Source organism: Zingiber officinale, chromosome 11B, assembly GCF_018446385.1.
Source record: "Zingiber officinale cultivar Zhangliang chromosome 11B, Zo_v1.1, whole genome shotgun sequence".
Lineage (NCBI taxonomy): Eukaryota > Viridiplantae > Streptophyta > Magnoliopsida > Zingiberales > Zingiberaceae > Zingiber > Zingiber officinale.
In genome coordinates, this window is record NC_056007.1 from 71,234,576 (window position 1) to 71,306,664 (window position 72,089).

At 39.2% G+C, this 72,089-nt stretch overlaps 1 protein-coding gene across 1 annotated transcript; it reads left to right on the forward strand.

Annotated features, from left to right (window-relative positions):
* The first annotated feature begins 52,084 nt into the window (after positions 1-52,084).
* On the forward strand, positions 52,085-57,767 carry LOC122034313 (protein transport protein Sec61 subunit alpha-like). The gene is made up of 7 exons (XM_042593510.1): positions 52,085-52,237; positions 53,265-53,639; positions 55,953-56,180; positions 56,253-56,607; positions 56,699-56,823; positions 56,903-57,038; positions 57,239-57,767. Exons 2-7 carry the CDS (start codon positions 53,296-53,298, stop codon positions 57,476-57,478), a joined length of 1,428 nt encoding a protein of 475 aa, XP_042449444.1. The 5' UTR covers positions 52,085-52,237; positions 53,265-53,295; the 3' UTR covers positions 57,479-57,767.
* Positions 57,768-72,089: the final 14,322 nt, after the last annotated feature.

Below are 72,089 nucleotides of genomic sequence, written 5' to 3' on the forward strand. Positions count from 1 at the left end.
GATCCAACATATAATATCATGATCATAATGTCTTAGTAAATGAACCTACCCAATCTGGAACTAACATATAATGTCAAGATCGTAAATGACATAATAAATGCACATACTAAATCTGGAATCGACACATTATATAATGATCAGTAAACTCACCAGGGATCAGCAACAGATCTGCTCGTAACACTTGAGCAATATAACCGATAGCATATACATGTATAATAATGACATGTATGAAGCATGACAACCATATGCAACAATCATAGCTCAAACAAGTGCAACATATCATAATCACATGTAGCTAGTATCTACTAGACATGTATGCAAATATATCCCCACAGATGCATCGCGCATCATATGTAAATGTGCATGCATGCTCCATGGTCACCCCACCACCTCTCCAGACACCACGACCCCTATATGGCCGAGAGGCTTGGGTCCGTGACAACTATACTACCCTCCAGTCACTATATAGCGGCCGAGGCGGACAGTTCATAAAGTAGTTATTTAACTACATAGCATCAGGGTCCCTGACTACTCATAACACCGGATATCACTCCAACCGCTGAGTGGCCGGGCAGCACGACTGGACTAGCTCCACTCCTAGCTACCACTCTCCTATAATGGCTGAATGGGCAGTTATAAATGACTGACAACCCGCTCAACCACAAGGGAGACATTTGATTGTCAGCATGCAGTGCAAATGATGGGCATCATGTAATAATTATGATACAGATACAGTCATCATCAATGCAACACCTCAATCCATCATAAATATCTCTAGTACATGATCCATCAAACACCTATATCTATAGGTAAGGGTATATCGAACAAGTGTCTACTAAATATCAAATATTGTAAGTAGCATCATCAGACATGTACACACCATACACGTACGCAACCTACAATGTAGGTATAATCAACATAATACCTCTAATATCACACCAGACACATAAGATCATCAGCATAGGCATTATCGACATGATTCTTCCAATAGTACATGATCCAGCGGTAAGAACAGGGGACCCCCCGTTCTGGGGAGTCAACGTCACGTGGAAGTCAAAAGGCCAGGTGGCCGACCGGACGTCCAAGAAAAGGGTGGATCGATAGGCCGACCGGAGAAGGGTGGACCGACCGTCCGGCCGATCGACCGGTGTCTGACTGATGACAAAAGGCTCCCCGGCAGGAGTCAGGGTTCTGACGCTCATTAAACAGGATCGCAGGGCCGAGCGGATGTCACGCTCGGCCAAAGACGTAAGGTAGCATACTGCTAACAGTCTCCACAGAACACGTTATCAAGAATCTCCCAAGTAGACCACTATATATGACCGGCCGGACGTAAGGCGAATGCTGGCCGGTCGGACGCCCGGCAGGGAGTAAGGAGAAAAGGACAAGGGGCATCTTCTGACATCGGGCATGCTCTATAATTCGGCCATACTCCAAATCTTACGACCAGGGGTTCCGCTGTCCCATCGAAGACGTGCTTGGACTGTAGCAGTATGGGGTCAGGTAAGCTCACTGACAGGCCTTTACTTGGGTATGGGCTAAGGACACGTGTACACCTCGGTATGTGTGAACCCGCTTCTCCACAGCCCTATATAAAGGCTCTCATCCTTTGACGGAGGTACGCATTCTATGATTCTTGGAGCCACTTTCTTGTTGAGAATCGCCTGACTTGAGCGTCGGAGGGTCGTCGCCGGGAACCCCCTCCCGGCCCGACTTCTTTGCAGGTTCACCGAAGCGCCGTCCGACCGGCCGAAGATCTACGTTAGCGACAAGGAGAGCACCACGTGCCCAGCGTCCGTTGATTCAGCGATTCGGACAGAATCAATTTGGCGCCGTCTGTGGGAACGCTCCTGCATCCGATCGGAAACAATGGACGAAGCTGGACGACCGCACTCGGTGATGCTCTCCACAGAGGAGCTCGATGCTTTGATCGAGACAAGAGCCGCCAAGCTCATGGAACAGAGACAAAAGTCACAAGTCGAGCGGGCGGAGCAGCAAGCGACATCAGCATCAGGCGGCCGAGCGGAAGCACCGCAGGCCACAGTTGCATTCCATTGGGCCCTATTCCGCACCCCTGAAGCCGCAGCAACTAATCGAGATCGGGGATCTTCTTCGGATGAAATGCCAAGACGAGACGACAAAAAAGGGAAAGCCCCCTGAACGGATGCATCGCCCGAGCAGATCAATCGCCAATTTTCAGAGGCTATTCTACGAGACCCTCTACCCAAGCACTATGTGCCTCCGACGATCGGCGAATACAATGGAACCACCGATCCGGATGATCATTTGGGAAAGTTTGATAACACGGCAACCCTGCATCAATACACAGATGGGGTGAAGTGTCGGGTTTTCCTCACCACCCTCTCTGGATTGGCTCAACGGTGGTTTCGGAGACTGCCGGACGGATCTATCTCAAGTTTCAAAGACTTCCGAACGGCTTTCCTCCACCACTTCGCAAGCAGTCGGCGCTATCAAAAAACCAGTGTTAATCTATTTGCCATCAAACAGGAAGCCCGCGAATCGCTCCGAGCCTACATCCAGCGGTTCAACAAAGTGGCCATGGATATTCCAATGGCCACCTCGGAGACCATGATGAATGCCTTCACACAAGGCCTCGTGGATGGGGATTTCTTCCAATCACTCATTCGGAAGCCGCCCCGAGACTACGACCACATGCTACACCGGGCCAACGAATACATCAACGTGGAAGAAGCCCAAGCGGCCCGGAAAAAAGAAACTCCGACCGAGTGGGCTCCCCCTGCTGAGCGAAAGCAGCACGCCGCTCATCAGCCACCCAGAGGACCGAGGACCGAAGCAATCCGTTCCCCCCATGCTAGGTCCCACGTGCAAGAGGTAGCTGCCGCTCGGCTTAAGCCAAAGAAGAAATAGACCCCAATGTTCTGCTCCTTCCACCGGGCGAATACGCACAACACAAGAGATTGTCGAAGTCTTCCCTTGATCGCTCATCCCATTCCTCGGAGTGGCGGTCGTCGATCGCCATCAGCCGACAGGCGACAGAGGCCTCGTGAAGCCGATTGGACGCAAGTTGACAGGCGACAACAACAGACTCCCGAGCGACATCGCTCTCTGAGGCGGGAGAATCTCAGGATGTCTAGAGAACGGCCCTGACCGTCCGCTCGGGAAGAAGAAAATAGAAGTAATACTTCCCGAGGCGAGATCAACATTATTGCTGGCGGGCCGACCGGAGGCGACTCTAACCGAGCAAGGAAGGCGAGCGTCTGGCAACTCCAGATCCATGCGGTCGGCTGTAGCCCGGAACGGGCAAGTGGACCAAATCGGTTTCGAGCCGGGGACTTGGAAGGTTGAAGTCCCCACGCGCGCTCTTCTCATCAAAGCGGTAATAGCCAATTATACTATTCATCACGTTTTTATTGACAGGAAGCTCGGTCAATATCATATTCAAAAGGCATTCGATCAACTGCAAATTGATAGCCGAGCTGCTGCCCATGACAACCCCCTTTACGGGTTTACAGGCAATGAAGTTCACCGGTCGGACGGATCCGGTGGCCATATCGGCGGGAGAGGAGCCGCTCGAAGGACGCGTCTTGCAAACTTCGTCGTGGTGGATTCTCGTCGACATACAACGTCATATTGGGCGGCCGGCTCGGTGAATTCGGCGGTCGCTTCCACCTTCCACGAAGATCAAGTTCCCGTTGAGGACAAAGTGGGAGAAGTGGGAGGATCAGCTGGCGGCTCGGCGATGTTACGTCGAGATGGTCCGAGCGAAGCCAATGCCGCTCGGAAGACGGCCCGGATCGAGGTGAACGCTATCACCGAAAAGCCACCCTCTTTGATTTATGAAGAAAAGTGGAAGTGCAAATTCACCCGACCCGATCGGAGGCCACGACATTCATCGCATCTGAAGGCGAACCAGAAGGAGGAAGTGATCCAATGCCTCCAGAGAAACCATGATGTCTTCGTCTGGGCGACGCATGAGCTGCCCGGAATTTCACCAAGTATAGCGCAGCATGAGCTCCATGTCCGACCGGATGCTCGGCCGGTGAAGCAGAGAAAGAGGGATTTGTTGCGAGCGAATGCCATCATCCGGCGGAAGACCGTCGATCTCGACATTAAATATCGAGGCAGCGGCGTCTATAAATCATCCGGCGGAAGACCGTCGAGCTCCGGCGTTAAATATTGAGAGACGAGCCGGCGTCTATAAATCATCCGGCGGAAGATGCCCATAAATAGAGAGGCAGTGCGCCTATAAATCATCCGAGCGGAAGGCCGTCGAGCTCCGACGTTAAATATCGAGAGACGAGCCGGCGTCTATAAATCATCCGAGCGGAAGACCATCGAGCTTCGACGTTAAATATCGAGAGACGAGCCGTAAATCATCCGAGCGGAAGGCCGTCGAGCTCCGACGTTAAATATCGAGAGACGAGCCGGCGTCTATAAATCATCCGAGCGGATGAGGGCAATAAAAAGGACGCGAGTGTCCAAGGAACTCGCCATCAGTATTGTTCGACCATCTCTGCGTTCCACTCGGCTCAGTACCCAAAGGTACTTCATCAGCATCTAGCGAATGATCTCTGCTATCAAAGCGGAATGTTACGTATCCGGAGTATTACATATTTAGCCGAGTGGAAGGGTCACGCCAATTACTTCGTAAAAATCCCTTTCGGATACTAGAGGTGTGATAATAGACGAGCGGACAACACACATTGACTAGCAAAAGGACAAAGTATGCGAAAGGAAAGCATTGCATTAAAAATAAAACTTTAGGCCGAGCAGCCTAAGTACAAAAAAGGATCATTTTTGGCCGAGCGGTCGAGTTGCATACAAAAATATCTACTCTATATAATCGTAAAGATCCTTGGGAATGTTGTTCAGGAGCACCACTTGATCGCCGGCCGGAATAGTAGTGGACTCCGAAAGAAGACCCTTAGACTTCAGATACGTAGTGGTGGCGGTCATAGCCAAGTCGAAGGCTGTGTACATCCGCTCACAGATTTTCTCCGAGAATTCAGGTGACTGGATGTAGCTCTGTCTTAAGGCAGCGACCCGACTCGGCTCGGCCTCTTGATATTCTTTGAGGGCCGCCTGGGACGCAGTAAGGGAATCCTTCAGATTTTGAAGCTTGTCCGCGTCGGCCGAACGACCCGCCCTCTCTCTATCAAGCTGCTCCGTCAGCTCCTTTACCTTCAGCTCCAGGCCCCGAGCCTCCACGTTCTTCTTCTCCAAGTCGAAAATGGCCGTGTTTTTTCGAGTGGTGGCCAAGGTTATTTTTGTGTCGAGCGAATTGACTTGTTGCTCGGACTCGGCCAAGGCATGGGCCTGATCGGCCGTCTTTTTCTGCTCGGCCGCCAACAAATTTTGAGCTTTCTTCAGCTCCTTTTGCAGCTCAGAATAGGAGGGGCCTTTAGAGTCGGACGGACCGACGGCCGCCTTCAGTTGCCTTAGTTCTTCATCTACCAAGGCCAGGCGGTTGGAGATAGCAATCTCCTCCACCCATCTCTGACAAAAGAAATAAGAAGTTGTTATTAGCCGATCGGAAGGAATGCACACAAAACTCGGAGAGAAAATAAACTTACCCTCGTGGCCTGCTGCATATGGCTATTGGCCAAATTTTGGAGGGGGATGAGCGCGACGCGTACCCGAGAGTCGGCCCACATCTCAGCTAGTGGGCCCTTCAAAGTGATGGTATGCTCGGGCGTTGTTGGTTGGTCGGCCTCTGGCAGCAGTTCTTCAGTTGGAAGATGAAGAGTGACTCGTATGGTGCGGCCATGACCTGGGGTTGTCCGACCGGCATCCGGAAGAGGATCAGAGGCCGGCGCCGAAAACTGAGAGTGGATGGTTGAACGCCTGACTGGTTGAGGGGGTGGAAAGGTGCTGACCGGAATAGCCTCAATAGGGGCCTCTGGCTCGTCCCATTCCGAAGGAGTCCGATCGGACGAAATGACTTCGATCTCCGGAGCCTTTCCGCGAGCACTTGCAGTGGCTCGGGCGAAGGGTTGAACAGCAGATGTGGCTGAGCGGACGGGAGTCTCCACTCGGCGCCTTTCTTGGCTGAGGGTTTCCCCAGCCGCTGGCTCTGGGAGAGAAGCCCGAGCGGCTGACTCCCCAGCATGTGTCCCGCTCTCTTCTTCGTGCGAGCCGACCGGCTGGATGTCGAGCGTCTCCATTTCCTTGGCTGCCGCGGCTTCGAGCGCCGCCGCTTTTCTCTTCAAAATGCCGGCCATTACCGACTCCATGACGATGTCCGCTGCATAGGAAAGAAGAGAAATCAGTTAGCAATCAAAGTATATGCCCAAGTTAAATTCTTACCGAAGCTGCTCGGAAGGGGAGTCCGCATGGGACTCAGACCGAAGATGTACATCACTCCTTCGTGAAGAAGCTTATTGATGTCGAGCCGTAGACCGGGTAGCATATTTGCAGCATGGAGGTAGTCCGGTCGGGTCTTGAATTTCTTCAGCTCAGGAGTGGGGGGTAGGTCGACCTGCCACTTGGTCCGGAAATTGGCCTGCTTGGGCATACAGATATAGAAAAAATACTCCTTCCAATGTTTATTGGAAGAAGGCAGTTTGTTAAAGAAGACTAGGCCGGGCCGAGCTTGGAACATGAAGGTGCCCGGCTCGGACTGCTTGGGGTAATAGAAATAAAAAAAGACGTCCGGTCGGAGGGGGATGTTGTGGATTTTGAACAAAACAATAACACCACAGAGAAGGCGAAAGGTGTTGGGTACTAGACTGCCGAGCGGAACACAAAAAAAGTTGCAAACATCTATGATGAAGGGATGTACAGGGAAACGCAGACCGGCGGTAAACTGATCGCAGAAGACACAGAAAGCTCGCGCGGTGGCCTGTGTGGCCGAGCGGAGGGACCGACTAAAAGAAGTTCAAAATCACCAGGGATGTCAAAATTGTCTGTCAGAACATCAAAATCACGTTGGTCGAATCGGGACTGCATAGTGGTGTACCATGGGCCGAGGGACTGGTCGTCAGGATGAGAAGAACTAGCCATGATCCGAGCGGGAGAAATCAAAAAGGCAGAAAGGTAGAAGAAAGACGGCAGCAAGCGAAAAGAGGCCCCAAGGATTGAAACTGGGGAAAGAAATGCGGAGCAAACACCGGAAACAAGGAAGAAAAGATATAGAACCTTACTACGAGTAAAAGGATCAAGGAAGAGGCGCCGTAGAGCGTCGGAGAGCAGGAATGGAATCGCCGGAGCACCGAAACACCGGGGACGAAGGTAGAAGTCGCGAAAGCAAATGAGGGGAATAGGGAAGAACGAAGATTTTATATGGCGGAGGCCGAGCGGCCTCCACCGTTGGATCCAGGTCACAGGAATCAAAGCGCACCGCCGTACGATGACGACAGTACGCCACGTGGCATTCAGCCATTCGAGGCATTTAATGAGCGCATGCTCAGCCTTAATGTCGAAGATTGGCGCAGATTACGAGGAGATTCGAGGAAGGTTGTTGTTGACTAACCTTACGACCATCCCTGCGGAAAGCCGAGCGGAGGAGGAGTGCCTGAAGGCAGTCGTTCTAATCGCCTCCTTCGACTAGACTTGAAGGGGAGGCAAGTGATCCGGCGGTAAGAACAGGGGACCCCCGTTCTGGGGAGTCAACGCCACGTGGAAGTCAAAGGGCCAGGTGGTCGATAAGAGAAGGATGGACCGACCGGACGCTCGAGAAAAGGTTGGATCGATAGGCCGATGATAAAAGGCGCCCCGGCAGGAGTCAGGGTTCCGACGCTCATTGAACAGGATCGCAGGGCCGAGCGGATGTCACGCTCGGCCAAAGACGTAAGGTAGCATACTGCTAACAGTCTCCACAGAACACGTTATCAAGAATCTCCCAAGTAGACCACTATATATGACCGGTCGGACGTAAGGCGAATGTTGGCCGGTCGGACGCCCGGCAGGGAGTAAGGAGAAAAGGACAAGGGACATCTTCTGACATCGGGCATGCTCTATAATTCGGCCATACTCCAAATCTTACGACCAGGGGTTCCGCTGTCCCATCGAAGACGTGCTTGGACTGTAGCAGTATGGGGTCAGGTAAGCTCACTGACAGGCCTTTACTTGGGTATGGGCTAAGGACACGTGTACACCTCGGTATGTGTGCACCCGCTTCTCCACAGCCCTATATAAAGGCTCTCATCCTTCAACGGAGGTACGCATTCTACGATTCTTGGAGCCACTTTCTTGTTGAGAATCGCCTGACTTGAGCGTCGGAGGGTCGTCGCCCGGAACCCCCTCCCGGCCCGACTTCTTTGCAGGTTCACCGGTGCGCCGTCCGACTGGCCGAAGATCTACGTCAGCGACAAGGAGAGCACCACGTGCCCAGCGTCCGTTGATTCAGCGATTCGGACAGGATCAGTACATATCAGACACATGCACACACAACATAGATACAATCAAAAAGGTTACCCTAATAGTAAACACCGAACATGTGTACACACATAATATGCAGATGGACAATCAACTAGGTGACTCCTACAATATATACCAATCACGTGTACACTCAACGTCCAATGCATAATCAGCATGTTAACTAAGTCAACAAGATATCCCCTACAATACACACTCTACATGTGTACACACAATAGAATCTAGATATCAAAAAGTCAAGACTGTATGTGATATAAATAGATCATCTCAAAGGTCAAGTATAAATATCAAGTAGGATAGCAGCAAACGTACAGATTTAAGGTAAAGAGACCTAATCCATCAATTAAAATAACTATGCACTAAGTTCAAAGAACTAAATAGAGGTTAAGGAAGAAATACCCGTCTATAACTATCGATCTTGCTAAACAATCCCACGTCGAGATTCTTGTCCTCAATAAAAGTCCTGCGATCACATAATGTATTTAACTAATTACATATGTATCAATTAGCTAAATAAAATCTCCAATCTAATTAGGGTAACTCTAATCGAATATGATCTTTAAGTAATCTTCTAATTAACCTTAATTATACTACAACCTAATTAGATTAGGTTTATACATGAATCATCGCTTAACCCCTAATATATTTTTAGGTCTCGGTTAAAAGAATTCACCACCTAAACTCGAATTAATCCAGCTTTAACCCTAATCAATTCACAATCCAAATATACAACTCAATCGATGTCTATAATCAACTACCCATTATATCATTTACTAGACATCATGATCATTTGCAATCCAACCAAATTAAAACTCTGGTATTAAGTTTCCTACTTCATCAAACAACAATTCTGTTTAACCGAAAATATACCTAAATTTCTAGCTTCTTCTCTAGTAACAACTCCCCTGCTATTTCACAGCCGAACAGTTGATGCCAAGAATGATGGTCAGCTACAATAACCAGCCAAACATCAAATTTCAACATTTCAATATAGAGGAAGGAAATTATGTCTTCTCTATTCGAATACGTAGCATGCCTTACCTCAATCCAGTGCCGACAGATTCCTCTCCATGACCAGATCTTCCGACCGCCTAGTGATTGGCTGATGATAGAGAGGAAGAGGTCAAGGCTAGTGGATCTGCTGGCACAACACCATCAGAGACGACATTGATGCCCAAGGGAACAGATCAGTTGCAAAACAGGGAGAAGGGTTGGTGGCGACTGATCGGGATCACAACATGAAGAGAGCGATGGGGAAACCGGCAGCTCCGTCTCCCCAACGTCGATGGCGTCGGAGTGGTGGAAGAGGGCAGCTGTACCGGCACTCGGGGTGGCACAATGAGATCGTGAAAGATTGATGGCGAATCCAGATCATGAGGAGGGAAGAGGGGAAATTAGCGGTGATGAATCGGATCGGGAGAAGAGGCAGTGTGCAGTGGTCGGCATCCGGCGTCAGGCCATGGTGGTCGGCAATGATGCGAGGAGGATGATCGGGAGAGGGCGACGGTGGTTCAGCGTCATTGGGTGGCGATGAGAAGAAGAGGAGATGGGGTGGAGATCGGGAGTGGAAAAAGGAAGCTCGACGTCGAAGGAAGGCTAGGGCACGAATATTGAAGTTATAAACTTTAGTCTTTTCAATTAAAGCCTAGGTTATTTCCTCAATCAACTCCCACCTAATTAGGATATCTAAACAAGCTTTCTTTTACCCCAATAGATCCATCCCCTTAAAACGTGTCATACGGACTCTGTTTAAATCTCAAAAAATTCCTAAAATTTTTTGAAAAATCTAATAAGATTATTACTCCAATAATACTTATTATTTAATTCGCCATATCTTACATTCTCCTTCACTAATAAAAATTTGGTCACCAAATTTACTGCTCAACTTAGAGATCCTCATCCAAGGGTAACAACCAAGCAACATACTCATATACCACTTAATCCAAGTATCATGATCAAATCTCCAACTGTAAGGGATGACTTTGTGGGTTATGAGTCTACCCTGCTTTCGCTACTCCCATACTACTAATCACCCAACCGTGGGTAAATATCTGCTAGTCATAAATGGTCCTCACAACTACCTCCGAAAATCATAACGTACACTATCAGTAGATCCTCCAATATCTGTATAGTGTGCTCAAACCGTCCATCTGTCTGAGGGTAGAAAGCATCTTCCCTTACTACATTACCTTTCATCGTATGGGGTGCCTGGGTAGCCAAAGAAAGGAGACCAATCATTTGAATTCTGCTGCCAGGCGCATTCCCTGAATCTCTTTAGCGTCTTTCCCTCCTTTCTCTTTGATCATTTGGTTATAATGGAGATGTTGTTGAATAGGTGGGTGGTGGTTCTTGCCACTACTGTGTGAGCTCTTGAGTTCGATATTCCCTCTTTTCCCGTCCGCTCCCCTCTTTCCATGACATATAATCTCCCTTCTTCATTGATCTAGGGGAAAGGGAACCGTCTACCAGTTGGGAAGTTAGACATCAAGGTTGTGGCTTGATGAGGATAACTAAGCTGACAAGCTAGAGTTGGCTGCTGGCATGCCAGAGTTGGCTGCTGGCATGCCAGAGTTGGCTGCTGGCACAACTGGGTGGTGCCAGTACTAAAATAGAGCTCTACACTCGTGGTCTGCTGTAAAATCTACCAAAACCATAATGTGAATCATAGATCTCCATCCGATATAATACTTAGAGATATACCACTAAGTCTGGTAATCTCACTATAGTATAACCTTACTAATTGATCTAAAGAATCTATCCTACGGATTGCTAGAATGGAAACAAATTAGTCAACAAATAATGACTATCCACATCGCATCATATCCTCTCTGTGTCTTGGGTAATCCCACAATAAATTTCATCGTAACATGCTTCCATTGTCCATTCCAGTATACGTATGTACTGAAACAATCCTACTAGTGTCTAATATTCAGCCTCTGCTTACTGACATACTAGACATCGAGCTACAAAATCCATGATGTCTTCTTCTTGTTGTTCCACCAATAGGAACACTCCAAATCTCCATACGTCGGGTACCACTCGGATGTATCTTAAATCCCAAACGATGTGCTTTCTGTAGTAACTCCTCTCGGGCAAGAAGTGACTCAAAAATACACATCTCCCATGGAAATGAAGATTCTCGCACGGGAATTCTGTCTACTAGCATGAGATTGCTCCGCTCATGCTACATCAGAATTGCACCTAACCCATGGTACAATACCTCCATGTAGAGTACAAATTCGTCTACACTAGAGGATAAAATTAAAACGGGTATAATTATCATCTTTTCATTTCAGCTTCTAAAACTGGTCTCACAAGTCTCTGTCCAGGAAAATTCCACACCCTTCCTAGACAGTCCAGTCAATGGTATAACAATGCTGGAAAAACCCTCAACCAATCTTCGGTAATATCCAGCTAGACCAAGGAAGCTGCGAGTCTCCTATACAGACTTCAACTACTCTTAACTGGTAACAGTCTCTATCTTCTATGGATCCATTGACAAGCACCTACTAGAGATAATGTATCCTCAGAAATCCCACAGAAGATAACCTAACATGCGCATTCACTAAACTTCGCATAGTGATGTTCTCGTCGAAACATTTCCAGAACCATGCGATGATATTGCTTGTGATCCACATCAGATCGGAAATATATCACAATATCATCACGCAGTCAATGATAATTACCACCAATCCAAATTCCCTAGGAATACTAGATTCACCGAGTCCATGAAAACATCTAAGGCACTGGTAAGTCTAAATGGCAAGGACTCATAGATCACCGACAAATCTATAATATGATCACCAACTAGAAATCACCAAATCCATAAATATCACAGACATGCTACTCCTCATGTCACTATCATTAATAACAAATACCAAATAATAAACTATCAAGTCAAATATCCGCTAATAGATCATCATAAAACAACATGTCACCACATCTGATCTCACAATATCCATCAATCTCTAATTCTCCACAACACCCATCAAACCTGATAACTCCCAAGTGACCAATTTTCATCATAGTGAACTATCAAGATATAAAAATATATCACTATCCTACCAAAGGTGTATGACTACTGAAGTCCAAGGGATATCCCTTGACTTCCTGATCGATAATCAACAACTCTCCAAATGGTAGAGATACATTCAATCCATGAGATACGAGTATAAAATCTCTACTAATCTTATCCAAAAATATCCAAAGAATATGTCAAATCTCATCCTTCTAAATACTCCTATATCCATAGTAAAGGAATGATAATTCAATGTCCAAAGGGACACTCAATCTCCTGATTGAGAGTCTATCCATCAAGAGGATATCTCCACAACTCTCATAGTTGTGCCCGTAAATATCCCCCAACAACTATCGACAAAAGGTCAAACACTCTGATCAGAAATATATAATTCAAGACCTTGGGTAAAAGATCATGCAGTCAAGGTCTTAAGCTACATATGGAGACAATGCTAGTTAAGTCATCTAACCACTGTCTTATAACCCATCATACTATGATGACTCCACCTGAGGTTCAGTAACCTCTAGTAACGATCAATGCACATAAGGATAGAGGAGCACTATCACTAAAAAGCTGGTCAAAATAACTATCAATTGATGCTTTGCTTCTCATATATGATATTTCCACTCAGTGACGGTGGAACTTCCTAGGTGTTAATCAACTAACACCACCTTCTTCGCATCACTATGAGTCATAAATCCCTAGGTACCATCAATCCACGATCGGCCCATGAGTTAGGATCCCCCATGGAACAACATCAGGCGAATCGACTGGTCATCGCCTTATAAACCATTATACTACCAAAGGAGGTAGAGAATTACTCTCTCAAAACACCTCAAGATAATCACCAAGAGATATTTTGTTCCCAAAATTCATCTTCTACATCTTCCTTCACATGGCGCTTGGTCACGTAAAGGATACGTAGCTAACATCATCCTTTCCGCACCAATCCAAGTCATATATCTGAATGTACTCACTAAGTTATACAACCAAGTAATGGTTGTATCACGTAAGTGTTAAGCAGCTAGCTCTACACTTTTCCACATCAGTGGGGGTCATCTATCTCAATGTACCTTCAAAGCTATCCAACCAGGTACTGACAGTAAATAGTTAAAGTCCCCATGTAATAGGATACATAGATCTTCTATAAACTGATCGAGTCAACAAAAGTATACATCCAATTCAGTTCTTTCTATATTTGAACAAGTCATATACCCAAACGTACCTTCCAGGTTATCTAACTAAGTAGAAGTAACACAAAAGTCAGAATCTCTATGAAATAGAGTAAGTTGGTCTCTTACTGATCGAACCATCAAAAATAATTCAGTCCTCTACTAACTGAACCAACAAGAGTAAATCAGAACTCTACTGACTGAGTCAACATGAGTATGCAGATACTATCCACTACCAGCTAATAATAATAGAGATTGATATGTGACTCTAACTCTTAGCCAACTACTAGTAACAAAAACTAGTAATACCGATGGTATGGTACAAGGAATCCCCTGAGACTGTACTCCCTGATCTTCAACAAGGTTAGGTAAACCTGAACAATAGCTAACCCACACATGTAATACATGATACAACTAACTAGACAAGTACTAACAGAAGAATACCAACACATGTCATAACTATCATAGACAACTATACATGTACCAACAGAAGTGTATGATAACAATATACAAACATACCTTTTATAGCTTGGAGATGTCTTGTCGTTGTCTAGTCCCAAAACTTGAAAAGTCACATCAAGAAAATAAAACACGAACTCCAAAACACAAGAAATAAGCCTCATAAACATGTGGCTCTGATACCAATAAATTGTCATGCCCCAGAGGAATCCCTACTCGATAAACGGGCAGCATCTCCCTTGTAACTGTGACAATATGAAACATGTATACATTGCTCCAATGCTACTCACAAGCTATAATCAACAACCCACACGGCTGGAACATACACAACCATACAATTATATACACAACCCACTCAGCTGGAACAAAATGATCACAACCACGCAGTTGTATAATAAACAGCCCACACGACTATACTAAAAACACAACAGAAAATAAAAGGAAAGCCCATAATCCAAAAAGATACAATGCGTGTTGGCATGGCTTAAACATAACAAAATACCAAAACGATAAAATAGCCACATGGCTAAACACTAATACAATGGCAATACTATAAGGAAAATGATTAAGAAAACAAGAGCGAAGTAAAGACCATCTTCTGATGTGACGTAGGACCAACAGACAGGGTACTTTAAGCGACTCCATAATCACTACCTGCTACTTGAGGAAAAAGACAACATAGAAATGCGGGGGTGAGTGTGGGACACTCAGCGGGTAATATATAAGATAGTACATGGTCTATATAAAAAAATATGGAGATCAAAGTATACAGTCTCATAAGGGAAATAAGAACATGATCACAAAGTGGCATGATGAATGTACATACCTAATCTAGATACAACACATAATATCATGATCATAATGTCATAGTAAATGAACCTACCCAATCTAAAACTAACATATAATGTCAAGATTATAAATGACATAATAAATGCACATACTAAATCTGGAATCGACACTCTATATAATGATCAGTAAACTCACTGGGGTTCAGTAGCAGATCTGCTTGTAACACCTGAGCAATATAACCGACAACATATACATGTATAATAAATGACATGTATGAAGCATGACAATCATATACAATAATCATAGCTTAAACAAGTGCAACATATCATAATTACATGGAGCTAGTATCACCTAGACATGTATGCAAATATATCTCCACAAATGCATCGCACATCATATGCAAATACGCATGCATGTTCCATGGTCACCCCGCCACCTCTCCAGATACCACAGCCCCTGTATGGCCGAGAGGCTTGGGTCCGTGACAACTATATTACCCTTCAGTCACTATATAATGGTCGAGGTGGACAGTTCGCTAAGTAGTTATTTAACTACATAGCATCAGGGTCCCTGACTGCTCACAATGTTAGATATCACTCCAACCGCTGAGTGGTCGGGTGGCACGACAGAACTAGCTCTACTCCTAGCTATCACTCTCCCACAGTGGTTGAATGGACAACTATAAATGACTGACAACCCGCTCAACTACAAGGGAGACATTTGATTGTCAGCATGCGGTGCAAATGATGGGCATGATGTAATAATTATGATATAGACATAGTCATCATCAATGCAACACCTCAATCCATCATAAATATCTCCAGTACATGATCCATCAAACACCTATATCTATAGGTAAGGGTATAGCCAACAAGTGTCAACTAAATATCAAATACTGTAAGTAGCATCATCAGACATGTACACACCATACACGTACGCAACCTACAATGTAGGTATAATCAACATAATACCTCTAATATCACACCAGACACATAAGATCATCAACATAGGTATTATTGACATGATTCTTCCAAGAGTACATATCAGACACATGTACACACAATATGGATACAATCAACATGTTTCCCCTAATAGTAAACACCGGACATATGTACACACACAATATGCAAATGGGCAATCAACAAGGTGACTCCTACAATACATACTAATCATGTGTAGACTCAACGTCAAATGCTTAATCAGCATGTTAACTCGGTCAACAAGATATCCCCTACAATACACACTCTACATGTGTACACAATAGAGTCTAGATATCCAAAAGTCTAGATTGTATGCGATATAAATAGATCATCTCAAACTTCAAGCATAAGTATCAAGTAGGATAACAACAAATGTACAGATATAAGGTAAAGAGACCTAATCCATCAATTAAAATAACCATACACTAAGTTCAAAGAACTAAATAGAGGCCAAGGAAGAAATACTCACCTTTAACTATCGATCATGCTAAATAATCCCACGTCAAGATTCTCATCCCGAATAAAAATCCTCTGATCACATAATGTATTTAGCTAATTACATATGTATCAAATAGCTAAATAAAATCTCTAATCTAATTGGGTAACTCTAATCGAATATGATCTTTGAGTAATCTTCCAATTAACCTTAATCATACTACAACCTAATTAGATTAGGTTTATACATGAATCATCGCTTAACCCCTAATATATGTTTAGGTCTCGGTTAAAATAATTCACCACCTAAACTCGAATTAATCCATCTTCAACCCTAATCAATTCACAATCCAAATATACAACTCAATCGATGTCTATAATCAACTACCCATTATATCATCTACTAGACAACATGATCATTTGCAATCCAACCAAATCAAAACTCTGATATTAAGTTTCCTACTTCATTAAACAATAATTTTGTTTAATCGAAAATATATCTAAATTTCTAGCTTCTTCTCTGGTAATAGCTCCCCTACTATTTCACAGTCGAATAGTTGATGCCGAGAATGATGGTCGACTACAATAACCAGCCAAACATCAAATTTCAACATTTCAATATAGAGGATGGAAATTAGGTCTTCTCTATTCAAATATGTAGCATGCCTTACCTTAATCCAGTGCTGACAGATTCCTCTCCATGACCAGATCTTCTGACTGCCTAGTGATTGACTAATGATAGAGAGGAAGAGGTCAAGGCTAGTGGATCTACTGGCACGACACCATCAGAGATGACATTGATGCCCAAGGGAACAGATCAGTTGCAAAACAGGGAGAAGGGTTGGTGGCGACTGACCGGGATCACAACATGGAGAGAGCGACGGGGAAACCAACAGGTCCATCTCCCCAACGTCGATGGCGTCAGAGTGATGGAAGAGGGCAGCTGTACCGACGATTGGGGTGGCACAGTGAGATCGCGAAAGATCGACGGCGAATCCAGATCGTGAGAAGGGAAGAAGGGAAATCAACGGTGATGAATCAGATTGGGAGAAGAGGTAGTGTGCAGTGATCGGCGTCCGGCATCCGACGTCAGGTCATGGTGGTTGGTGACGATGTGAGGAGGATGATCGGGAGAGGGTGGTGATGGTTCGACGTCATTGGGTGATGATGAGAAGAGGAGGAGATGGGGTGGAGATCGAGAGTGGAAAAGGGAAGCTCAGTGTCTAAGGAAGGCTAGGGCACAGATATTGAAGTTATGAACTTAGGTCTTTCCAATTAAATCCTAGGTTATTTTCTCAATCAACTCCCACCTAATTGGGATATCTAAACAGACTTTCTTTTACCCCAATAGATCCACCCCCTTAAAACGTGTCATATAGACTCTGTTTAAATTCCAAAAAATTTCTAAAATTTTTTGAAAAATTCAATAAGGTTATTTCTCTAATAACACTTATTATTTAATTTACCGTATCTTACATAACTTTAGTTACTTTCACTTATTTAAGTAGACCAAGTAGGTTATACTTTACCCTACTTGACTCCCTAGACTAAGTTTCCCCAACATATTATCATCTCGCCCCACACTGGTACTAGGTTGGATAAAAGTCAAGTTATCTTTTTAATATAGTCCTAATTACCTGGATGGGTAGACTTTATATTCTTGAGGTGCCAATTAATTTGGAGTCTCCCCTTGAATTATAGTATTTTGAGTTGGGTTTGTGTCAATTTGTTTTATGGTAGAAATATATTTGGGTGCAATTTTGTTTGTAAGTTTTAAATTTTTTATTGGATTTGTAATCATAGTCTGGTTTTATAAGTTTCTTTGGTTTATTGAAATTATTTAGGGATTTATTTGTTTTATATAATGGATTTTATTTTTGGGTACATAAAATTGTTGTTGTCCATTTTGTCTTAATAAGTAAGATTTGGGTACCCAAGCTTTGACTTGGTTTTTAGTTTTGCAGAAGAATGCGGTAAATATTTTATTCGAGTCGTTTTTATATCCGAGTCCAGATTTGTTATAAATTGCCCTTTGTGATCCAAGAATAAAGTCAAGATTTTTGGATCTTATTGTAAACTTTTCTAGTAAACTTTTAAGGTTTACAATTTCATATTTCAGTGTTGAATTTTCTTCTTCAAGTTTAATACTTTGAGTTGAAGTTTCAAGCTAACTTGGTTCAGGGTTAGATTTAAGTTGTTCTTAGTTCCTCATTTTCTTTATTAAGTATGTTTATTTGATTTTCAACAGCAGTTAATTTTCTATCTAAACATGCAATAATTTTTAAAAAAGTTAGAACTGAGTAGTGTTTACCTCAGTGGAACCTTTGGAAATGAGTGCAAACTTGTGGCTTGACTCATATTCTTACTCTTCATCTTGTTCGGATTCACTTTCTAATTCTAGTCTGGTTGCCATCAGTGCCAAATAGTTGTGTTGCTTCGATTCGTCGTTGTCCAATTCTTCCGAAGACAACTCGTCCCAAGTCGCTTTGAGTGCCTTCTTTTTCTTGAAGTTCTTGGGTTTATCTTCCTTGATGTTCAGACACTCATGCTTGTAGTGATCCTTTTGTTGCATCCAAAGCAGGTGATGCTTGACTTACTGATGTTGGGCTTGATCATCTTTTGAAGGTCCTTTGTACTGAAGTCCTTATTCTTCTTGGTGAACATTCTTTATACCATATTCACCAGTTGCTCTTCTACATTTGAGTCTGAGTCAGATTCAAATTCTACCTTTTGCTTGGTCTTGTTCTTTGCTTGCTTTATAGAACCTATAAGGAAAGCTACACCTTTCTCGGTCCTTTGGATGTTAATTTGTTCATACAACTCTAGTTCACAAAATAATTTATCTAATTTAACTTTATTAAAATTCCTTAAAACTTTATAGGCATCTATTATAGATGCCCACGGTGCATTTTCGGGAATCGAATTTAGAGCATACCTTATAATGTCTCGATTTTAAAGTTTGTGGCTGATAAGGTGTAGACCATTGAGGATGTCTTTCATCCTGGCATGGAGTTGCATCGTCATTTCTCCATTCTACATTTTAATATTGAAAAGGGAATTTAAGAGAAGATCTCTTTTCGTTACCTTGCATTGTTGGTGCCCTCATGTAGTTTGATTAGCTTGTCCTAGAGCTCCTTTGCATTTTCAAATGGGTCCACCCAGTGGAGTTCCTCCTTGGTCAGTCTGCACTAGAGGGTGTTTAGTGCTTTGGAGTTGTTCTGGGATTTCTTCTTTCATGTCCAAGTTCCAATTCTCTGGATCAATAGGTATTTTGGTTGCTTCGTCAACCGATGCCTGGTACTCGCATCAGATCGAGAATCACTGGTCGATGTTCGTCTTGAGGTACATTTTCATTCTCCTTTTCCAATATGGGAAGTCATCCTCGATGAAGAGTAGAGGGCGAGCGGTGCTGAAGCCTTCGCTTTGGACCATTTGATTTAGAAACTGGAAAGAAAAATTAAAAAGATTTCAAGACTTTGTCTTGAGGTAAGTAGTGTGGTAAAAAGAAACAAATGAGATGAAAACTCAAGTGGTGTTACACCAACTTGAGTAAAATCAAAATGAAAAAGGCTTATTCAAAGAGGTAATTATACCAATTCAAATAGCTTCAAAAAAACTAAAATCTAAAGAAAAAAATAAAATTCTCTTTGCTTGATTGACGATTGCACCAATTCAGAGTAAATCTAGCTCTGATACCACTTGTAGGATTGTAAAGACGTTAGAGGGGGAGTGAATAGCATTCTTCACTTTTTTAAAAATTGAGAATATGTAGCGAAAAAGAATTGAGAAAATACAAGCGCTAACACAAGTAGTTTTACTTGGTTCAGAGTCTTCGACGACTCCTACCCTATGGCCCACACTCATTGAGTACTTTCGTTGGACAATCACTATAATCACAAATGATGAATACAAAGATTAAATATAATTGCAGGAAATAAAAGTATATGGACAATACAAAAAATGAAAGATTCGAGCGTCACTTGTTGGAGCAGCTTTTCAGCATGTCAGAGACCTTTTCAGAGCAGTGTACAAGTATGAAAGTTGTAAGAATTAGTGATCTGAAACTGTTGGTTGAAGCTGCTTATATAGGCTGTTCTGGGCTCCTGGAGCTCCTCTTCGGGCGTCTGGAGTGTGCTGACGTGGCTACACCTCATCAAAAGTTTATCCACAAACTTTATCCACCTTCCGGTGCTCAAACTGCTTACATGGGTTGGCCAACCAGTGAGCTCCACCTTAAGCCATCATCCGGGTGCCTATCCACTTGTCAAGGTGGCTAGAGCACCTCCGGGCATTTGGACGTCCAAGTGCCTAGACATGCTCCGGGTGCCCGGAGCTCTTTTTCCAGCCTTGTTTTCCTGCATCAAAGTGTTAGTAAAAATACTCTATAACACAGAGTTAGAATAGTATAACATACATAGAATGATTACTAATTAGATCCTATCTTCCCAACATCAGGATCTAGTCATGGTCTCAGCTTAGACTTCCAAAATGGTTCTAAACTCGACTGACGCCTATAGCTCCTTATTGGGACTTGCCCACATCGAAACTCTCTCCTCCGATGCTTACCTCACTTACCATTGCAAACCTACTTGACTCTTCGACCCACCAGGTCTTCCTGTTAGATGTCCCATCTGAAATTCAGTTAGTTGTTAGGTCCCACAAATCCAACTGGAATTCATGTCAAATATCAGGTCACTCCTTGATCTATTTGGACTTCATGCCAGTTATTAGGTCCTCCAAACCTAATTGGCTTTCAGCCTAGTATAATGTCCCTATCTTTCAGTCCTACATATTTAAGTAATAAGGTTAGACAGAAAACACATCTAACTTTATCATATTTGTCATACATCAAACTTGGTTATTAGTACAACCTACACTAGCAACATTTACGTGAGTGGGCAGTCACTCAAGCACCACTTGCAAAAATTTGAGCAAATAAATTGACACCACTCCAAGGAAAAAATGCATGACACAATGCTAAGGAAAAACCTAAAAGGTAGAGAAGTAATGGTAAAATATATACATCAAAACCGCATAAGTGTTTAAGTTCTTTTAAAGAGCCAAGGGTGAAACCCCAAAGGAAAAAGTTTCAACCAAAGTCTGGGAAGGCGTCGTTCAAGATATCCTCCAAGATCTTCTGGCTGGGGATAAAATTCTTAGGGATGTCTGTGATCAGGTGACCCACTTCCTTAAGTTGCTTTATAGCCCACTCATTGCTATAGCTGAACATCTTAGAGGTTTGATTGGCCAACATCACGTTGAAGTCTCAAGAGTGCAAATAATTCACTCTAAAAGCTTCCAGTCGCTCGGGCTCCCCCACTTTATAATTAATTAACTCGGCCTTTAATGCCTCTAACTAGGCCTTTAAGGCCTCAAGCTCGACGTCCTTGGAATCTATGGCTTGTTGTTTCTCACTAGATGGAGATCCCGGACAGTCAGCTTGGCCTCTCTCCCTACCCGCTCAGAGATAAAGGTGTCTTCTGTCTCTTCTTGTTTTTTGGCGAGGCCTTGGGCTTTAACATTCTTTAGATCTAGGTCAGATATGACCTTTAATTTCTGAGTGATCGTCGATTGGAGGCGTGACTCAGAAGTTTGCAATTGTTTCTAGAGCTTCTCAAGCTCAACCACTTGATCATGTCATTTATTTTTTTTCTTCTGTAAGAGCTGCTTGGCTCTTAACAATAGCTCGGATTGGTTCTTAAGTTACCCTTCAGTTGAGCCACTTCAACTTGAAGTTGCTAGGACGAGCTTTGAGAAATACCTGCTCCTCATGCCAAGCCCTCCCGGGTTCAGTAATCATGACTGAGCTTCGCTATATTTTGGTATATGGGCAAGCCAACCACCTAGGACTGAAAAAGAAAGGAGAAATTTAAGAAAGACACATGAGAAAAATGAATATATGACATTGAAGAAAGTTTACCCCTATGACATTCTAGAAAAACTGATCGACTAGCTGCTCTAGAGAACACTCATCCATATGTGCCTGGGAGTCAGCCCAAGTTTGAGCTAGTGGGTCTTGTATCTTTATCGTGTGCTTAGGGGCAAGTGGCTCTGAAGGGCTAGTGGAGATCCACTCTTGTAAAGGCAACCTTAGTGTGGCAATGACCTTCTTGGGCTTAGGTTGTCCGCTCAGCCTCTGTGCAATGGACTAGGTCTTGGACTTTGATTTGGGAGTGGAGAATATTTTAGACTAGGGTTGCAACGGCTTGATCGACGACAACAGTAAAAAAGAGACAAGTCACATGGAAATCACTCCAGTCGGTAGTGCAGAAATGGATGACGTCCGCTCAGACGAGACAGAAGTTGGGGCGTCGGCTCTGAGAGCAGGAATGGATGAGGAACTTTCTCCCCATTCGGACGGGGGACACAGAGCCAACGCATCGGTGGAAGTTTGTTGTGTGAGTATAGTAGACTAGTGCCTCTTGTGGTGTTAATGCAGGATTAGAGGTTTTCTGGAGGTAGTGGACTCAGAAGGAACCACCATAGGCAACAAAGAAGGCCAGGGAGGTGGTATCTCCTCGGTATTAGCAGCTGTGTCATTCTCTGTAACTCGGTTAGCACACTCTTCACCGGTTGATTCCTCATTTGAGCTAATCGGCAACAGGCCATGACTTTCCAGCTCGGCTACACCGTGCTCGTCTATTTCTTAGTCATCTAACTTGGTGGAGTCACCCAAGCAAGCCTTCCACATAGTTTTAGTTGCAAAATATAAAAAAAATAGTTAGATATAATAATAAAGGGAAATTGAATTTCTCACCAAAGCTGCAAAGCAGTTAGATTCGGTGGGGCTCAATATGAAGATGTACAAAACACCGTCCACGAGCAGCTTGTGGATGTTGAACTTTAGACCGAGAAATTGATTGGAAGAAGTAAAGTAGACTGACTCCCATCAGAATACATCCATCTCGGGAGAGGGGGGAATTCCATTTGCTAGCCTGTCGAGAAGGCTACTAGAGGGACCGATCGGATGTAGAAGTAATGTGATTTCCAACTTTTGTTTGAAGAAGACATTTTGTCAAAGAAAACAGAGCCCACTTGGGCTTGGAAGATAAACACACTCAGTTCAGATTTTTTTAGATAAAAGAAATAATGAAAGACTCAAGGTGTAGAGGACTTGGTACAGATTAAATAGGATGATGACTTCACATAGTAACCTAATGAAATTAGAAGCTAACTGTTGGAGAGTGATGTTGAAGTTGTTACAAACTTCTGTGAAGAATGGGTGTAGGGGAAAATGAAGGTCGACAAAAAACTGTTCTTTAAAGATGGTTAAGTAGTCAATGTAGAGGGGGGGGGGGGGGGGGGGGGGGGGGATTGGGACGATCGTGGCCAAAAGGAATGACGATGTGGTGGTCTCAGGGAAGATGGTAAGCAATGCGCATCTGATCCACTTCTTCGTAGTTAAATTTGGAGGTGGTGGAAGTATACTAGAGATTGTAGATGACAACAGTAGGAGAGGCAGCCATGAGGAAAGGAAAAGTGAGCGAAGGAGAGGAGGAAAATGAACTTACAATGGAAATAGAAAACTCAAGCAACCGTCGGTGACAATGAAAGAAGATGAAGAAAAAGAGGAGAATTGAAAAATGATAAAGTACATGAAAGGCTGTAAACCTTAAAAACCCTAGGGGTGACCCTCGATAGCCATCTGATCACAGGAATGAAGGAGAGAGTGTTGATCAAGATCGTTGAATTTGAATCGTCAAAGGTCCCATCATGCTAGGGATGGGAGGCGGTAAGCATGCATATTATAAAAAGGTGTGCTCATCATACTAAACATTAATGGTAAATGATGTGCCTAGTTTTCGATGCACCAAGGAGATGTCAAGTCAAACCGAATAATGGGACCAGGACTCAATGTCCAACCGGAGAGCGAGAAACATAGGGAACACAAGTGTCAAGTCAGTTGAGCTTGTAGTCTCCGTTGACTAGACTTAAAAGAGAGGCTTATGATACAATAAATAAGGTGGAGCCCCCAAAACTGGGGTTGAAGTCAAGAAGGCCGATTGACGTGGTGGTCAAAGTCAAGAAGGGGGCAACGCTTGGGGCTAGCACAGTCACATGTCAAGGCCGAGTGGTCTAGCCGGTTGGACCGTTGATCTGATTGGATCCTGAGTCCCTCAGGATCGATGAAACCCTGAGTTGTATCAGTGCCACCCAGAGTTGAGTCTTCTTATCCACTAGGAGTTAACACGGTCACATGTATCGGGCAAGTGTTTTAGCTGACAGGACCTACGACTCGATCAAAGAAGCTAGACATGTGGCCTGACCAGATTCTTTGGTCGCATCTTTGAAAGTGACATCGTTCCTTAATTTGCCCTAACCCCGTCTGTGAATGAGGTCTGACCGGATGACAGGGGGACTCGGTCGGCTTGACAGCAAAGCATATTAAAGGTCTACCAACCCAATGGCCTAATATTTTCTTTTGGTGTTTTGTATAATAGTTGTCAGAGGATCAAGGGAATTGTTGGGTTTTTCGGGCCGCGAAAATCGCATTTCGCGTCGCGGAAACCCTGAATCACCCATGCCACTGGATCTCATGAGAAGAAAACTTTCGAAAATACAAGTACAAGTTTAAAGCTTCAATCTACAGTAGATCTACAAAGGAAGAAAACATTTTTATACCTTTGAAGCGTGCCTTTCGCGTATCCCGCTCGTCCAAAATGTCGGATCTCTAGATCGTCAAGCGTACGGTCCTCTACAAGTATCCACACGGACAACTTAGGTGGAGAAGACCTAAACAGAAGGTGTGCTAGCACCTTGATAGGTCACGGCAAGAAGAGGAGAGGGAGAGAACAAGAAGAACTCAAGGAAGAAGAAGGAATCAATATGCCTTGAATGAAAAATCAATTTCATTCACAATGATAAGTGGCTGGCCACATCTCCAAGGTGTAACCCCCATTCTCATTAAATGTAGCCATTAAAGATAATGGAGTTGTAACTCCCATAAGGTGGCACACTTTGATGATGTGGCACATCATCATTGGTCCACATCTTGCCATCTCACTAATGATGTGGCAATTAGTCAAGTCAAACTTGACTCTTCCTCTTCCTCTCAAGTCAAGTCAAACTTGACCAAATCTCTTCCATGGTTGATCGAATCCAACCATTTGATTCAATCCAACTTAATATAATGAATCTAATTCATTTAACTAAATTGATTCAATGAGTCATAATCTAAATTAGACTCATTAAACACATGAATCAACTTGAGTCCAACTCAAGTTAGCCCAATTAGGATTACTCTTAATCCAATTTGATTCATCAAATGAATCTAATCCTCTTGGTTCATCATATGAACCTAATCTCCATCTAATTGTCCTTAGTGTGTGACTATATAGGTTCTTGTAACGTTGGCAATGTCCTAAACTCATTTAGGAGCATAAGTAATGAGCAGTATCTAGCAACACATCATTACTACCCGAGTTACAAGAATATTGAGATCCAACATCACCTTGTGACTACTAATTGTGACTCCTCACAATATATGGCAAGTGTCCTTCTATCCTAGACATCTAGATTGGTCAATGTGAGGCATAGACCGTGTCATCCTCTGACCAATCTAAATCTTGAACTCCAAGTAGACTCACTAAATCAAATGAGCTCAATATCCTATATTGACTCATTTGGGCATGGCCATGCACTTCGTGGTCTCACTCTATCAAGAATACCGATGTCTCTCCCGTCATATAGGAGGGATAGATCCCATCTACATCACTCACATCCCTCTGCATAATTTGTTATATACCCAGTAATCGCCTTTATAGTCCACCCAGTTACGGGTGACGTTTGATGAAACCAAAGTACATAACTCCTTATGTAGGGATCTATGGTGACTTCAGATCTAAGGACTAGTAGTCATACTAATAGCCACATGAGAAAGTATATGACACTCATATAACAATCCATGATACTTTCTCATGGCGGGTCATTCAGTATACATTCTCTAATGTATACCCATGTGTCAACTGGATATCTCTATATCCATGACTTGTGAGATCAAGTCATCGAGTTGACCTACATGCTAGTCTTATTGCATTAACATTGTCCCTGAATATTAATACTCGACTAGGAATGATTAAGAGTAGTGTTCCCTATATCATCTCACTATCAGTTTAACTAACCGATTGATATTGGTGAGAACCGTCTACTCAAGGACATTATTATACTTAGTTTATTTGGCACCAATACAAGTAAGTATAATAATCAAAATCCAAATGCCTTTATTTATATAGATAGAATATGATACAACAAGTCCAAAATACAATCATCAAATGATTGGCTCTAGGGCTCTAGCTAACAGGAATATTCCCTGTGCAAGCAATATGATGAAAGTTTCTACTCTACGAATCGTAGAGGTGGTGGTCCCATTTTCAGAAAGGTATCAGAATGTCAAAAGAGTCAGTCTTATTTCAATAATGCATCGAGATTTGTGCAGAGAAAAAAATTAACACTATATAAGGGGTTTCCATCTACAGGCACAAGTATGCGAGGTGACGCTACGCAACATTACGAACTCATATTCCACTATTCATTTTTACTGTTCACCGCATTACATTTCCTCTAGGCAACTTGTTTGACTTGAGCGTTGGAGTGCCTGCGTGGGGACCCCCTACCTAGCCCGGGTCCTAATGCTTTTTTCCTCCACTCTATGTCTTTGAGACACAGGAGTGCTCAGTGTCATTTTCTTCCATCTCCAAGTCTTTGCATGGTCAACATCTAAGCCACATAGCTAGTGCACCATTTTCCTTGATTTCAAACAAGATCAGATGTCATTGCAAAGGATGAAATTGGTGAGTTTATGATCCCCATCAAGTGTCTAGAGACCTTGCTTCACTCTTGACTTATCACAGAATGGTTTCCTCCCCATCTCCAACAAGAGGGAGAGCAATCTTATCCAACAAAAGTGAGTGAAAACTCTACCACAAACCAGGTGTTTATATCCTAGGCCTCAAGATGCTATCAATTCATCTTCTCCTCAATCAAATGATGAGGGCACATGATTGCATTGAGTCTAACCTTCATGAGTGAGGCCTTTGATATACTTGCTTAAATATTCTTCGACAAGGATTAGAATAAGATGGTGGTTGAGGGTGGAAGAAAACAAGTAAATATGTTTGCTGAATTCTCTTGGCGAAGAGTTCAAATTCCTTCAATGGTACACCAAGAAGAGGCTTAAAGATTTCGTTAAGTGAAGCAACTACAAGATGCCACCATCTAGATTCTGTTGTCCATTTGAAGATTTCATTGGAATTTTGTAGTTCTATTCCTTTTATATGCACTCAAACCTTGTCTTAAAAGTGATTGATGATCTATATTTAAATCTCAGGATTTGATACTTATAGTGGACAACCCAATATACTAACATAACTTATGAGTTTGCTATAAATGAATCAAATTTTCATGAATAAATTTGGCGTTCAATTTAGTAAAAATTATTTATCTTCATTCAATACATATAAAATCAATTAAATAAATAAGTTTAAACAACTCTATTCTGGTACCGTGGATGATCAAGCCGCTAGTCAATGAACTAGTTAAAGCATGCTACTCCCCAAAGTTCATCGGTAAAGAAGAATAACATACCTGAGATGCACTCAAAAATAGGGTCAAAATGGCGCCGAGGATGGATCTCGACAACTCACTTCGATGCTTCAGTTAGGGTTTGCTTGAGGTCGTAGGCTAAAGGATAAGGATGGAGAAGCGAAATAGAACCTGGTGGACTTAGAGAGAAATATGATACCTTATCATTACCTTCGTGAGTTCTTATATGGTTGTTAGGAGAGAACCCTCACATCAACCAAAATATCATCATTGTAGTGGTCAATGAGGAGATTAGATCCAACAACCGTTAATTGTCTCCCCATTTATCCCATGCCACATGTTTTTTTTGGGGGGTGGGGGGATCTAGAAGACTGGACCTGTCAACCTCGTAACTGCTTCTCCATTCTTAAGGTGTCACACACCTGGAATATTCACAGTCATTGTTAGCAAGTCCATGTAGGGTGTAGGACAGTCTTGAGAATGAAAAAAAGATGACATTGATGAGTGACCCTTGGAATAGACGAAGCTCATATTTAGGATGAAGACTGAGATATTAGTTGGATCCAATGTTGAGAGAAGGTATCTGAGTTTGGGACCAAGACAAAGAGAGGATGTCAACGCCAGAGGCAAAGACTAAGAGATGTCACTTAGACCTAGGGCTGAGCTAGAGAGATAATGCGGAGACCTGGAGCTAAGCTAGGGATGGTGTCAGGAGTCAACACTGAGAGATGTCGCTGAGACATGGGGCTGAGCTAGAGAGATAATGCCAAGACCTGGATGTTGGATCGAGTCGCACGTGAGAGGGGGTGAATCACCTGGTTTTTGAAAACTAGTTTTTTTATTATTTTAAAAACAAAGTATACGTAGCGGAGAATAAGTAAAACAAACGAAAATAGAAAATACTAGAGAAACACAAGCAGTTTACTTGGTTTGAAGTTTACGGTAACTCCTACTCCAAGACCCCTATCGATGGGTAATCCACTAAATGTCTTTTCTAGAATCGTCCGAAGAGGTGATCGAGTACAAAGATAAGGACAGTGTAACAACCTACACTTCCCTTTTTAAAACAGTAATAATTAGAAATACAGTACTTAATAAAAGGTTACCAACAAGTTGGAGTACTCGGTGTGTTGCAGTCGATCCGTCGGAGATGATCAGATGTCTTGGAAGCATAGCTCAGAGGTAGGCAGACTTGCTGGAGTAGCAGCAGGAAGCCAGAGTAGATAGAAGCTCAATTGGATGCGCCATAGCTCATATGGAAGTTGTTTATGAAAGTGTAGGTGAGCACCTCTTTTATTGAGTGTTGAAGGCACCTCCAATGAAACAAATCTGATCCCAAAATTTGCTGAAGCTTATCACTGAGAAGGTCAAACTTTATCCTATGGAAGGTGCATTCCATAGCATTAAATGTACCTTCCATGAACAGTGCGAAGGCGGCTTCAAATGCTTAAAGGCGCCTTCCATCTCCTAGAAGGCGCCTTGGGGGAATAGTACCCGAGGCCTTTTGTATTTTTCTTGCCCTGTAAAATGTGTTAGTCCAATAAACTTGCAAGACAAATGTTAGCCCAGTAATAAAGAGTAGTAATTAGATCTTGTTTCCTCGAGACCAGGATCTAGTGAAGGTCTTGATTTAGGTTTCTGAAATGGACCTAAATCGGACCAACGCCTACTGTCCCTTTGAACGGGGGCGTGTCTTCACTTAGTTACTCTCCTCCAGTGACTTACCTCTACTTACTAGTTGTAGAGTTACCCTCCAAAATCACACATCCGGACTTTAGGAATTGAACATCCCGACTTACTGGAATCACACATCCAATCTTCATCCATTGAGAATCACATATCTCGATTTACCAGAATCGAACATATGATCTTCACCCATCGGGAATCGAACATCCCGACTTATCAAAATCACACATCCAGTCTTCATCCATCGAGAATCGCACATCTCGACTCACCAAAATCACACATCTGGATTTCGCTAATCGAAAATCGAACATCTCGATTGTCAATCGGGAATCGAACATCCCAAAACCTGCGCACTTGGTAAATGCATTAGATAACGATAGCAACTAACTTAACTCACTTGTCATTTATCAAAATCTGAGCTAGACCATTAGTATAAATTACACCAACAATCTCTCCCTTTTTGATGTAATAACAACCTGTGTTAAAGTTAGGAAAAAATATATACAAAACATATGATTTTAAGAGAAATAAGATAGTTAAGTTTTGTTCTCCTGATCATTTTTAGGGTTAAGTTCTTTGATTTTCTAACTTAAACCTTAAACTCCTAATCTTCCCCCTTTGACATTCATCAAAATAATGTGTAAATAAATGAATCAGATTGTGAAAAATGTAATAAATCTTATGAAGTAAGCATGAAAAGTAACAAAATAATTATAAAGTTTTTCAGGTTTATTGGAGGGAGGAGTAAGTGTAACCAATTTCATAAAATAATTTTATAAGGCTAAATTTTATAAAGCTGGATTTTGCAAAACAAGATTTTGAAAATTATTTTTCAAAAAGTTATTGTAAAGACATAGCATAATTTCTCAAAAGTTCTGGTAAATAATAATTCAAAATAATGATTTTTAAGTATTTTAACAAGAATTTGAAAGCTATTTTCAAAAATGCTTTAAATAAGAAGTATTTTTGAAAAGTTGAGAATTTTTAACTTAGAAATATTTTCGAAATATTTTTGAAATATTTTCGAAATACTTAGAAACATTTTTCAAAATGTATTTCTCAAACAAACTTTTCACAATGGATAAAAGATGGTTTTAAAAATTAATTTCAAATTACTTCCCCCTAGACCTGGTATATATAAAAAAATATTTTCATCTAGAAAATCACCCTTAAATGTCTAACCGTTAGTTATTAACTGACTACTAGAAGATAGTAGTGTTCACTTGGTTAGTTAAGTTAAGTAAGTGCATCCAGTTAGTGTTTGACTAAAAGTGGATTACTAAACATGATCACTGTAATATTTGGTATTTCACGCCCAGACTTGTGTTGATGCACTAATATAAGCATCTTAAGTCCAAGCAATCTGCCTATGCATCTCACGCCATTCTAGATTTTTAAATATACAATCAAGGGAGACATAGTGTGCTTGTGAGATGCTCAAGTTCTAGATCTATAGGATTATACTTTCTATCGATTTGATCTAGTCTAAAGCTAAAATAATTTTGCAACACTAGAAATGGAAAATTTTGGAAAACATAAGTAAATAATTTTCCTATAAGTTATAAATTATTTTAAAAGACATTTTGATAGTAAGAATCCTAGTCTATTGTGCACATTACCAATTTTCTACGTTAATTACTGAAGTCGGATTCTGATAGTCGTTTGGTGAAGATGTCAGGTAGATTTGGCTTGGACTCAACATAGTTGAGTTCAATGTCTCCTCTAGTGACGTGATTTCTAATGAAGTGATGTTTGATCTCAATGTGTTTGGTTCTTGAATGATGCACTGGATTTTTAGTTAAGCTGATTGAGCTAATGTTATCAATATGTACTTTTATATTCTAAGTTAAGATCTTTTAATGTGTGCATCATCCATAATAGTTATGCTACACACTCACCCATTGCTATGTAGTCGGCTTCAATAGTAGATAAAGCAACACAGTGTTGCTTTCTACTAAACCAGCTGACAAGTGATGGTCCAAGTAATTGACATCCACCACTTGTACTTTTAGGATCCAGTTTATAGCCAGCATAATCTGAGTCAGAGTAACCTATTAGTTCAAAATTAGATGTTCTGGGTACCAAATTCCTACATTTATTGTGCCCTTCAAGTATCTAAAAATTCCTTTTACATTTGTTAGGTGAGATTCTTTTGCACAAGTTTGATATCTAGCACACATACTGGCTGCAAATAAAATATCAAGTTGACTTGCAGTTAAGTATAAATGGATACTTATGACACTTTTATAATATTTTAGATCTATGAATTTTTCATTTAGATCACTATCTAAGATTGTATTAGTTGTCATTGGTATTTTTATTTCTTTGATATTTTTCATTCCAAATTTTTTCAGTAATTTCTTTACATATTTTTGTTGGTAAACATAATTTCTTTCATTAGTTTGTTTAATTTGTAAACCTAAGAAATAAGTTAGTTTCCTACTATGCCCATTTCAAATTCTTGTTCCATTAAGGTTATAAATTCTTGCAAAAGTTCTGAGTTGGTTGAACTAAAGATTATGTCATCTACATATACTTGTGCTATAAAAATTTCTTATTTGAGTGATTTTACAAATAGGGTTGGGTTAATTTAACCTTAATTATGTCACGCCCCGGGAGAGTCCCTGCCATAAGAAATTTCGGCAGCATATCCCCTGTACGGGTGACAATTTGAAACTTTCTACAACATATCCATACATGGCCAACACGGTCAGAAACATACAATAAAATAAAAGTGACAATCACGCAGTATAATAGTAAACAAACCAAATTAAAGCAACGATAAGGAAATCATCTCAAATATAAAACGCAACGATAATAAATGATCATACAAGATCCATGTGCCAAAACCAGAACAAGTCTAAAACACAGTCTAGATAGTATAATAAGAAAGCCCAAAAGACCAAACAAACATCCTTGCGATCTGCAGGGGGACTAGCGACTGGAGATCTCCGGATAGCCTCATCCTGAAATAGTAATATCAATGGGGTGAGTCAACTGCTCAGCAGGTAACTACTGACATGCATATTAAGAAATAACAACTAATAATAAATATGCGTACAATCTCTTGAATATATATATATATATATATGAAAAATACAAAACTGTGAGTAGGAGTATCTGTACTAACCAGGACCTAGGTATAGGGATAACAAGGTCGTCAGATCGAGAGTATCATAAATCCTGTATGCATGTCAAACATATGCATCCACCAAATATGTAGCAAATAAGTGCAGCAAACATAAGCAATAAATGCGTATGATGTCAATGACATGTCCTGGTCACCCCTACTGCCAGCTAGCCATCTCACACACACTGGTGAGACCGAGTGGGTAGGGTTGTGACAACCGTACACTCTGCCATCACTGCTCCTGAGTGACCGAGTGGACGGGATGCTGTCGGAGTACACCTATCATCCTTACCCTAAATCATAAGTGGGGGTGCTCAATGCTCTCATCTCCTTGAGCCAGTCCAGAGGAGGGATCCCTGTCCTACTATAACGTTGCGTCACACTACCCATGAGTGGACCAACGGAGCCCTTGACAGAGCAACCTACTGCAACCCACCCTGCCTGATAAAAACAACTAACCCATGAGTGGTTGTGTGCATAAATCCATATAATTGGCGATGTGTTCAACAATAATGGAGCCAACAATCGTACAGCATGCAATCATGCGAGATGATGCATGACACTAAGCATAAAAATATCCTGATCCTATCCATCTCTACCAAAATGTGTACTAAAAGATATATGGATCAAATAATATGATCTAGGTACATGAGTCAGGTATGGTAAAATGTCCTGAATATAATAAGGCATGGTATGTCATTACCTCAAGGTCATATATAGTCAAAGAAACATGAATGCAATAGCAAGAAATAAATACAGCATGCTCAGGTAATAGATAATGACATACCAATACAAAAATGAACATAAATATTACTACTTGTTAAATATTACTAAGCATATCAATAAGACATATCAAAATAGATAAGTCAAGGTACCCGCCTGTAATAAGAGGATCGTATCCGAAATAGATCCCTCGTCGAGACACTATCTCGAATCAAAGTCCTGTGATATCAAACATAATGTATTTAGCTATATAGCTAAATAAAAATCTCCAAACCTATTTAATAATCTTATCCTTCCTTTATATTTAAAATCCTTGGAATTAAACAAATTCTAACTATTTTACCTTCCAATTAGGATTTGCAACTAGCATTATCAACCTAAACTTAATTAAATTCAAGTACAATTTATCCTTAACCTTTCCTAGTTCAAATCCTGTATACGCTACTACAAAAGAAACAATTCCTCTATTCCTTACCTCAACTCACAAGCAAGCTAGTTGTTGCCAGAACAGAGGTAGCTGCTGGAAACCCAAGTAACGCCCTGCAATTCACTGTCCAGATCAAAATGGAGCTCAAGAAATCATCATAGCCAACAACAACCAAATTCCAGAACAATCCGTGCACCTTACCTCTACCTCTAACTACCTGTGAGGACCAAGGATTCGACGAGGTGCTATTGGAACCTTGTGACTTCTATGGCAGCAGCCAAAACAAATTGCCAAGGTAGATTTGCAAACCACCGAGATGAAATTTGGTGCAGCGGAAGAACAACGAACCTTCCTGATGAAATCACCGCTGCTTTGAAGAGGAGGAAAGGCTCGGAACTAGGGCACCGAGCGTCGCGCCTCAGATCTGGATGACAAGAACTTGGGCCGAAGCTAGGGCACTGCTCCAATGAACCTGGGGTGCTCGGCTTCAGGCTAGGGCAAAAAGGAAGACTAGGGCTCAGAGAAGGACGGCGATGTCGCGTGCCTAAGGAGGAGGAAGTCGGGCGGCTGTGAACCCAAACTAGGGCACTGGAAAATCGGCTGAATTGGGTGGAGGTGGTTTGGTGTCGCACGAGAGGGGCGGCGCCAGTAGATGTCGGGCGGTGCTCGAGTGTCGGCGAGGAGAAGATGTTGGCGACGCGTGGCTCGGAATGGATGAGGAGGAAGAATCAAGAGAAGGCCTCGGTGAGGAAAGGGGAGGAGACGAAGAAGAAGATGTAAACCCTCGGCCATGACTTAAATCGCGAGGAGAGGAGAAACCGCTTGGCGCGAGGAGGTTAGGGCACGGGCACGCGGGGGAAGGAAAAGAAAAGAAAGAAAAGGAAAAATAAAAAGAAAATCAACATTTCCTCGTTTAAATGGGGTAACCTAAATAGACTTTCCCGGGGCTCAATATTTGATCCCCCTTAAACTCGTCATACGAGCTCCAAAAAATTCCCAGAAAATTTCTAAAAAATTCGGAAAATTCCCTTATGGTTATTCGTCATTTTTCGATATTTTACAAATTAAATCCTTTGGAAATTATATAGGAAGTTAACCTTTCATACTAGGCTTTAGGTGCTTGTTTAAGACTATACAAGATTTTCTTTAGTTTGAACACGTGGTCAGGATGTTCTAAACTCTCAAACCCAGGTGGTTGACCTACATACACTTTTTTTTTAATTAGTCCATTTAAGAAAGTTGATTTAACACTCATTCAATAAAACTTAAATCCTTTATGGGCTGAATAGCTCAGTAGCATTCTAATGGACTCAAGTCTTGCCACTAGAGCATATGTTTCATCATAGTCAAGTCTCTCTACTTGGCTAAACCCTTTAGCTACTAGTCTAGCCTTATTTCTAACAATTTCTCCATTTTCACTTAATTTGTTTCTAAATATCCATTTTGTTTCTATTATCTTTTTATTTTTAGGAAATTGTACTAAATCCTAAACTTCATTTCTTTCAAACTGGGCTAGTTCTTCCTACATAGCTATGATTCAATCTGGGTCAAGTAGGGATTCTTCTACTGTTTTGGGTTCGATTTTGGAAATCAGAGATACTTAACTTAAGGTTTTGAAGGATGATCTGGTCTGAACTCTTAGGTTTGGGTCACCTATAATTTGTTCAATTGGGTGATATGAGCTAACTCTTATTGTTTTAGGTTCAACTTGTGTTTGTTCATATTCTTGTGATTGATTTTGTTCATCTTCATACTCATCTATAGGATTTTCCCTTACTCCCCCTAAATCTGTGCTAGCCCTAACAAAGTCAATTGGCTGGTATTGGGGTTGAGTTAAGTTTGATTCTTTAGAGTTTGTAATTTCGTCAAATTTTACATTAGTCGTTTCTTCAATTCTTAGTGTAGTTTTATTGTAAATTCTATATCCTCTACTAGTTAGGGAGTATCCTACGAAGATTCCATTTTCTACTTTTGAAGTAAATTTTTCTAAATTTTCTCTTGTATTTAATATGTAAATAGGACATCCAAATGCCTTAAAGTATTTAATATTTGGTATTTTATTATAGTAAATTTTAAATGAGGTATTATTGTGGTTTTTATTTTTCGTTGTTCTATTTTGTACATAGTAGGTTGTACTAACAGTTTCTGCCCAAAACTATTTAGGTAACTGGTATTCATTAAGCATTGTTCTAGTGGCTCCTCGAAGAGTTCTATTTTTTCCTTTCTACTATCCCATTTTGTTAGAGTGTGTCGGGGTACGAGAATTCTTGGTGGTATCCATTTTCTAGGTAAAATTTGGTGAACCTATGATTTTTAAACTCACCACCGTTATCACTTCTAATTTTCTTGATTTTTTGGTATTTTTTATTTTCAATTTGTTTACAAAAGTTGCTAAATATTTCAAATATTTCATCTTTATTTTTTTATGAATTTTACCCAAGTGAATCTTGAGTAATCGTCGATTATTACTAGACAGTATAAATTTTCATTAATAGATTTTACCCTGTGTGAGTCAAACAAATCTAAATGTAGTATTTCAAGGATTGAATTAGTTTGAGTTTGATTGGTCGGTTTGTGGGTTGACTTAGTTTGTTTTCCCTGTTGACAAAAATTACAAATTGATGAGCTTAAGTTGGATAGTTTTGGTAGTCCTCTAACTAAGTCATTTAATTTAGTAAGGTTTCTAAAGTTAGTGTGGGAGAGTCTTCTATGTCATAGCCATGTTTCCTTTTTTTGTGTCAAGTGACACTTGAGTGAGAAGCTGGCTAGGTTGATTGTATAAATGTTATTATTTCTTAGTCCTTTTAATTTTATTGTAGGGCTTTTTATGTGCTTAATTATACATTCAGTGGATATAAACCTAACCTTATATTCTGAATCACACAGTTAACTAATACTGAGTAAATTGAATTTAAAATTTTCAATAAAGAGTACCTTATGAATAATGAAGTTAGATTCTAATTCAATGTTACCAATTCCAATTACCTTAAGTTTGTCATTGTTTCCAAAGGCAACTGTTCCTAACCTTTTGAGTGTCAGGGTTGTGAACATAGCTTGATCCCCGGTCATGTGTCGGGAGCAACCGCTGTCCAATATCCACTTAGTTTCCTTGGGTAGGTCTGACCCGGATGAAGATTCGTAGCTCGACTCATTTTCGAACTCGTCGTCTTGATCTATTTCTCTTCTGGTTGCCATCAGTGCAAGGTAGCTTGCTTGCTTCAGTTTGTTTGCTCTTGATCTGTCCAAAGATTCATCCCAGGTTGCCTTTGGTGCTTTCTTCTGCTTCCTTTTGATTTGGTCTTTGTTTCATCATTCGTGTTTGAAGTTCCCCTTTTTGTTGCAGCCATAACATGTGATGTTTGCCTTTGAGTTGTTAGATGTTGATTTGGACGTCTTCTTCATGTCGCGTTTAGTGAAGCTTTTCTTTTGCCTAGTGAACATTTTCCTTACCATGTTCACTAGTTTCTCTTTTTCATCTGATTCTGATTCGGATTCACTTTCAGCTTCGGGTTTAGTTCCCTTCGAAGTACCTGTAAGAAAAGCAATTCCTTTCTTAACCTTTGGTTCGTTAGTCTGTTTGTGTAATTCAAGCTTGCAAAATAATTCATCTAATTTTATCTTGGAGAGATTCCTTGAAACCTTATATGCATCTACGATCGATGCCCATAATGAGTTTTGAGTGAATGAGTTCAGAGCGTACCTGATAACGTCGCGATTCTCAATTTGGTGTCCTATGTTGAGGATTCCGTTGGTCCTCACATGTAGTTGGCTCGCGGTTTCTCCGTCCTGTATTTTAATATTAAATAAAGAATTTAGAAGTAGGTCGCATTTTGTTACCTTTGAATCAGGAGTTCCTTCGTGTAGCTCGATGAGCTTGTCCCAAAGCTCCTTTGCGTTCTCGTGCGGGTCGACTCGGTTGAGCTCTTCCTTTGTGAGTCCGCATTGGATCATGTTCAAAGCTTTGGAATTGGTTTGAACTTTCTTTTTATCTTCCAGAATCCACCTTTTAGGATCGAGCGGTACTTTTGTTACTTTGTCTACGGGTGCACGATATCCTTGTCGGATGATGAATCATTGCTTGATGTCCATATTTAGATAAACCTCCATTATTTTCTTCCAGTACGGAAAGTTATGTCCGTTGAAAAGAGGAGGGCGAGCGATGCTGAATCCCTCAAGTTGTGCCATTTGATTCCTAAAAAAGAAACCTAAAGAGAGGTATCAAGACTTGGTCTTGAATTAGTAGTACTTGAAAAAAATATTGACGACTCGAGTGGTGTTGCACCAACTTCGAATAACAATCGAATGAGAAAGAGTTATTTAAAGTTTACCAATAGTAATAAAGTTTCAAAATTGAAATTCAAAAAAGAAAGTAAAGTAATTCCCCCGGGCTTGATTGGTAGTTGTACTAATTCAGAGAAGAACCTTGTTCTAATACCATTTGTTGGATCAAGTCGCACATGAAAGGGGGGGTGAATCACGTGATTTTTGAAAACTAGTTTTTTTAAAAAAAAATAAAGTATACGTAGCGGAGAATAAATAAAACAAACGAAAATAGAAAATACCAGAGAAACACAGGTGGTTTACTTGGTTCGGAGCTACGACGACTCCTACTCCAAGACCCAGGTCCCACGGATCTATCGATGGTAATCCACTAAATGTCTCTTCCGGAACCGCCCGAAAAGGTGATTTAGTACAAAAATAAGGACAATGTAACAGCCTACACTTCCAGGAGAGGGGGGGGTGAATCACATGGTTTTTGAAAATTAATTTTTTTTAAAAAAAAACAAAGTATACACAGTGAAGAATAAGTAAAACAAATGAAAATAGAAAATACCAGAGAAACACAGGCGGTTTACTTGGTTCAGAGCTTACGGGGACTCCTACTCCAAGACTCAGGTCCCGTGGATCTATCGATAGGTAATCCACTAAATGGCTCTTCCGGAACCACCTGAAGAGGTGATCAAGTACAAAGATAAGGACAATGTAACATCCTACACTTCCTTTTTTAAAACAGTAATAATTAGAAATGCAACACTTAATAAAAGGTTACCAACAAGTTGGAGTACTCGGTGTGTTGTAGTCGATCTGCTAGAGATGATTGGATGTCTTGGAAGCGTAGCTCGGAGGTAGGTAGACTTTCTGGAACAGTAGCAGGAAGCCGGAGTAGACGGAAGCTCAATCGGATATGTACTAGCTCGTATGGAAGTTGTTTCTGAAAGTGTGGGCGAGCACCTCTTTTATTGAGCGTGGAAGGCGCCTTCCAAGGCCTTGAAAGTGCCTCTAATGGAACAAATCTGATCCCAAAATTTGCTGAAGCTTATCGCCGAGAAGGTCAAACTTTATCCTATGAAAGACACCTTCCATAGCATTGAATGCACCTTCCATGAATAGTGCGAATGCGCCTTCAAATGCTTGAAGGCGCCTTCCATCTCTTGGAAGGCGCTTCAGGTGGACAGTACCCGAGGCCTTTTGTACTTTTCTTGTCCTGCAAAAATGTGTTAGTCCAATAAACCTATAAGACAAATGTTAGCCCAGTAATAAAGAGTAGTAATTAGATCATGTCTCCTCGAGACCAGGATATAGTGAAGGTCTCGATTTAGGTTTCCGAAATTGACCTAAATTGAATCGAAGCCTACTGTCCCTTCGAAGGGGGGCACGCCCTCACTTAGTCACTCTCCTTTAGTGACTTACCTCTACTTACTAGTTGTAGAGTTACCCTCCAGAATCACACATCCGGACTTCGAGAATCGAACATCCCGACTTATTGAAATCGCACATCCGATCTTCATCCATCGAGAATCGCATATCTCTACTTATTGGAATCGAACATCCGGTCTTCACCCATCGGGAATCGAACATCTCAACTTACTGGAATCGCACATCCGGTCTTCATCCATCGAGAATCACACATTTCGACTTGCCGGAATCATACATTTGGACTTTACTAATCGAAAATCGAACATCCTGATTGTTAATCAGGAATCGAGCATCCCGAAACTTGCGCACTTGGTAAATGCATTAGATCACGATAACATCTAACTTAACTCACTTGTCATTCATCAAAACCTGAGCTAGATCGTTAGTGTGTTAGTGCAAATTGCACCAACACTGGAGCTTTGCCAGGGACGGTGTCAAGAACCGAGACTGAGAGATGTTGCTGAGACCTAGGGTTGAGTGATAATCATGATTTTACTGCATTATTTTGATTCATTTATGCATGGTTTTGATATTGATTTCATAGTTTAAATCATGGTTATATCACATTTTGTGCATAGTGTGTATTTTTGGACTTAATTGCAAATTATATTATTTTTGGTGTTATTTGATGCTAATATTTAATTCTTATTTTGTAGGCATCAAAGGATCTTAGATTTGGATCTATTTGGACCGAAATTGGGCTCGAATCAGAGTCCAAACAAGAAGATCAAGCTTTGAAGCATTATGGACCGTTCATCAAGAATAGGACAGATCTGAATCATCCGTTGAAGATCTGGCCGATCCAACCTAATGGGGAGCAGATCTAAGTCATTGATGAAGATCCAGAAGTTTTGATCCAGATCTGAGTTCATCCAGCCATTGATCCAGCCGGATTAATCTGGACCGTTCAATGAAGACTGTGCAGATCCGGGCCATCCAGTGATGATCTGATCGATCCGACCTACGGGAGGGTAGATCCAGACCCTAGATCAACATCAGTACATTAAGATCGGAATTTGGATGACTTTTCACCGTTGATTTAGACCGGAATCATCTCAACCGTCCATTCCAGATCCAGATCTGATTCAAAACAGAAGCTACAGTGTTATTTCTTTGTCGTCGAATCCTCCACGCACAGCAGCTTCGTCCCCGCGGCATTTCTCTGGATTCCGGCCCCTTTCCTTCTCCAATCGTTCTCTCAAGTTTCAACCTTGGTGGATAACCTCTACAGCAGTTCATCCCGATTCTCTGGAGCCTCCGGTGGGTGTTTCCGCCGGTGGAAGTCTTCTCTCGGCATTCCCCTGTTTCCGCTAGATTTGGAGGTGGTCTTCCAAATCTGAGTGCCGATTCTCATCAGAAGCGTTCGGCGGTGGTCCTCCGACGTTGCTGAGCCTCATCCATCCACAATCCGCAATCCACAGCCTCCATCCAGATTCCGAGACCAGATTTCCAGATTTTCGGCACTTGAGTGGGTTTTGGGATGTTCTTAGCTCGCCGGGGGTGGTCCGTCGACGTTCTTGAGCAATCCTGGAACTGATACGCTGTAGAGATGCTCCACTGAGGTCCAAAGTTGGGTGGTCTCGACTTTGGCACTCTTGTGTGACGGCAAGAGTGTGAAACTTGTATGGATTGGTTGTGAGTTGGATTGGTTAGGGTTTAGTTCACTTTTATTATTGTTTTGTAACTTAGAACAGATTACTTTTATGTTTTGTTATATTTTTATGCAAGTAGTTAGCATTTCTTTCCTTGTTGAAGCTTAGTTTAAGTTTTATTTGTGCTTGGTTAATTGTTTAGTGTTTAAGTACATAGTTAGGGTTTACATATTGCTTTAGATCAGATTTAATTGTGTCTTGCTATTTTATATCTTAGTTTAAGTGTGTGTTAATAATTTAATCACAACGTAGAGTGACAATGCGTTTGGGTTTGATTGTTGGCACACAAGTAGATTTTAGTTATGCTTTAGATTAATTTCTTTACTGCTGTGTTTTCCTTTGTAGATTTATATTCAAAGCTTTAAAACCCCCAACTCCATTTTTATATCGAAAACCCCAAAAATAGGAATAAAAATACAATCCTAAATTACATCATACTGTTGGTTCCTCGAGAGCGATCCTGGGCTCGTTACTACAACGTTATTGCAAAATTAAGGGGTTCAGTGGGAAATACATTTGTACAATTTGATTAGCGGATGTGACAGATTCGTTATATCAAATTTTGGCGCCATTGCCGGGGAGATTGTAATATGCAATGTTTAGTAATTTTAGTATTGTTGTTTTGATTGCTTTCATGTTTATATATTCATGTGTTGATTTTATTTGTTCCTGAGTCTTCTGATTTTATTTGCTAGTGTTTCAGTGTAAGAACAGGAAATTCATGTGACCATGGATCCATATCATCAGTATTTTGGAGATGGGATGGAGAATTATTTTTATCAGCCTCAGACTCAGTTCTATCAGTCCTACCTACCTATGGAGCAACGTAATAGGTATGAGGATGCACAAGAACAAATTGAAGAATCAATGTGGAAATGCAATGATATTATGCAACAAATGAGAGAGCAACAATTTGCAAGGATACAGAATATACATAGTCAATTAGATCAGATAGCATCATCTATTAATCAGTTACAAGCACAAAGAGCCAGTGAAGAGGTGGATTGTGGAGATCTTGTCAGGCCTGACACTACTTCTATTTTTTCACAAGAATTTTCTAATATTATTTGTGATGATGATGTAATTGTTCAAATTGTTGATTCTACTGATGTTGTTGCTTTAGATGATGTGAATGATGCAGGTATTGTTGCAGAAGATGATGTAAGTGTAGGGGAATGCTTACTGGAAGCATTATCTCAAGAATCACCAAGAATAGAGGATGTAAGTGTAGGGACTTGTGCTATGGAGCCAAGCACCCAAGAATCACTACATGAAGATGTACATACACCAGAACTAGAGTCTGAGCATTTACTTGATGAGGAAGAGGTAACAAACACCACTCCAGGTACCTCTCAAGATGACAAGGTGAGTATTTTGTGTGATTTTTCAGAAAATTTCATAGAGGTACCATTTATTGATTTTATTAGATGTGAATCATTTCTTGAAATATCTTTTGTCCACACTAATATTCTCCTTTTTTTTTTACCCCACATGCGCGTGGGAGGTATTTTCTTTTATTGATGTTGTAGGAGAACACAAGCTCCCGGAGTGGGTGCTAAAACTGAACCGATTAAGACCTCCGGAGAGAATTTTGAAGGGAATAATGAGTAATAAGGAGAATTTGAGTGGAACCATGATTACTCCACTTCCGGGGTGGCTTCTTCTTTTAAACCTTCTTCAACCACCGGGAATGAAAGGGGAGTTGGTTCCAATTTTGCTTTCTTTTGCATTTTGATTCATGCTTTGAGTTTAGTTTTTCTTTAATAAATTCTTTATACGTTTCTTTGGTTTCATACTTTGCATTTGCACTTTGTTTTTACATTTTGCATTTTATTTTGCATTTTACTTTCATACTTTGCATTTGGTTTAGTACATAGCATGTCATTTTTAATAAAATTCTCCATGAATTACTTAAGTAATATTTCTAAGATGGTAAAAGCTTCTTAAATTTGATCATCAATTTTAGGTCATTTGACATGATTGGATACTTATCTCACATGATATTGGTTAGTGTGGAGGTGGATTCCAATTTGATCAATTAGGCATGATTGCATGAATATTACCTAGAGAGGACCACTTTAAGCCTATGCCTCATTATTTTCTTTGTGAGACATGCACTCATAGCTATTGAAACTCTAGAACTTGCTTAGTTTCTTTTCAAAGTCACAATAGCATTTGTGTGCATGGAGATAAAGGATATTTATCATTCTTATTCCATTATTATTTCCATTTCTTTCTCCATAATTTTCTTGAAATATTCTCATCTAGCATTCTAATCTTAATCATCTTTGCTTGTCAATTCTTCTTTTATTGAGAGTTTTGGTTGAATCCTTGATGAGTAAGATTGCCGAGATGGATTAAATTTTAAGTGTGGGGGAAGATTGAATATGCTCAAAGTTCATGGAGATTAGGAGTTTTGAGATTAATTTGTTAGATTGAATGTGCTAACTACAATGCAGGATGGGAAGCTTAAAATTCAGTTGAGAGGCACAATTTAGTTGGTTTGTTGGAATGATACATTAATGGCAAGTTTTTAGCATCAATTGGTTGGTGGGAAATTCTGATTTATCAATATCAATAAACTTCAAGAAAAGCCCTACATGTCTATTGTCAATTGGTGTCGTTTCCTTTTCAATTCTTGCATGATTAGAAGCTGGAAACTGTTGTGTATCGGATGGCGTATCAAAATACAGTAGCAATTTTCATTTCTGCAGAATTCAGAGCAGCAGAATGGAAGCTGCAGAATTTTTGAAGATGTACAATTCTGCACATGGATGCTTCATTAGCCTTGTTTCAATTCTGTACTTAAGCAATAAGAATGCAATTGTTAAGATGTTAAGAGGACAAGTTCATTGACAGAAAAGAGTGCAGGGAAATGGAAGCAATGCACATCCAAACTGTGAAATCTGTGAGATTGCAGAAAATAGAGAAGAAGTTTCAAGCAATAGATTTAAGAAATGTAATTCGACTCTTGGAACTGTAATGCTGACCATTTCATTCAAGAAAAGTTCTAGATTGGAATAGAAGTTTTGGGAAAGGAAAGATTAAATTGGACAGATTTGGATTTTTGAATTTGGAATTGCTGGAAGAAGTTTGAATTTGGAAGAAGTCATCAGTGGCTTTGAATACAGGAATGGAAGGAATTGAAAGCTAAATCTGCAAGATGAAGTACCAGAGAAAGGTTCACAGAATTTGATTCTTTGTTTATGATTCAAACTGGAAACTGGAATTCCATCAACTGGAAATTCTGAAGCTAAAATCAGGAAACTGAGACTAAGTGCTGTAATTTTCAGAAACTTACAAAATCTGTGTAACATGTTCTGTGCAAACTTATTGAAACTCTATAACTGACTGTATTAATGAAACAGAAATTTCAGCTGTAGTTGGTTCTTCAAACATAGGATGAAAAGGGATCAGTGAATTTGAAGGAGATTTACATAGAGACAGATAAAAAGAAAAGGAAACAGTGGAAGCTGTAAATACAGGAATTTGATGCTGAATTGTCACTGCTGGTTATATAAATTCGATTTGGCTATATATTGGTGCATTACGAGTGTGATTTAGAATGAATTTGCCATTTGGTTTTCTCACCTTTTCAAACTTTCTATGAATTTAAGCATGTAGCTACAAAGAATGTGAATTCTGATACAAAGGAGAAAATGCAGAATTCTGCAAAATGATGAATATGACATTTTTGTGCTAATTTGGGAATTGAATTTTAATGAGCTGAAATCTGCTGTGGAATCTGAAACAGAATCAGAAATTCAGAAAGTGCTGGAGATGAATCTGGCTGAAACTGATGTATGTTGTCAAATAGTTGTTGTGCAGAAATTAAAAGGATGCTGCAATGCTACAATATTTCAGAATGTTAATGAAGAATGCTGAAATATCAATGTGGCAAATCTGAAGAAGTTTAAATGCAGTAATTCAGCAGAAGTAAAAAGATTGAAAAGGTCTCTCAAATTGGGATAACACCAAGGTGGATTAAATGTAACCAATGCTGCTGGAATGCAGTACAATTGCAGTGGTAAGAAGAGTTTCAGAAATGAAGATGAAGTTTTGCAACTCCAATTTTTATGCAGTCTTGATTAATGTTTGAACACTTAACGAAACCTTCATTTAGACTAGTTCTTTACGTTTTAAAGTGAAATAGAATGTGGTCCAAAATTTTGAAATTCAAGAGCTGGAACTATGCAGAATTAGTGTTGATGCTGGAATTGGAAATCAGAATCAGAAATTCTGAAATTCAGAGATTGCTAGAGATCATAGAGCTAAACCTTGATATTTTGCAGCTTCATTTCTAAGTTGTGTGGATGGATATCTGAATTTGACCTATGCATTCATGAATTGCAGAGATTAACTCCATTCTAGAGTCTTTGTAGCTAGTGCTGAAATTCCATATGTGTAGGAATTTATTTGGAAATGCAGGATTTGTGCCAAAAGGATATCAGAAATCAGGAATAAAATGTAAACAAATGAGAAGCTTAAGAGAACCTTTGGGATTTGCAGTAACAAATGGTTTTTCATTTCCTTCCATGCCTTTTCAAACTAAATTTTGGCGCTTGGCAGAGATCAGAAGTATTAAGTATATGAAAATAGATAATTTGAAGCTGCAGAATTAGTGGTTAACATGCTGGAAATTTGAATAGTATGGATCTGAATTTCTGAATCTGAATTTCTGGAGCTAACCTGCTGAATTTCTATGAACGGGATTACTTTGATTCTGAAACTTTCTGAATCCTGTTGAGTGCTATTTCTTTAAGCTGCTGTTGCCAAATACAACTGGAATTTAATCTGCAGTTATTGACAGTGTTGTCTGAATATTCTGCTTATGTTAGTTCTGAAATTTTTCTTCTTGCTGTCATGATCTGAGTTCCTGCTGGAATTGAGGTTTGGAATCTAATTGCTTGTTTACTTGAGTTCCAACGGAATGAAAACAGAGAGAATATATCCTGCATATTGAGAATAGAAACAGTGGAGTTCCTTATTATTCTGATGGTATCTGAGTTTAGAGGGAAGTGCATTGCAGGAAAAAAAAAAGTTGTGGACCTTTGTAGTGCCAGAACCTGCTGCTGTCTCTAAACAGTAATAGCTTGAATTTTAAATGCTACCAGTGTAATGCCTGAAACTAAAATTTAAAGAAACAAAAGGAGTCTTCAGGCTGTCTTTAAAATTGGTTCTGAAGTTTCTTCTGTGTGATGGGGCAATACAACATTTTCATTCCAATTTTTGAGACTTAAAATTATTGTAAGATCTGATTCTGCAGAGAGGAAGACATATGGAATACGAGTAGAGAACAGAAATTTCACCTTATAGATTCTGAAATTGACAGATTCAAAAATATAATGGATTGTGCCATCAAATTAATTTTGGCACCAAATCATGGTTGTCAAGAGCTCTTGAGTACTGCTGTGAAGAACATTGAACTATTGAAGCTGATTTCTGATATGCATTCTTCTTGCCATTGCTGTGACAAAATGTGTTGTTGTGCTTGGTATAAAATTCAGAATTTCTGAATCTCATTTGAAACAAGTGTTCTTGATTCATATGTGGCAATGTTTGTCTTAAAAAACTGAACTGATACTATCTTTCAAAACCTGATTCTCTGAAGTTGGAAGCTTTCTGATACTGAGTGGTGATAAATTAGATAGTAGAATGATTTCCAAGGCTTATTTGATGGAAAACTTTGTTGAAATGTCATGTTAGTGTACCTGAAAGCTGAAGGACAAAATTACACTAGTCTGAGCATTATCTGAAAAGTTATCAGAGATGGTTGTTGTTGACCAAGGATAAATGGAATTAAGAGCATTCGAGCTATCCATTCAATGCATGGGAGAATTTGAGGTCTGAATTGTAATTTTGAAGCTGATTCTGGAAGCAAATTCTGATATGTTTGAACTGAATTTGAAGAGATGGATCAGTGATACATAAGGCTGACTCTAGTAATCTCGGAAGTAAAAGAATGGAAATCAGTGTAGTGTTTAAACAGTTATGTGATTTGCTGGAAATCTGTTCGGCCCACAGAACTACAAATGTAGAAAATAAGGGAATGGATTGCCTGATAAGGAAATTACTGGAAATGAAGATCCTGCTATTTCATTGCTATTTGATATCCTTACATTTGAATTCCAGCAATGATTGCTAATTGCTATTTGGGTTACAGATTTCATAATCCAGAATGGAGATGTCAAAATGTTGTTTTTCAGTTCTGTTTTCAGTTCTGAATTTCTTGTTGTACTCAAGTTTTAATTCTGAAATGGCACAGCAAGACTACTGATCTTTGTATGTTATTGCTGATTAAGGTGTATATTCAGAATTTAAGTCAATTTTGAGCGGTAATAAGCTGTTGCTGCAGTAGGTAAACTCTGTTTTTGAACTGTTACTGCAGCATTTGATTGCAGAAACAGAAAGGGGAACGATTTTAACTGCTGAGAAGATTTTTGGTTCCAAGTTTTGAAACTTAATTTGTCTAGAAAAAATATGGAATTTCAGAAATGAAGTGAATTTTTTATTTATTTTGTGCAAGTTGTGGATGTTACTCTGTGAACTGGTGAGATGCATAGAAATGCAGGAAAGAAGGTCAACGAGCTGATGTTGAATCTGATGTTGGGTATTTTGGAACTTTGTGCAACTACATATTAGATTGTACCAATCTTTTTACTAGTTTGCTTATCAGAAATGGGGTTTGTAATTTTGGGATAAAGCTGCTGTAAGTCAACGAGCTGAGTTCAGAAGTATATATGTTGAGTGTCAATTGGAGTTTAAAATGCTAAGTTTCAGTTGATAGCTAGAACACTGATATAGAAGAAGATTGCTGCTGAAAAGGGAAGTTATGATGGATTTTAGTTGTCTGTTTTCTGGATGGCACAAATTGTGGTCATTGTCCAACCAACTTATGAAGAAAAGTTAACACAGATATGCAGTAATTCCAGAAATCAGAATTCAATCTTGATGAATCTGATAGTGCTATAATAGAAGCTGAAACCAGAATTCCATCAAACAGTACATTCTTTATGCTGCCTAACCGCTGAAACCTTGAATTTATCTGCTGAAACTGTTGGAAACCTGAAACTGAATGAAAAACATAGAAAAAAATAGAAACAGAACAGAGAAAGAGAAAAGAACAGAAGTTGCAGCTAAAATGAAAGAGAAACAGTGACTTCAAGTTTTGGTCACATGTTGTGTTGAATTGTCCAAGACGGACATTGTTTTAAGTGTGGGGGAGGGAGCTATTTTCCATTAGCTAATGTGAGTTTGTTTTTGTTTCAAAATGCTAGAATTGAAGTGGAAGAACAGTGATAAAAAAAAACACACAGTGAAGAAGAGAAGAGAAAAAATGGCACATCCAAAGAAATGGTATCAAAAGAGTATCAAGATTCTTTGTTTGCCATCAAATTGAAGGGGAGGTTAGCTTGATATGTTGAATTGTTAAAAACAAATGGTATTCATCTCTTTTCACATCAAATGGTCAACTCATCAAGTAGATTCCTCCCATACTCTCATTCTCTCATTTTCTTCATTTAAGCCTTTTCCTTTGCCACTTCATTCACTTAAATTGTTCTTATTGCTCCATTTTAAATTTTTGATGATAAAATCCTTTTGATTCATGTATGCTATGTTCTATGGTGGTGGAGAATTAGAAAATAAGCAAGCTTATGGTAGTGAAATGTTGTGAGTTGCATTGAGTGAACTCCACATATATGCAATTTTGAGTGTGAGAGCTAGAATAGGTAAATCCCTTGTGAGATTGCAACTTGTTTAATTTTTCGATTGGATTGAAACTACCATACCTACTGATTATTGTTTGGATTGTATTCATGATTGTTAGTGATCTTTAGATGGTCTTAGTTAAATTCTTTTTACTATCTTTTAGGTATTGCTAGAGAATTTTCTATGGATATGATTTTTAGTTTTCTTTACTTTCACGGGACGTTAAAGACTAAGTGTGGGGGATTTGATAACCATGATTTTACTGCATTATTTTGATTCATTTATGCATGGTTTTGATATTGATTTCATAGTTTAAATCATGGTTATATCACATTTTGTGCATAGTGTGTATTTTTGGACTTAATTGCAAATTATATTATTTTTGGTGTTATTTGATGCTAATATTTAATTCTTATTTTGTAGGCATCAAAGGATCTTAGATTTGGATCTATTTGGACCGAAATTGGGCTCGAATCAGAGTCCAAACAAGAAGATCAAGCTTTGAAGCATTATGGACCGTTCATCAAGAATAGGACAGATCTGAACCATCCGTTGAAGATCTGGCCGATCCAACCTAATGGGGAGCAGATCTAAGTCATTGATGAAGATACAGAAGTTTTGATCCAGATCTGAGTTCATCCAGCCATTGATCCATCCGGATTAATCTGGACCGTTCAATGAAGACTGTGCAGATCCGGGCCATCCAGTGATGATCTGATCGATCCGACCTACGGGAGGGTAGATCCAGACCCTAGATCAACATCAGTACATTAAGATCGGAATTTGGATGACTTTTCATCGTTGATTTAGCCCGGAATCATCTCAACCGTCCATTCCAGATCCAGATCTGATTCAAAACAGAAGCTACAGTATTCTTTCTTCGTCGTCGAATCCTCCACGCACAGCAGCTTCGTCCCCGCAGCATTTCTCTGGATTCCGGCCCCTTTCCTTCTCCAATCGCTCTCTCAAGTTTCAACCTCGGTGGATAACCTCTACAGCAGTTCATCCCGATTCTCTGGAGCCTCCGGTGGGTGTTTCCGTCGGTGGAAGTCTTCTCTCGGCATTCCCCTGTTTCCGCTAGATTTGGAGGTGGTCTTCCAAATCTGAGTGCCGATTCTCATCAGAAGCGTTCGGCGGTGGTCCTCCGACGTTGCTGAGCCTCATCCATCCACAATCCGCAATCCACAGCCTCCATCCAGATTCCGAGACAAGATTTCCAGATTTTCGGCACTTGAGTGGGTTTTGGGATGTTCTTAGCTCGCCGGGGGTGGTCCGTCAGCGTTCTTGAGCAATCCTGGAACTGATACGCTGTAGAGATGCTCCACTGAGGTCCAAAGTTGGGTGGTCTCGACTTTGGCACTCTTGTGTGACGGCAAGAGTGTGAAACTTGTATGGATTGGTTGCGAGTTGGATTGGTTAGGGTTTAGTTCACTTTTATTATTGTTTTGTAACTTAGAACAGATTACTTTTATGTTTTGTTATATTTTTATGCAAGTAGTTAGCATTTCTTTCCTTGTTGAAGCTTAGTTTAAGTTTTATTTGTGCTTGGTTAATTGTTTAGTGTTTAAGTACATAGTTAGGGTTTACATATTGCTTTAGATCAGATTTAATTGTGTCTTGCTATTTTATATCTTAGTTTAAGTGTGTGTTAATAATTTAATCACAACGTAGAGTGACAATGCGTTTAGGTTTGATTGTTGGCACACAAGTAGATTTTAGTTATGCTTTAGATTAATTTCTTTACTGCTGTGTTTTCCTTTGTAGATTTATATTCAAAGCTTTAAAACCCCCAACTCCATTTTTATATCGAAAACCCCAAAAATAGGAATAAAAATACAATCCTAAATTACATCATACTGTTGGTTCCTCGAGAGCGATCCTGGGCTCGTTACTACAACGTTATTGCAAAATTAAGGGGTTCAGTGGGAAATACATTTATACAATTTGATTAGCGGATGTGACAGATGCTTATCATTGAGTCAGAGAGATAATGCCAAAACCTAAAGCTGAGCTAGGGACGGTGTTGGGAGCCGAAATTGAGAGACGTTACTAAGATTCGGGGTTGAACCGGAGAGATAATGTTGAGACCTAAAGCTAAGCGAGGAATGGTGTTGGGAGGTAAAATTAAGAGATGTTGTTGAGACTTAGGGCTGAGCCAGAGAGATAATGTTGAGACCTAGAGTTGAGTTAGAGATAATGTCGAGAGCCAAGACTGAGAGATATCGCTAAGACTTGGGGCTCAGCTAGGGATAGTGTCGATGTTCAAGTTGGTCTGATTAAATTTGGACCTCATCTGAGCTATATTTGGTCATGTTGGACTTATCTTGACTTTAACTGATAACTCAGTATGACTTTTGACCCTCTAAACCAATGAAGGACTTAATGAGATCGCCGCATTAAATTCGTTAAACTAAACGAACAAGTTTAAACACATATATATTCAACTCTCTAATGTTCATGAATAAGGATTGTGATCATATTAGACGGTCGACTATAAACTGATCCTATGATTTACCTTCTTTCATATAACCTGATAATAGACTATGAGGAATGTTTGGGATGAGCATAATCACTTTTTTATTACAGACTTATGAATTATTTGTGAATAATATTCATAAACAAAGGTTGTGAATCATGTTTATCAATAAACCATTTATCAATATGGTAAATAAATAAATAAATAAAAATTTAAAATAAATAAACAAACTTATATTATGAAGTTTAATAATAAATCAAATAAATTTAAAATTATAAAATTTTCAAATAATTAAATAAATATAAATTGAGAGCACAATAATATTTAAATGAATTAAACTTAGGCCAAGTTTATAAGTTCAACTCTTAAAAAATAAATTAAATTAAACTTAAACAATCATTCAAATAATTTGATTCATTTTAACTTGAATACTATACAATTTGATCCGCTTGGGCTCGTTTACAGTCCCATGCTCCGTTGCACATCAAAGGCCCCAAGCTTACTCTTTTAAAATTCATTAAGCAAAATTCAATATATCTTGTTTTTGATTATTATTATCCTAATTATGAAATAGTGACTCCAATCGAGAGGATTTCCTGGAAATTTTTTATTTTCAGTTTTTTTAATTAAAACATTTAAAGTTCAAAAAAATAAAACAAAATGTTGGCATTAATTTATTTTTGCACTAACAGATTTTTTTTTTGTATTTATCTTGTTTTTTTTTTAAAAAAAAAAAAGTCACGGACCAACAATTCCTAAAATCTCTAATAATCGCATTAATTCTGAGTTTACAAATAAGTTGCGGGTTCGGATTTCGGATCAACCGGATCCGGTTACTTCCGTGGTCATCCGCTGTCATTTCCTCGTTCCCAGCAGTCCAGCTACCCTAATAAATCTGAAAGCCGTCGACATTTTCTGCCCTAACAAATCTCAAAGGGACTAGCACCGATCGAGGGCGGCGCAGAATCCGGTGCTTAGTGGGAGGTATTAATTTATCCCCCACGTATCGATATTTTTCAGATCGGGATCATACTAAATTTCTTTTTGAATTGTATGGTCACGTGACGATTTGGTTAATCTGCTGATTTGGATCGTTTTCTTGCCTTTGATGTATGATTCCTGTTTGATTTCTATTTGATCTGATCCGCTTCGTTTTCATTTTCCTAGATCATGGTTTTTTCTGTGATTGATACTGTTAGTTTTCTTTGCATTAAATCGATGTAATTTTCTATTTTTTCCGTAACAAAATAATTATCATGAGAATAGTGATGATGTGAATGAGAATAACTGTGCTGTTCATTCAGTATTTCCTTTCTCGATCTCATAGTTGCTTGCATGAATCCGTAAGATTAGTGTTCAAGTGATGTATTTTTTTTTTCTTTCTTTTTGCCATGGAGAAAATCCTTAGCATCTTTCAAGGTGAAGCACATTCTCTTCCTAATCATGTATTTGCTAGATCACAGTTGATTTTAGTAGATGGATTCTAGTATGAGAAATCAGAATCTTTAGTAAGCTGATTGAAGGTTGTTCTTGTCTGTTTCAAAATACAGTATATGACATGCTATTTTAATTTTTTTTAACCAAAACAATTAACGAACTTTTTAGTTTACTAATAGTTTTGCAGCAGGTTGGCTTTAATTGAAATCCTTTCTAAAATCCTGGTCATGAATATATATTGCCGGTAGAGAATTTTATCAGATTTTATTGTGTAAACTGATTTGATAAGTTGCACTCAGTTAGTTATTAATAATATAGATAAAGTTTGTTTTATTTTTCACATGATCTAGATAAACTAATATTTCTTTTAGACTAAATTATCTATATGCTAATGTCTTTTATTTGGTGCATAAATTGTTTCCTATCTTTCACAAGGATAATTGAAAGATATGTCCGTATTTCTATCCTTTATACAGAAGTGTTCCTGCTTGTCTTTTGTTTCTTGTGATGTTGACAAAGCAATAGTAACCTCTGACTCACTTTTTTGTTGGCTTTTGGTGATTCTGTTATGCAGTTTTGGTTTGCTGTTGTGAAGTTGCAAGGATATGGCTGGTGGTTTCAGAGTGCTTCATCTTGTTAGACCATTTTTGGCTTTTTTGCCTGAAGTTCAGAGTGCTGATCGAAAAATTCCATTTAGAGAAAAGGTCATATACACTGTTATTTCCCTCTTTATCTTTCTGGTTTGCAGTCAGCTTCCTCTTTATGGAATTCATTCAACTACCGGAGCGGATCCTTTTTACTGGATGCGTGTTATTCTTGCATCAAATCGTGGAACCGTTATGGAACTCGGAATTACTCCAATTGTGACTTCTGGGTTGGTGATGCAACTTTTGGTTGGTTCCAAGATTATCGAAGTCGATAACAGTGTTCGAGAGGATCGGGCTCTTTTGTAAGTCTTTCTGTTATGAATTATTGGATACCTTTCCTCAAGATTTGCAAATCCAATGTTGATGTTGTGCTACTTATATATAGTAAATATACACTAAAGATACTTCTAGTGCCAAATAATTAGTACAAGTTTAACTAGCCAAATGCATTTGGTGTTTGAATGTTTGTTATTGAAGTGATTCATTATCTTCAATTTCAGAAGATAACCTAACTAGCTAAAAAAATTTATTTCATTATAATTATTTTGTGGAAATTGTGGTATTAGTTCAATTATCAAAGAGCTGGGCAGTATTCCAAGAGATAAAGTGTTGGTTGATAGCAACATTTTTTATATTAAAGAAATATAACTGCAGTTGAAAGTGATAAGATGCAATGTTTATAAAAAAATATCTTTATATCTATTGAAGAATCAATGGTTTTCAAAAATTTACATAAAGATTATATGAAAATTAGTCAATAAAATGTTTGTTTTATCCTAATGAAGGCAAAAGGAGACATTTTTTAGATTAAGAAGATACATTTATGCGATTCATGGTTGCATACAGACTAATTTTTGTGAAGTAAAAGTGATTATTGCCCCTTTTCTTTTTATTTATCTTTGATTAAATTGTGAATCATTTGTAGTAGTTGCATCTTATATTGTTATTCATTCTGAATCAAATATATCTCCATTTTGAAATTATATTTTTTTGTAAAGTAAGCTAGCTGATTCCTTGGATAAGCATAGGAATAATAGAAACAAGATTTGAAATAGGATTGAGAGAAGAAACAACTATTTAGTGTACCAATGCAAGTAGTTCAACCTAATTAATGTCTGAATGTTTGTCGAGAATAATATGAAACAGGGCTATAAAATATATCTCCATTTTGTTTCTTTATAGTAATCAAGTTACACCATTTTAAAGAAAAATACAATCATTTCCTCAACTCATGGATTCTGATTGACAACTTAAAACAAATGACTGAAGAATAAGGTCTCCCATGCAAAAAAAAAAAAAAAGAAGAAGAAGAATAGTGGGAAGGTTGCTATATGATTAATAATGATATATAAGAGGTTTGATTAAGGGCGTCTTTATTTTGTTGCCTTTTAAACTTAAATGTATTCTAGTTAATTGGATTTATATTTTCAGTCAGCCTCTAATCATAGATTTTTAAGATTATGAACTTTGATATATGCATTCCTATTAGAATTGTTTGCTACTGGCAACATGCATACATATTACCTTTGAGATCCCATTATGTTTTGAAAATGGAGAGGCAAAGAGCAATATAGAGGAACACAATTGGAAAATGAAAGGATTGAACAGATGTTTAGGAGATATAATTATGCCAACTTCTTCCTTTGCCGCACTGATGCAGGACTTGCCCTCCCTAACTGCTCACATGCTGGTTCCTCCTAAGTGGATGAATGACCTGCCCTCTATGTATCACATGGTAAGCCGGTGGTTTACTGGAAAAGATGTGATGGAAGAAGGGTTTCTATCTTCTCTTGACTTCTGTTTTCTGGTAAGGTATGAGAGTCATGTAAGGATAGGTATGGAACGTGAATGAAAATGAATCTCACAAAAAAATGTCATTGGGGTGCCTTACTGATTGGGACAAAGAGGGAAAGGGCGAAGAAGTGCAAGAGTCCATTGCTTTTGACGCAATGGAGACTGGATGGAATAGACTACACTTCCCAATAAGATTTTTGAGCAATTAAAATAATAATCAGAGTTGGACTGTGTTTTCTGTGCAACATGGTACATTGAGGGCACATAAAATCCACATCCTTTAAAAATATTATATATATTTATAACCAAAGGAACTAATTGTATTTAAGTTTTCTTGGAAAATGTTGTTTAGGTAGTCAGTGAATTTTAACTGATTAGTTCATCCTCCTATATTGAATGGAGTACTCGTGGCTTTAGAAGCATTGAAGGAAAGTCTACTGCAAAGAAAGTTTGTTTGGGCAAGATATTTCAAAAGAAAATATCACCTTTCAGTGAAACCAATTTAGCTATATGCATGTTTACATGCTGCTTCTTGTTTACAGTGATTAAATTCATGCTACATGGGAGGGGTTGTAATTTCGGCACTAAAATATTTTAGGTGTCTGTAAGCTATAAAATAGTTCCCTATCTAGAATATACTAGCGTGGGAGAGAAATTGAGAATAATTGAGCTGTTTCTGTCTTTTAGCTTTCTTTCTCTAATTTATCCTTAAGCGTGTGACCATTGTGCCTGAAGCATAATTGGTGGCTTCAGATAAATTAGATTTAATGATTCATTATATTGGTGTACAGCATCAGTGTAATTGTTGTTTTCTTTTCCAGAAATGGTGCACAAAAGTTACTTGGTATCCTGATTGCCATTGGAGAGGCAGTTGCGTATGTTCTATCTGGAATGTATGGTAGTGTCAGCCAACTTGGTACTGGAAATGCTATTCTCATTATACTGCAACTTTTCTTTGCTGGCATCATCGTCATCTGTTTGGATGAACTTCTCCAAAAAGGATATGGTCTTGGCTCTGGAATTTCTTTATTCATAGCAACTAATATCTGGTAAGTCTCAACAGTTTTCATTCATAGGTTTGTACGATAGTTGAGCTTATTTCGGTCACACACATTCTGCAGTGAAAACATTATCTGGAAGGCATTTAGCCCAACAACCATCAACAGTGGACGTGGTGCTGAATTTGAAGGTGCTGTTATTGCCCTGTTCCATCTACTGATTACTCGAACAGACAAAGTCCGGGCTCTTCGTGAAGCTTTCTACCGTCAGAATCTTCCAAATGTGACCAACTTACTTGCTACAGTCTTGGTCTTTCTGATTGTTATCTATTTCCAAGGCTTTCGGGTTGTGTTGCCTGTGAGGTCAAAGAATGCTCGTGGGCAGCAAGGCTCTTACCCTATCAAGCTGTTCTACACCTCTAACATGCCCATCATCTTACAGTCAGCTCTTGTCTCAAACCTTTATTTCATCTCCCAGGTACATCTTACCAGCATATGCATCTTTAAGGCTATATCATCCTACACCCTATATGAACTCTGAACTCTGAACTCTCCTTTGTCCACTACAGTTGTTGTACAGGAGGTACAGTGGAAATTTCCTTGTCAATTTGCTAGGTAAGTGGAAAGAATCAGAGTACTCTGGTCAATCCATTCCTGTTGGTGGTATAGCTTACTACATTACTGCCCCATCAAGGTGATCATCTCTCTATTCCCCTCCAATTTGAAGTTGTCTATGCAATGAGCGTTTAACTAATTCTAACTAAATTATGCAGTTTGGCAGATATGGCAGCAAACCCATTTCATGCACTTTTCTACATAGTCTTCATGCTCTCAGCTTGTGCTCTTTTCTCCAAAACTTGGATAGAGGTTTCTGGTTCATCTGCAAGGGATGTGGCTAAGCAACTTAAGGTACAACTATAACATTATCCCATTGCACTCGAGGTCGCCGCCTGACATTTTCAAACGGTGGTTAATTATGGAGTATACACCAGATATTTGGTTGACAGTTGTATTTACCTAGCAATTTAACATTTTAGATCGGAATAGAATAGATTAGTAAGTTTACTAACCTGACTATTTAAGTTGTTCTTGAATCCGGTGCTCCACAGGAACAACAAATGGTTATGCCAGGTCATCGGGAGTCCAATTTACAGAAGGAATTGAATCGCTACATCCCTACCGCTGCAGCATTTGGTGGGGTGTGCATTGGTGCATTGACAGTTCTAGCTGATTTTATGGGTGCAATTGGTTCTGGGACGGGAATCCTTCTAGCTGTCACAATCATATATCAATACTTTGAGACGTTTGAGAAGGAGAGAGCCAGTGAACTTGGGTTCTTTGGCATGTGATTCCAAATGTTTGGCGCCTTTCTGAACTTCTATCACAGTTTTGATTAAAGCCGAAACAGATAGGAGTCAAGAGTTCAGCGGCTAAACGTAAGCTGTTTCCAAAACTTTCTTAGAGGAGAGTTTGTATGTCGACTCTAGTAAGCGTATGGTAAATTAACAATTGGGCCAACTACTGAATTGTAATGATGCCTTATCTCTGACTTGGTTTTTTTGGCCCGATGTCCTTTTTTGAGTTATGCTATGGAGCTCTAAGATTCGGTTGAAAAGAGAAAAGTTGAATTGGATTGAACTGATAATTTGTTTCAATTTGATTATTTGGCTAAATCAGTTTAGTTTGAACTGATCAAATCATAAGGATATTTAAATTCAATTCGGTTTCTTAAGTCAATTTTTTTTTATATATAATTCGATATCTCTGAATTTATATTAAAAATTTACAAAAGGAACCATTTGGGTTTGCTAGTTGATATACCAAAAATTAATCTTGATTCGTATGAAAGTAATCTTTAGAACAATCATCTACTTACAGGAGTGATTTTGTCCGAAATTGATGAAGGCGATGATTTTGTCTGAAATTGATGAAGGCGATGAACTGGAGATGTGGTTTTGCAGTTGATCAAATAAAAACTCTGAGTTGGAGATGTGGTTTTGCAGTTGATCAAATAAAAACTCTGAGTTGTCTTGAAACATAGAGATTGTTAGTATTGGGTCAAGAAATGGAGGATTGATCCTCCGACGCTTAAGTTAATGATCTATTCGGGAGAAGAAAATAGTGGAAGCAAATCATAACAAAGAGTGTATGAAAATATAAAATATCGCATACCTCTGTTTGTAGATGGAGATCTTTTTTTATAGTGTCATTTTTACATTATGCATGTATCTCAAAACATTAGCATCTTTTTCAAAGCTTTCTTAAAAAACTACAGACCATAAAATACTCCTAACATTTCTCCTTAAATGAGCACGCAAATCTATATGAGTTGATAGGCTGGAAGTTTTTAAAGTACGATTTGTTTGCGTGATATTCTCTGTCCTTTATAGCACACACTTTCAAAAGAGTACGACATGATAGGTGTGTGGGTCTCGCTATAGGCCGGTCGGCCACCACTCAGTCGGGATATCATCAGCTTAGCCTTACAAAATAAAGCCAACAACTCGTTCTTCAATCGACCCTTCATTTTGTCGAGGAGGCGCCATATGTCCGATCGACCCTTAGGTCCAATCGGATAGAACGGTGGGCTGGTAAATTAGCACTTAGCTTCAAACCTCATTTGCAAGTTGTAAAGGGCAGCCCCTCGGGATGTCCAGTCGACCCTTCATGTCTGATTGGCGATACGAGTCCCGCTCCGCCAACATAGCTTGGCCATCAATTCTCGGTCCGTTCGACCATGTGACTCTAACTGATTGACTTTGACCTCCTCATCAGTTGGTCCTCGCTACTTTGACCCTCTTTTTGGGGGGACTTATCACGTATCACAAACCTCCCCCAAGTCTAGTCGAAGGAGGTTGCATGTTCGACTGTCTGGACACTTGGTATTTTTTTGCAGCTCTCATTTTCGACCAGACACTTTATTGTCTAGGTCGCCGCTCGACTTGAATGATTACTGCCCTTATTTATAGATCCTCCGTGAACTCTTTTCTCCCTAGTCAGGAGACTTCAATTATGATGCCTCTCGGCTCAAATGTCGACGACACTTAGTTGTTTGTGTAAGTACCCCATGTTGGTTTTGATGTAATCAACTAAGTCAAGTTAGGCTCTGCATTATTTGATGCCTTGCGTCTGAGTGTGCAGAGACTTAGGAACGTAAGAGGTCGAGCGCAAGATGTAGCGGATGAGAAGGATGGCATGGGAATCGAGTTGACGAGCTTGGTGCATCCGAGGGACGAGAAGCTGCGGAAGAGTACGCCAGTGGAATGAGAAGAACGAGGGCGACGCTTCCGAGGGACGAGTGTTGGTGCGGGAAGCATCCGACTATCAAACCTGAATTTTGATAATAGTAAAGGATTCAAAAGTAAGATTATTTGTGGTATAATGTGTTGAATGAGCTTGCAAGAAAGGTCCTAAAGTATCTTAGGCAAATAGCTGCGGATAGGTAGGCAGGAAAATCCTAGGGGATGGTAACCCTAGGTCCTAAGGGGTGGTAACCCTAGGCGGAAAGCCTTGGCGGGTCGAGGTCTTCGGACAAAAGTCCTAGAGTCGGGGACTCTAAGTGGAAAGTCCTGGTGTCGTGAACCAGGTAAAAGACTGGGCGGCTCATGGAGCGGACGTCCAGCAGAAAGACCTGAAGACTCGGTGCTGAGAAAAAGTCCAGCCGGTCTGGAGGACCGGTCTGGCAATAGGTATACTCTCCTGAGTGGAGTAAGTGAGGACGCGTTCCCCGAAGAGAGAACAGTAGACGTCGATTCGACGTAGGGTTTCCGGGTCAGAAATCCGAAGTTAGAACCAGACAGTCCGGTGATTGTCAGACTTTTATATTCATGCTATTATGTGATAACTTTGTGTTGCAGGATATTTTTGAGACTAACATATCTTGCAGGGACAAAGGAGCAAGCTTTGCCTCGGATGAACAGTACCCGAGGCGCCCTCCATGAAGCTTGGAGGCGCCTCGGGTGCAAAGGTTGAGGATTGCACGCAGCGAAGCTGGAGGCGCCCTCATGGAGTGCTGAGGCACCTCGGACGACATTGAAGACACCATCCAGGAGGTTGGAGCCACCCTCAAGTGGATAGACGAAGACTGTTTCGGAGTTGATCTACGCTGCGAATCTGGCTGTGATGGAGGCGCCCTCAAGGGGCTTGAAGGCGCCCTCAACAACCTTTATAAGGCAGTCTCAACCAGCAGCTTGTATAACACATTCCAAGCAATCTTTTTTCAGCACACTGCTAACGAGACGATCCGGCTAAGCTACAACAAGACTCCGACGACCCAAAGCTGTGAAACTTCAATTCTTTGTTGTCGGTATAGTCTTTTAGTACAATTAAATTGTAATAATCTTTTGTACTTTTTGCGTGATTATAGTTGTTTCCCAAAGTAAACGCTCAACGAGTGTGGACCTTGGAGTAGGAGTCGCCCCAAGCTCCGAACCAAGTAAATCTTGGCATCTTTGTTGTGTGTGTGTTATTTATTATTCCGCTGCATTTACTCCTAAGTTTTCCGAATTTGAAAAGTGAAAGTCACGAGCGCTATTCACCCTCCCCTCTAGCGTATCTCGATCCAACAACGAGAAGCCGGAGCGGAAGCCTGCTTGAGGAGAAGGTCAGAGTTGGGTTCGGGGTGAACTCAACTCTGGAAGGCCAAAATATCACCCAAGCGACGGGAGATGAAGTCAGCGACTGGAGAAAGTGTCAGATGGTCAGCATAAAGCTGACCTGTCGGGGCGCTAGGACTGTCCGGGCGCTTAGACAAGATGGTCAGAGCGCCCGAACCACCAGGGTGCTTGAAGGCGCCTCATTGCTGCATATCAACTTTTGGGTCAATGTCAGCACCAATCCAGGCGCCCAGACATGGTCCAGGCGCCTGGAGATGAAAAAAGTCTATCTTCTTGCCATTGTGTAGCCGTTGTGTGGAGATAGAATTTGCCGCGTTGGGGCGCCCGGATCGTGCCACGTTAGCAAACGGTCAGATTTGACCAGTCGATTATAAATAGAGCCCTGATATTCTTTATTTACATAACACTTTCTGTACTCAAAGTTCTTGTTCTGTTTTAAAGTTTCTGCACTATCAACGTCTTGTGTAAGGCTTCTCCGCCTCCGACTTTTGTCAAAGGAGTCTTCTAGTTGAGTTACATTTGCCTTGGATTAGCAACCTTCCCGGTTCCAAACCAAGTAAATCGTTTGTGTCTCGTACTCATTTTATGCATTCTAGTTTCTTTTAGTAAAGTATTTGTTTTAATTAAAATCATAAGTTTTGAGAAGGGTATACTTATTTTTTCAGGGCAATTCACCCTCCTCTTACTGGTCGCATAGGACCTACAATTGATATCAGAGCGAGGACACTTCAGAAGGACTAACCGCCGACCGAAGCACACAAGAAATGACCGGACCAAGCATCTACCAGTCTAATTTCGAGTGGGAGTTTGCGACTTGAAAAAATAAGATGGAAGTATTTTTCAAAACTGATTTTGAATTACTTTTAATTATGAAATATGACTTTGTAGCACCTAAGGATCAGTAAGGATCCGACAAAGAAGAATATCAATGGACGAAGAAGGAATAAGCCAACTTCGTGGCAAACGGTAAGGCAGAATTTCACTTGTTGAGCATCTTACCACCACAAGAAGTTAACTAGATCAGATCCTATGAATTAGCCAAAGAGCTTTTGGAGAAATTCCTAAAATTACACAAAGGGACCTCGGAGGCAAAACTCGTGAGACAGGACCTGTTCTGGAACTAAATTAGCTACCTTCGGATGGAAGAAGGCGAAATAGTCGTACATCTACACTCGAGGATCAAAAAACTCATCACTGGACTCACGAATCTCGAAAAAAAGGTAAAAAATTGAGATTTTTTAAGGTATGCTTTAAATTCATTTCTAAGAACACCCTAGTGAACTTCGATAGTCGACTCATTCTACACCTCTAAGGACCTCGATGTGAGTACCTTAGAAAATTTGTTTTCTACATTTGAACTTCACGAATCAAGATGTGCAAGCTTAAAGAATAAAGAATAAAAGACGGCTCAAAACCGAGCACTGAAGGCCAACTAGAAAGATGAACCAGATTCAAACACCTCACTTGATGAAGATGAAGCTGCGTTTATGGTAAGAAAATTTGGCAAATTCCTTAGAACTAACAAGTTTAATAAGTCGCAAGAAAAGAGACATTCACGAAGAAAACTAAAGGTGAGGTGTCATAATTGCCAGGAAGAAGGACATATAAAGGACCAAGTGGCCTATAACTGAAGGACAAGGAAAAGAATAAAAGACCGACTATGAGGAAGCACAAAAATCTAAAGGCGATGTGGGACGAAACGTCGTCATCAAAATTAGAAATTGTAGCCTATGTCAGACTTGCTGATGGTAATTTTAACTATGGGTAATGGATCTTCGGTGTTAAGATCCAATAGTTGGGCCTGATTAGTCATCTCGACGATGAGTCGATGACTCTAACCAGTGGAGCTCGGTATGGCTATGTGGATCTTGTAACATTTATACTCTCGGCATCCCCTTTCGGTTATTGAAGCACCCCTTCGGGTAAGAGACATACCTTTTTGGTATCATTATTACCGACCTAATCTCGTCGGTTATTGAGTTATCCCTTCGGATATTGACACAACCCTTTTGGGTAAACTTATCCATAAAGATAACAGTATTAAGGTCGAGGTGAAGGTTAGGCCTTCTTTCCTTAAGACGATATTACCCAGGTGCTTACAATTTATTGGCATTCGTCTCCCAAGATACAACAACTTGTGTCTTGAAATAGGAGCACTCCAAATTTTGAGCCCTGTCAAACTTTCGAAGCCTTGAAACTCTTAAGAGAGGAGAGAGAGAAGAAAACTCAAGAGGCGAATTCACAACTTGAGAAAATTGAGTGAGTTGAGTGGAAAGAATGAGTTTTGTTTTATAGGAATGAAAGATTACTCCCAGGAGGTGAAAGGTTTCTTTCAAAAAGTGAAAGGATATGAGATATGTCTTTTCCCTTAATATTTCACTTAAACCTTTTTATTATGATTAATTAATTTAATTGATTAATCTGATTAACTATTTATTTAATCTATTATAAATATTAATTAATCAATTAATAAATATCATAATGATTAATCTTTTAATCAATCAATAAATTAATCAACTAAATTAATTATAATTTCATACCTCTCAATGGTTCCATATACTCGAGTTAGCCTTCATCCATGAATCCAATTAGTATCCGAGTTAAACTTTCGTCTGATCATATCAGACCAACCCTTCATTAGACATTAATTTCTCATTCACTTGAGAAATTAGTTTACGACGGTCTACTCGCGAAGTAGCCATCTTATCCCTACTGGTCACCAAAACTAATTTTTCAACAATCCCTCACATGAATGAAAATTATGAATAAGTTTCAAGTCTCAAACAAGAGTTTCATCGAAAGACTATTGCATTAGGAGATGTAGCTTGTGACTTTGAACCTTCCGTAGTTGAATATGATCAGATTTAGTTGGCTGCACAATGAACTATGTCTTGAATTGTTCAGCCATTGGTATAAACCAAGACAATCATATCTATACAATAGCCCCCAGGCTTTTACCAGTTCTCTATCGTGTCTGTTTAGCCATGGACAAAGCTTGAGATTCATAAGTGTTTCATTGAAGCAGTCGTCTTCACATTTATATAGGTGATCTCCTATTAAGAGTATCCTGCATTGCCCTATTATACACTTTACGGTATAATATAGGAATTATTAAAAACTTTTGTTCATCCTTTACTCATTTTACAGGTTACACCTTTTGTCTCCAAGAATGAGTTACAGTAATTACTCCTAGATGCCTCGAATCTTGTAGCTTAGTTGTCCCTTTTGAATCATGATCTTGGGATTACCACTACTCGATTTAAATATTGAGTTTTTGACTCATTCCCCTAGACATGTAGTATAATTGATGTCTTGGTAGGCCTAGCAGATCCGCATAATTCTCTATATTCAATGGAGATTTTACCACTAGAGATCTACTGGTTTAATGGTATTAAGTCATTTCAAAACGTACCATTTTACACTAGCGTCATTTTCGTAATTTCTTAGATATCATAATGTATCATATATATGGCACATTGGTTAACCCCCATATTTATAGACTTCATTAGAAGGTTAGTAACATTTCAATGCCTTATAGAAAATTTTCATTTCTATCTCATTGGGGTTTGTAGTTTATCGAGAAGATAATTTCTCTCACAATTTTCAAGATAAACTCAAAACTTATCAACATAGCTTTTATTATCTTCTTAAATTGAGATAAATGTGATATAGTCGATTATTGAATGTTGCTCTTCTTTGAGAAATATTCCTTGAGCAATATCCTACATTCTCTCTCTTAATCACCATAGATGATCTTGCTTAGTTGATTTTTTCAACCAAATTTCTAGTGATGCATAACACACTTCAAGGGTCTTAATTTTGCTTAAAAGCAAGTCTCCATAAATTCAATCTTCTGATTCCATTGAGTTAAAACTATGGTTGTCTAATCAGGATGATGACCATGATTACACTTGTTCTAAAAAAAGTGTTGGATCATTAAGACACTAGAGGGGGTGAATAGTATTTATCGCTTCTTAGAAAATTGAGAATGCACAGCAGAAAAAGAATTACAAAAATACAAACGCTAATACAAGTAATTTTTACTTGGTTCAGAGCCTTCGACGACTCCTATTCCAAGGCCCGAACTCGTTGAGTGATTTCGTTGGGCAATTACTATAATCACAAAGCGATTAGAGAATTTAAGCATAATTACAGGAATTAAATTATACTGACAATACAACTTTAAAAACTTGAGTACAGATTGTTGGTGCAGTTTTTAGGTATTCCGGAGACCTTTTCAAAGCACTGTGTAAGTACAAAAGTCATAGTAATTAATGTTTTGAAATTGCTGATTGAAGCCTCCATTTATAGCCCCTGTTCGAGTGTCTGGATCCCCTTCCAGGCACCTAGATTGTGCTAATGTGACGAATTTTCATCGAAACTTTATCCCCAAAGTTTATCAACCTTCGGACGCCTGGACCCCCTCCGTCTGCCTGGACCGTTAATGTGGGTTCGGTCTGTCGTCGAGCTCCAACTCAACTTCTAGATGGTTTTGCTAGACCGCACCAGGATTTAGTCATAGTCTCAGCTTAGACTTTCCAAATGGCTCTAAGCTGGACCGCACCAATAGTTCCATCGGGACTCATCCTCATTGGATCTCTCTCCTCTAGTGAGTTACCTCACTTACCATTTGCAGACTTCCTTGATGTCAGGTCCCTTGATCCACCAAAACTTCTTGCCATATCTTAACCAATCTGGACTTCAGCCAGTTGTCAATCCAACTGGACTTCCTCCTGCCAAATCTCAGCCAATCTGAACTTCTTGCTTGCTATCAATCTAGCTAGACTTCGTGTTAGCTATCAACCTAGCTAGACTTCAGCTTGGTGTTCCAGTCCTCTAGACCCATCAAGCCCTGCACACTTGATAAAAGGTTAGACAAACAACACATCTTATTTGTCATACTTCAAAATCTGATTATTAGTATAACCTGCACACACTAACGATCTCTCCCCTTTTGATGTAATGACAAAGTAGGTTAAAGTTAAAAAAAATATGCAAATAAGCAAGCATTAAACATGTAATGCAAATTTGAGTAAAGTAAGTTGATTTTTCTAACCTAAGTCACTATCCTCCCCCTCTGAAATTCATCAAAAAATAATGCAACGCATTAAGCCCAAATTTCCAATTGTTCATAAAACTAAACTTTCAAAATATTTAAAATCAATTGTTTGACTAATTTCTGGAAATTTTTGAGCAACTTAAAGTTTTAGCAAAATAAGTAGATTTTGTAAAACAAGTTTTTCAAACAAGTTTCAAATAATAATTTCAAGTTTAATAGTAATTTTGAAAATGAGTTTTTGAAAGCCAACCTCTTCAAATAGAAAGTGCTATCTCTTGAAAAAAAATTTACAAGTAATGTTTTCAGGTAAATAAATTTTACAAAGGTAAAGTTTTTCATAAAACTTTCAAGTTTATTGTAAGAAGGAGTAAAAAAAATTTTTAAAGTAATTTGAAAGGAACATTTCAAACTTTACAAAGTAATTTTGAAAATTTCAAAGTTTGAAAATTGAATTTTGCAAAACATTTTGCAAAGCGATATTTTGTAAAGCATTTTCAAATATTTTGCAAATCAATTTACAAGTTAAGTCAAAGATTCAAATAATTTTCAAAGAACAAAAGAAATTTAAATGTTTTCCAAGATGTTTTTGAAATATTTTCAAGGAAGTTTTAAAAAGTAAAAAAACATGTTTGAATGCATAATTTTTTAAACAATAAAGCTTTTCAAAGGATTATTTAAATCACTTTCAAAATTTAAGGTATTTTTCAAAAACACTTTCTAAGGTATAACTTTGCAAAGTAATTTTGCAAACATTTTCAAAAGTTTAAGCTTTTCACATTTTTCAGACTTATAATTTTTAAAGGAAATTTTGAAACTTGCAAGAATTTTGGAAAACATTTTTAAAGAATTTAAGCAAGTTAGTTTTGAAGCATTTTTAAAATATTTTTTCAAACAAATTTAACAAAGCATGTTACAAGGATTTTTTAAATTTATTTTTAAAGAAAATTTTAATAAAAATTACAAGTATTTCCAAGGATATTTTTTAGAAATGTGCAAGTTATTATTAAAATATAAAGCTTTGCATGAATTTTGTAAAAAAAAAGTTTTCAAAATGTTTTTCAAAGAAAATTTTAAAACCTTTTTAAGTTGTCCAAGTAGATTCTCCCCCTTAACATGATATTTATTAAAAATATTGATCTAAAAATTATCCTTAAATGTCTAACCATTGGTTACTAACTAACTATAAGAAGATAGCAGTATTTACTTGATTAGTCAAGTTAAGTAATAATATCCACTTAAAAATTTGCTAAAAAAAGACTACTTAACTTGATCAATGTACTGTTATATTTTTCGTCTAGACTTATGTTGATGCACTGATATAAGATCTGAAGTTCAGGCAAAAGGCCTATACATCTCACGTCATTCTAAGTTTTTGAAAACACAATCAAGGTAGATCTAGTGTATCTGTGAGATGCTCGTTACCTAGATCTATAGGATCATGCTTTCTAAGGGTTCGATTTAGACTAAGGCCAAAATAAAATTTAAAAATACTAGGGAAATGAGAATTTTTAGAAAACATAAGTAATGAATTTTCCTAGAATTTGTAAATCACTTGAAAATTTATTTGATAACAAGAGTCCTAGTTTATCATTCTCAGTTTTCTAACATTAAATTAAAGTTAAGTTCAAGGTAAGTGTATTTAATAGGTTTATGTTTAGATTGATAATATTTAATTGAGATTCAAGTTAATTAGTTGGTAATTTGATTGATTTGAATTAGGTTAGTTTAAAGTTTTAATTCGGTTGAATTAATGTATTAATTAACTAGAGTTTTCACTCAAGGTTATCCTAAATTACCAATTAAGGATAGATTAATTAAAGTTAAGTTTATGTTAAGTTAGATTAATGTTTAGTTAACTTAATTTTAAAGCTTAAGTGGATTAATATTTAGGGTTTAATTCAATTAATTTTAAAAGCTAATTAATTTGTTTAAGTTTTAGCTATTTTATTTTTATTTTTAATTTATTTTATTTAATTTAATTTATTTTGATTTGTTTTAATTTGATTTAATTGAATTTTAATTTATTTTATTTTAATTTAATCCTTATTCATCTCACCGGATCTATATTTTCAATTAGAGAATCCTATAATTTTATGAGATGAGTTAAGTTTGAATTTCAGGATTTGGTTTAACTTGTGTTAAATTCAAGTTTAGTTTTGAGTTCTACAAATAGACATTCTTTAGATAAACGTCTAAGTTATTATGAGTCACTTGAACATTATTAAAGTTACCACGCCTTTAAAAAATTTTAAATAGTCTTACCCACTAAACTTAGTATAAAACTTTCGTCTAACCTACTAGGATTAGGAAGAAGTAGCTTCAATTAGTTCCACTAAGCTAAATACACCAAGTTGAAGTTATATCTTCCTAGATATACATAGAAGAGCTTCCCTAACCTACTATCATCCAAAACTTCTCTAGTACTATTTGTCAAGCTAAGTTTTGTCCCTAATTAAATTAGTCCTAATTATCTAGCCGAATAAACTATTATTTTGGAGGTGCCAACTAATTTGGTATCTCCCCCTGAATTATTGAACTTGGGTTATGTTTAAATAAGACTAATTAAGTTTTGGCCAAGGTTTAATTAATTATAATTTACGTTCAATTTAAATTTTTAATTTTGAATTAATTAAGTTGGTTAAATTATCTTTAAGATTTATTTTTTTTATTTTAAATTTATTAAATTATTTGAATTGTCTTTGTTTGAAATATTATATTTAATATTTTGATTTTTATTCATTTTTAAATTTAAATTAGTTAAATTATTTAAATTATCTTTCTTTAAAGGTTTATCATTAATGGTTAACTTTTTATTAATTGTTAATTTTGAATTTGCTAGATTGGTTTTGATTTTATTAAAGTGTTTGATTTTATCCTCATAATTTATTTGTCTTTTATATTGTTAGTTGAATTTATTATATTAGTTTTATATGTAGATTTATCCTTAAGATTTTTATTTATTAAATTATTTTTATTTTGGATAGAAATTTCTAGATTGACATTATCTAGATTATCAAATATTTTATTAAGAAATTTATTAATTTTATTTAGACTATATTGAGTTTGTCAATTTTATCATTTGAATTTTTAGATCTAAGTTTGAATTATTATTTAAATTTTCAGATGTATTTAAATTCAAATTTTCTGAATTAATTACAACTAAAGTTTTATTAATTATTTTATTTAATTTTTTTACATTTTCTAAATTAATTAAATCTAAATTGTTTAATATGTTTATCAAAATATTTTCATAAATATCTAAATTTTCATGCAGATTTATAGAAAATTTTTCTAAATTATTGTGTAAAGTATTTAAATTGCTACGGATAGGGGTATTTTGGTGAATATCACTAACCTTATGCACGACCCCTAATTCTGTAAGCTTCTCCATTAGATTGAACAAGAGTCTGGATTCATTTTTGTCTTGTTCCTCCAGCTTCAACGGCTCCTCATGAAGCTTGGTCAGGCGGGTCCAAAACTCGTGGGCATTTATGACCTTTCCTATCCTGCATGTAACTTTGTTAGGTAATAAATATGAAATTAACTTTATTACCTTTTGATTTTCTTCTAAGTTTTAAGAATATCACTTCAGCGCCATGTCACCATTGAAGTCGTTCATTAGGACGAAGCTTTCCATTTGTATCCTCAATAAATTGAATTTGTCCTTCTTGTATATCTTATATGGAGGTGGTTGGTTGACATTCGGCCCGAGCGTCTCTTTGTGCTCCATTTCACTTACACAACACAATTTCACAGAGAAATTCCAAGACTAGGTCTTGGGGTAAGTAGTGTGGGAGGATGATAAGTATAAAAAGAAACTCGATTGATGTTGCACCAATTCAGAGTATTTTGCAATGTGAAGAGATTGTCCAAAAGAGGTGATTACACCAATTTGAACTAGATCAAAAATCTTAAAATCAAACAAGATTTAAAAAGAAAGAAGCCCCCCTTTGCTTGATTGGTGGTTGCACCAATTTAGAGAGAACTTCGCTTTGATAGTACTTGTTGGATCGTTAAGACGCTAGAGGGAGGGGGGGGGGGGGTGAATAACATTCGTCGTTTTTTAGAAAATCTAGAATACGTAGCGAAAAAGATTTATAAAAATACAAACGCTAACCCAAATAGTTTTTACTTGGTTCAGAGTCCTCGATGACTTCTACTCCAAGCCCCATACTCATTGAGTACTTTCATTGGGGCAATCACTATAATCATGAAGAAATTATAGAATTTAAGAATAATTATAGGAATTAAATTATACCAATAATATAACTTTGAAAACTTGAGCACAAGTTGTCAGTACAAACTTTAGGTATTCCGGAGACCTTTTTGGAGCAGCGTGTGAGTACGAAAGTCATAACAATTGATGTTTTAAAGCTACTGGTTGAAACCTCTTTTTATAGCCCCATCCGGGTGCTTGGATCCCCTCCCGAGCACTTGGACTATACTAACGTAGCGAGCTTTCATTGAAACTTCATCCTCGAAGTTTATCTACCTCCGAGCGCCCAGACCCCTTCGAGCACCTGGACCGTTGACGTGGGTTCGGCTAGTTGTCACACTCCAACTCAACTTTTGGATGAGTTTTGTTGGTCCGGGCATGTGGAGCAATTTCGGGCGTTTGGACCGCTCGGGCACCTAACTAGACACCCACCAGCCTCATCAAGGTTGGTTCGAGCACCCGGACAGCCCGAGCGCCTAGCTAGGCACCCTCCAGCCTCATCGAGGCTGGTGTTAGGATCGTCGGGCGTCCGGGTAGAGGGGAGTGAATAGCCCTACAAAAGTAAAACACACCTTCCTCTGACTTTACAAGCTAAATTAAACTAACACTTCCATATAATAAATAAGAGACTAAAAGAAAGAGGTGCAAATGATTTACGTGATTACAACCGGGGAGGTTAATCCAAAGCAGTTGAAGCTCACTATCAAAGTCTCCTTCAGGTGGAGAAGCCTCTTACAATGTTGATGGCTCACAATAACAAAGCTAGAATCAATTACATGTGTTTCTCAAGTCCTCTTCTAGCTTCTAGGACTAGGGCTATATTTATAGTCCTGGTCGAGACACCTGGAAGGGTTCCAGGCACTTGAAAGGGTTCCAGGTGCCTAGAGGGGGATAAAACTTTATCCCTGTCACAATGAATCTCATTTGATGTGTTCTGGATAAACATCACGGTCCGGGCGCCCCGGACTAAAAAGTCAATATTTTGTTGACTTTCGGTCCCGGTCTTCCGTTTCAGTTCCGCTCGCCTTGATCCAGGTCTTCTGCTCTGACTCAGCTCGCTTGGATGATCTTGGCCATCTGGAATAGGGCTCACCTGAACCCAACTTCCGGCCTTCTTGAGTAACCTTCCGCTCCTGGCTTCTCGTCCCTCGGAATCGTCGCGTGCTTCCTTCTCGTCCGCCGGTGTACTCTTCCGCAGCTCCTCGTCTCTCAGATGCACCTAGCTTGTCAATTCTCTCCTGTGTCGTCTTTCTCGCTGGCTGCGTCTTTTGCTCTTCTCCTCGAGTAACCTTCTGCTCCGGCTTCTCTTCCCTTAAAGACACTGCATGCTCCCTTCTCATCCGCCCGCGTACTCTTCCTCAGGATCTTGTCCCTCGAACGCACCTAGCCCGTCGGCTCTCTCCCGTACCATCCTTCTTAGTAGCTGCGTCTTTTGCTCGACTTCATGTGCTCTTAAGTTCCTGCACACTTAGACACAGGGTTAAAAACTAACAACACCTAACCTGACTTGGTTGATCACATTAAAACCACTTTGGGGTACCAACAGCAGGTCCGGGCACCCAAATAAACTCTTTCTCACCTTTCCTTTACCTGCAAAAAAGAGTTAGCTCAAGCAACCATAATATATTTATCCTGCAAAACAAAGTTGACATATTAAGAATATGATCAATTTATAACTTAGATCCTATCTTTCCAAGACCAGGATCTAGTCAGAGTCTCAGCTTAGACTTCCCAATTGACTCTAAGATTGACCGCACCTATAATTCCATTGGGGCTCATCCTCATTGGATCTCTCTTCTCCAGTGACTTACCTCACTTACCATTTGCAGACTTCCTTGATGTCAGGTCCCTTGATCCACCAGAACTTTCTGCCAGATCTCAACCAATCTGGACTTCAGCTAGTTGTCGACCCAACTGGACTTCCTCCTGCCAGATCTAAACCAATCTTAACTTTCTGTCAGCTATCAACCTAGCTGGACTTAATGCCAGCTATCAACCTAGTTGGACTTCAGTCTGATGTTTCAGCCCTCTAGACCTATCAAGTCATGCACACTTGGTAAAAGGTTAGA

Bases quoted from the DNA above. Each gene is read 5' to 3' on its own strand.
- LOC122034313 (XM_042593510.1), top strand. From the start codon at position 53,296: ATGGCTGGTGGTTTCAGAGTGCTTCATCTTGTTAGACCATTTTTGGCT. The intron at 53,640-55,952 runs GTAAGTCTTTCT...TTTCTTTTCCAG, and splicing joins CGAGAGGATCGGGCTCTTTT to AAATGGTGCACAAAAGTTAC. The intron at 56,181-56,252 runs GTAAGTCTCAAC...CACATTCTGCAG, and splicing joins TTCATAGCAACTAATATCTG to TGAAAACATTATCTGGAAGG.